The sequence below is a fragment of the Capricornis sumatraensis genome, chromosome 20, assembly GCF_032405125.1.
Source record: "Capricornis sumatraensis isolate serow.1 chromosome 20, serow.2, whole genome shotgun sequence".
Taxonomy (NCBI): Eukaryota; Metazoa; Chordata; class Mammalia; order Artiodactyla; family Bovidae; genus Capricornis; species Capricornis sumatraensis.
The window spans coordinates 41,582,118-41,643,065 of NC_091088.1; the positions used below are offsets into that span (position 1 = coordinate 41,582,118).

General features: G+C 46.8%; 1 protein-coding gene across 1 annotated transcript; it reads left to right on the plus strand.

Annotated features, from left to right (window-relative positions):
* The first annotated feature begins 13,736 nt into the window (after nt 1–13,736).
* CDH3 (cadherin 3) lies at nt 13,737–60,697 on the plus strand. The gene is made up of 16 exons (XM_068991801.1): nt 13,737–13,810; nt 14,022–14,142; nt 41,300–41,382; nt 42,960–43,085; nt 43,317–43,472; nt 43,558–43,702; nt 44,754–44,929; nt 45,533–45,661; nt 46,547–46,732; nt 48,373–48,614; nt 49,009–49,154; nt 49,934–50,158; nt 53,349–53,561; nt 56,663–56,793; nt 57,157–57,303; nt 59,879–60,697. The coding sequence occupies exons 1-16, from the start codon at nt 13,751–13,753 to the stop codon at nt 60,086–60,088; spliced, it is 2,496 nt and encodes an 831-aa protein (XP_068847902.1). The 5' UTR covers nt 13,737–13,750; the 3' UTR covers nt 60,089–60,697.
* The last annotated feature ends 251 nt before the right edge of the window (nt 60,698–60,948 follow it).

Genomic DNA, 60,948 nt, shown 5'->3' on the forward strand with positions numbered 1-60,948 from the left:
CAAACAGAATTGTTCCTGGATCTTTCTGTTTGGACACTTCTGTCTCCTCATTCTGGGTTTTATATCCAGAGGGAGATCCTGATGTTGCTCTGATAGATTTTGACCGATAGGTTCTGGATTAGACCCTCTAGAAAATTAGAGTTCAGATTCTACATTAAACCCTCTTGCAAATTGGAGTTCAGATTCTGGATTAGACCCTCTGGAAAATTAGAGTTCAGATAAGGCTGGTTTTTAACTCACAAATAATACATATTTTTTTATAGAATACTTGCAGCATTCCCTCATAGTTCAGTTGGTAAAGAATCTGCCTCCGATGCAGGAGACCCTGGTGCAATTCCTGGGTCGGGAAGATCCACTGGAGAAGGGATAAGCTACCCACTCCAGTACTCTTGGACTTCCCTTGTGGCTCAGCTGGTGAAGAATCTGCCTGCAATGCGGGAGACCTGGGTCCTATCCCTGGGTTGGGAAGATCCCCTGGAGAAGGGAAAGGCTACCCACTCCAGTATTCTGGCTGGAGAATTCCATGGACTGTATAGTCCACGGGGTCACAAAGAATTGGATGTGAGTAAGCAACTTTCACTTTCACTATAGAATGCTACAGAAAAAATATATATATATATAGATAAATAAGCTAAAAAGAGACAGACCACCTCCTATGTTCTAGCACTGTACTAGGCACCAGGTGTACCAGGAGGAGCAAACTGTCAATGCCGCGAGGACACAGCGTTTGTCTGTTATGCTTTAAGCCTGGCCCTGGCCTTGCTGGACAATTCTGTCTTGAGCTGAGTGGTGATTACATTGGTATATATGTATGTAAAAATTCATCAAGATGTACATTTAAGATTTGTGCACTCAACTAAGTCCAGGTTATATCTTAATTAAAAAAGGAAGTGTTCTAAGAGGTGTTTCCCAGAGGTTAGGTCTGGTAGTAGGTGATTTTAAATCACACAGAGAAACAATTATTTTCCTTTCAATTCTCTCTCAGTCCTTTGAGGAGAAAGTTTCCCTTTGATGTCGATATGTCTTTAATGTCTAACACTTCATGATTTCCCTTTTCAAACAGAGCTGGTCCCAGGATCAGTCCTCAGCAAGCAATAATAACCACTTAGTTTACTGACATTGTGCTTTATTTTCATTTTACTGATTTTCAAATCAGTTACCTTTTGTTCATGGCAAGAGATATTGGTTTCCCATTTGATGTACTATAGTAATTGCTTCTTAAAGGTGTTCAAGGTAAATTTGTTTAAATTAAAAGTGAGTTGATTTTAAGAAAAATTTTAAGTATAGAGTACCCATGGTATAAGGATGGGACCAAAACAGAGGGTTCTTCAATGACTGAAGTTTGGAGAAAATGGCTCTAGTAAATTCCATTAAAAACAACAACAGGGACTCCCTGGTGGTCCAGTGGTTGAGGCTTCACCTACCAGTGTGGGGGCTGTGGGTTCAACCCTGGTGGAGGAGCTAAGATCCCACATGCCTCACATCCAAAAAAAAAAAAAAAAAAACTGAAAACAGAAGCAGTATTGTAACAAATTCTATAAAGACTTTAAAAATGGTCCACATAAAATCTTAAAACAACAACCACCCTCACTTGACTGCATGCACACCTGCAGCTACACCCCACTTCCTTACTCCTGTTAAAAGAAAATTTGAAAAGAATTGTCAAGACTGTACATGCTTTCTCACCTCTTCTATTTAATCCAGCCTGGTTTCTGGGTTGATTCTCCAGTGAAACTCTTCTCCCAATGACCTCAAACAGCTAAATTTAATGGACACATCTCTGACCACATCCTTCATAGCCTCTCAGCAGCATTTGACCCAGCCTACCACTTCTTTTCTGAATCTTTCTTCTGTTGATGTCAATCTTCTGGTTTTCCTTTGATTAGTCTTATTCCCTCCTCCTCCACTCAGCCCTCAAATGTCAGAGTGTCTCGGGGGCTCATCCAATACCTTTAAGCATCATGTTTGGAGATACCCACATTTGTATCTGTGACCCAGCCTAACCTCTTAGCACCAGATACAAATAGCCTATGACCAAGTCGATGTCTGCACCCAGCTAGCTCACAGCTCCTCCAACTTCATGTTCCAGATGGAACTCTTGATTCCTCCAGCACCTGATTCTTCTCCAATAATTCCACTATTATCTATCCAAGCCCCAAACCTAAGAGAAGGCCTTGGTTCCTCCTTCCTCCAGCCTCAGAATCAGTCTGTCACCAAGTCTTGTGACTTTTACTCCACGCTCTATTGAGAATCTGACCATTTTCCTTCGTCTCCTCAGCAGTAGTTCTTGCCCGGTCCACCATCTCTCATCTGGACATAGCACCAGCCCCCTCAATTGTCTTTTACTTCCATTCCCCCTGCCCCAATTCTCATTTTCATACAGCAGCCAAGAGGATTGTTATAAAATATGAATCAGGCCATATCCCTCCTCTGCTTAAGATTCTTCAGTAGCTTTCTTTTTATTCTGGAGTAAAAGTCAGACTACTCATGGCTCTAGAACCCTATATGATCTGTGACTCTCACCTGTTTCCAACCTCATCTCCCCTTCCGTGAAGACTCACTCTGCTCCAGCCACACTGACTTCTGTGTTCCTGGTTTCTAGCAGTTGCCTGCCTTTGCACATGCTGTTCCCTCCACCTGGAGTACTTTCTCTCAGCTTCTCTGTGACTAACTCTTTCTCAGTCTTGGTCTTAGCTTCACTGCTGCTTCCTCATACTGTCTACTTTGACCATTCTATCAAAAATGAGCTTCCCTAGTGCCTGGAGAATCCCAGGGACGGGGGAGCCTGGTGGGCTGCCGTCTATGGGGTCGCACAGAGTCGGACACGACTGAAGTGACTTAGCAGCAGCAGTGGCTGTCTTATTGTTTTTTTCTTTCTTAGCACTTTCAATAGTCTGTAATTATCTTGTTTGTTTACTTTTCTACATTTTTATTAGAGTCCATGAAAATAAAAGATTTTGTCTATTTAATTCACCATTGCATCCTCAGTGCTCAGAATGGCGTCTGACACATAGTAAATATTTCTTGAATGTAACGAATGGAAAGGTAGGTGGAGACTAGACCAAACAGGCCCTTGACAGAGCAGCATGGAGAGGCATTTTGGGATTTTAATCATAGATGCAAAGTGATCAGGCTTGGCAGTAGTAAACGATCAGTCTGACAGTAGTGGTGAAAAGAGATAGGAGGGTAACCGAGGAAAGCTACTGTAATGGTCCAGGTGAGAGAGATGACAGGGTTGAATGGAATAAGATGTATAGAGTGCTTAGCATTTAACCATAAGGAATGGGGGTGGTCAGGTTACTTTTACCAATATAGCAGATAAGTGAGGACTGCTTGAATTTAATGACAGGAAAGTTGAGTCCAATGATAGAGGGACTTGTGTATCCCCTGGAATCTTTGAATCTGTAATCACCTTTTACAGTGATAAGTGATAGAACTTCTTACTGAGTTAATTTAACTTCTATCAGTGAATGGTAACTCATTCTGTGTTCATATTTGCATTCTTCCGCCTGTGTCCCTTCTCGCCACCATTGTCTGGGAAGAAAGAATTTCATGGAGAGAGCTTCTGACACCTTGCATTAACTGTGTGGCCTGGAAAGTCACCTCATCTCTCTGAACTCAGTTTCATTTTCTATAAAATGAGGACTCTGATATCTGTTCTGTCCATCGTGAAGATCAGTGAATAGCTGTACAGAAAATATTTTTTAAATGCAAGAAAAATATCATTCAGTAAATATTTATTAAGTACCTGCTGTGTGACAGGCACTGTTGATGGTGCTGGGACTATGGCAGTGGCATAGGGGGAAAAGCAACAATTCAACCCTGTGGGGCTGATGCTATTGCAGAAGTCCATTCAGATTCTGGACGTTAGGGATTTAATTTTTTTTTAGTATTTATTTGCTGCATTGGGTCTTAGTTGTAGCATGCAGGATGTTTTGTTGCAGTGCTCAGGCTCAGTAGTGCCAGCAGTTGCAGTGCTGAGGCTCCGTAGTTGTGGTGCTTGGGCTTAGTTGCTCTGTGGCATGTGGGATCTTAGTTCCCCAACCAGGGATTAAACCCACTTCCCCTGCATTGCGTGGCAGATTCTTAACCACTGAACCACCAGGGAAGTCCCTGCACATTTTGGATTTTGACTGTATTTTTCTAATTGGCAGATCACTTTGGGCCCCTGCTGAAAAATACAGATCATTGGCCTGACCACAGTCTTAGTCAGAATAGGGGAGGTAGAATGAAGGGAGGGGTAACTATCTCCCTGAAGTGATTCAGAAAAAACTGAAAATAAGAGATTAAGTGAATTAAACCACCTCCCTATTTCTCTTCCCAAATACTGATTAACCACTCAGCAGTCCTGCATACACATCTGTTTGTATACTGAATTTTCCAAAACATTACTAATAAAAAGTGCCTTCAGATGGCTCGGGGGAGAGCAAGTGCAAACATCAGGACCAGCCATGTGACCTTGAAGGAGAAGGCAGTGGAAGTAGCAGAAAGCACTGTCCTTGGCAGTGTTTTTGTCTGCCACAGAGCTTGCTGTACGACTGATATGGATCTTGGTGTCCTCATCAACAGGTGAGGTCAGGGTTTCCTGAGTGCCAGTTCGCGGAGGGGTACCGGGTCAGTGTAATCAGAATTTCCTAGGGAGCTTATTAAGCCTCCAGGCTCCTGGGCCTCAGGCCTGACGGATCCAGTTCAGTGGGGCTGGAATGGCAACTATCACCTCCCTCTGTTTTCTAAAAAAATGTATCTATTTATGTGCTTTTGGCTGTGCTGGGTCTCCGTTGCTGTGTAGGGCTCCTCTAGTTGCAGTGGTTGGGGCTGCTCTATGTGGTGTGTGGGCCTCTCACTGCGGAGGCTTCTCTTGTTGCAGAGCACGGGCTCTAGGTGCTCGGGCTTCAGTAGCTGCGGCTCCGGGCTCTAGAGCACAGGCTCAGAAGTTGCGGTGCACGGGCTTAGTTGGTCCACAGCATGTGGGATCTTCCCAGATCAGGGATCGAAACTGTGTCTCCTGCATTGGCAAGGAGCCACCAGGGAAGCTGACCTCTTTAGGGTAGGTCAAACTCTCTGTGCCTCAATTTTCTCCTCTGATTCCTTAGACAGTTAAATAAGTTAATTCACATCATGCATTTGGAGCAGTGTCTGTGCTCCAAGCAGTGTAAGTATTGGGTAAGTTTTAACTATTCTGTCAATGAAGGTCCGGAAGACAAACCACTGTGCATATTTAAAGCAGAGGGAACTTAGTGCAGAGGTGACGGAGAGGCTGAGAAGCCAAACAGGAGGCAGTGAGACACCGTAGAGATTAGGCAGCAAGAAGTCTTCGACACCTTAACAGGGAGAAGAGAGGGAAATGGTGGTGTTTCTGGAGCCCAGAGTCTGGCTGGACCTGGACCCACAGCAGGAAGTGTAGCTGTAGCTTAGACACAGCCATGTTAAGACAGCTGAAGGAGCAGGAATACCCTGGCTTTTCCCTTTGTCCCACCCTCCAGTCCCCCTCTAGTGCCTCCTATTGGCTGAACCAATATCTCTCACGTAAGCCTGGGAAACCCCATGTGCAGAGGTCACCCCTGCCTTTCAAGGGAAGAATGAAGCATGACTCTGAGAACAGATTGTCATTATCTTGTTGTTAATATTTTCTCTAAGGTCTTTTGGGGCCTCCTAATACTCCAATACTTTGGCCACCTGATGTAAAGAACTGACTCCTTGGAAAAGACCCTGATGCTGGGAAGGATTGAAGGCAGAAGGAGAAGGGGACGACAAAGAATGAGATGGTTGGATGGCATCACCGACTCGATGGACTTGAGTTTGAGTAAACTCCGGGAGTTGGTGCTGGGCAGGGAGGCCTGGCGTGCTGCAGTCCACGGGGTCGCAAAGAGTTGGACATGACTGAGGGACTGAACTGAACTGAACTGAAAAGATCTTAAAGTCTCTAGACCTTAGCCAACCACAGGGATTCAGGGCTTCATGAGTGCTTATTGATTAATCAATTCCATGCCTTCAATGTACACACATACATAAATGCTTGGCCTCTGATTTCTGGAAACTGACAACTCAGGTCTTGACGATCATTCACCAGTGCCGAAGGCAGCAGAGCCCTGCCAGAGATTCAGGGAAAGGGAAGGTATGTGGATCAGGTTTCTGGCTGGGCATTAGCTGCCTCAGCACCTTTAAGGATTCAGAAATGATAAATGGGGAAGCTGGCCAGAGATATCACTAGGAAGAAAGAGGGTACCAGAAAGCTCCAGAAGAGACACAAAGAAGTAAGACTGTGGAAGCATTTGTACGGGGCACTGGGCAGGGGAGGGGAGGAGCAGGAAATAGGACCTCACCCGATTTTAAGGATACTTCCTAGAAAAGACTGCAGAACACCCGCTTGTCTTTGGGACATATCCCTGTAAGTGTGCTATGTGGGAGTGGAGTGCTGGGAATTTTGCTACCAAAAATGGGCAGAAAAGCTCCTTCTAAATATTTCTTGGAGGACTCAGAATTTAACCTTGGACCGGAGGCAAATATGTTTATTTTAAGAGCTTCTTAAGAGAAAAGATTGTATATCGTGGGATTTTTCCTAATATACCAAAGACCTGCTCCTCAGATTCATTCTTTCAGCAAACACTGATGGATAGCAGGTTGGCAAGTGATTCAGGCAATGAGTTTTAGAGTGAGACAGAACTGGATTGCACCGTGGCTTTGCCTCTGTCCTAGCTGTGTGGCCCTGGGCAAGGGATTTCACCTCAGTTCCCCACCCCCCACCCACCCCCCCCAGTTGTGAAAAGGGAATATGTAATATGAAATAGTGTGTAGAGTTGGGAGGATGAGAATGAGATAATGCATGAAAATACTTAACATCTGAATCCAGAGCGTGCTCAGGAAATGGTAGTAGTTCGTTTTATTATGGCTTGTATTATTTGTATGACACTTTGCAAAACACTCTCCCCTCTGTTAGCTCACTGGATTTTACATCAGCTCTGTGAGGCAGGTCAGGGAACCCACATTGATTTTGCATCTACTTTGCATCCAGCACCCTGCCAGATGCCTAACAGTTATTATCTTGTTGATTTCACTCAGTCCATACATATTTTAGTATCTGTTTTATGCCAGCCTGTTCTGTGTCCTGGAGGTACAGCAATGAACAAATACAAAAATCCCTGCCTCGGGAGGATACACTAAGTGAGGGGAGAGTGGCAATCAATACATGAATGAATTCTTAGGTTTACTGTCTTCCAACTTGCTTTACAAATATTGACTCATAATCTGTGAGGAGGGTATTATTTTGCTTATCCCATTTTACAGATGAGGGTACTGAGGCACAAGGGAGTTGAGAGTCACTTGGCCAAGGTCTCACAACTCAGAAGAGCTGAATTAATGATTCAGAGCCAGACAGCATCACTCCAGAGTCCTTGCTCTTAATCATTACTGTTACCTCTTTAAAAAATTATATATGTACTAATAGATTATCACACCCTATAGATTAGGGTGTGTTAAGTGCTATGAAAAAAATAATAAAGCAGGGTAAAAATGGAGGAGGACAATGGGAGAGGGCTCTCTATGCAGGGAGGTCAGGGAAGGCGTCTCTGAGGGGCCTGAAGGGATGAGGGAGAGAGGCAGGTGGACATCTGGGGAAGGGTGATCCAGGCAGAGAGAAGCACCGTGCAAAGGCCCACACTTGGTGTGTTCAGAGAACCACAGGGAGGCCAAGTCATAGAAGATGAGTCAGAACCTGAAAGACAGCTCATGCTGAGCCGCTGGAAGGATGCAATTGCTGAGATGGAAAGATTGTGGGAGGGGCAGGTTTGCAGGGGAAGGCCAGTTCAGTTTGGGATAATTCTCACCATCACCCACCAAGTAGAAATTACTCATTCCAGAGGACTTCAAGAGATTAAACAGCTCACCCCAGATCGCCCAAACAGTCATTTTCAGAGGCAAGGTTCAGATGTATGTCTTCCAACCCTAGCTTAAATGCCACAGCCTGTTGGCTGGTAGTATGCTGTGGGGAAATCTACAAAAGTGATATTCTGAGTGTCCTGATCCCTGACCTCAGGAGCTTTCAAGGAGGGGGAAAGAGATAGTGGACAGTGAGGCAGAAGAAGAGTGTCTGAGTAAAGGAAAGGAATAATGCCAGAGATCGCACAAGGCAGTAAGTAGCATGTAGCATGTATTTAAATGTGAAATGCAGACAAAAAACACAGGGAAAGTGTACTTCTTTATGAAAGAGCAAAATGAGTGAGAATCTCAGCCCTGTTTGGGTGGAGGGCATCAGGGAGAGAGCAAGTATCTGTGTCGAAGAAGGCTGTGCTCTGGCCAGGATGGGAAGCTCCTGAGGTTCAGGGTTCCACTTGGGCAAGTCTTTCTCCACAAATTGATGCTTTTTCATTGTGACAAAGGTATATCCTGGGCCAGATGTCTCCCCTGGACCTGTGTCTCCCACCACAAGCCTCCTCAACATGCCACCACTGGGCCCCTCTAAACATGCCCCAATCTGAAGTCCTGATCTTCCCCCAGTCCCGAACTTGCTCTGCCTACAATGAGATTCTGAGAAGCCGACACTGAAGGACTTATTAAATATGGAAGGGCTCCCAGGAGGAACTGGTGAAGGAGTAGAGGAACAGGATAAAGAGGGCAAGAAGCCAAGTAAGGGTGTGATTTCAGACCAAGCCCCTGGAGAGTAGCTTCATCCTGATTCAGCAGGGGAATGAACGCTGGATGTAAGTCACCCCTGGGAGTTTAGGGGTGGGGGCACTCAGCTTCCACACTCTAGCACCAGTTGGTTATTGGCTAAGGGCTGGGAAAGTAAACTCCTGGGCACTTCATTGCAAGGGAAAAGGGATCCCAGTAACTAAAGGGCAAGCCTCTAGCTCTTCACATGTGCAGGCTTCTGGGAGCATCAGCACACAGAAGCCAAACAGGGGGCATTCAGAAGCCATCAAAGGGATCCCAGGGGACCTGGCAGCACCCTGACAGTGTCCACTACACATGCCTTACCCATCTCAGGAAATGGCATTGCCATCCTGCTGGTTGCTCAGGCCCCAGACCTGGGAGTCATCCTTGACCTGCTCTGTCTCACACCCCCATCCAATCCTTTAGCCAATCTCGTCGGCAATACCTTCAAGATACATGCGGAGTCTGATCACTTTTTTTTAAAGTAACTTTTGAAAATTGTGGTAAACTACACATACAGTTCATTGGCATTAAGTACATTCACGTTTTTGGGTGCCCATCACTATCATCCATCCACAGAACTCTTTCCATCTTGCAAAGCTGAAACTCTGTACCTGTTAAGCATTTTGTTTGTCCATTCATCTGTTTATGGACACTTGGGTTGCCTCTGCCTCTTGACTGTTGTAAATAATGTTGCTATGAATATGAATGTACGAATATCTGTTACAGTCCCTGCACTCAATTCTTTTGGGGTTATACCTAGACGTGGAAGGGCTTCCCTAGTGAATGACTGGTAAAGAATCCACGTGCAATGCAGGAGACCCTGGTTCAATCCCGGTTGGGAAGATCTCCTGGAGCAGGGCATGGCAACCTACTCCAGTATTCTTGCCTGCAGAATTTCATGGACAGAGAGGAGCCTGGCGGGCTACAGTCCATAGGGTAGCACAGAGTTGGACATGACTGAAGTGACTAAGCAGTAGCAGCTAGACATGGAATTGCTTGATCATACAGCAGTTGTGTTTTTAAAATATTTATTTTTTATTTGCCTGTGTCAGGTCTTAGTTGTGACATGTAACATGGGATCTAGTTCCCTGATCAGGGATCAAACCCAGGCCCCCTGAATTGGAAGTCCAGCATCTTAGCCACTGGACCGCCAGGGAAGTCCCAGTAATTCAATTTTTAATTTTTTTTAGTCACTGCTTTACTATTTTTCATGGTGGTTCTACCATTTTGCATTCCTATGACAGTGCACAAGTGTTTCAGTTTCTTCACTTCTTCACCAGTACTTTTTATTTTGTTTTCTTCTTTTTCTTTTTTTTAAAAGACAGTACACAACAAAATTCTGTAAAGCAATTATCCTTTAATTAAAAATTAATTAATTTTTAAGAATCTGATCACTTTTTACCCTTTCCACAAGGAGCACCCTGAACCAGGCCATTTCTGTTTTTGCCTGACTGACTGCAGTGGAATCCCATCTGACCTCACTGCTTCTGCCCTCATCTCCTATAGTCTTTACAACACCTCTCTTCCGCTCACACCCTCCTGGGCCTTCCTCTTTTCCTTCTCAGAGAAAAGCTAAAATTCTTACAACAGCCTAGGAGGCTCTACAAGATTTGCTCCTCATTCTCCCAAATCTGACTCATTTCCTACTAGCTCACTCCATTCCAGCCACACTGTTTTTTTGTGTGTGTTTTTTTTTTACCCTGTCCAAAGTAATCTGCCTCAGGTCCTTTCACCTTATTTTCTCTGCTTGGAAATACTACTAAGCAATATCTGGGCACTTGCTCTGTGCCAAGTGCTGAATTTAGCGTTTTAAAAATATTAATTAATTCTCATACAGATGAGAATTCATTCAATCCTCGTACTTCAGCTATCCTAGTATAATTTGCTCCCCACTGCCTTAAAGTTTGTATTCCTCAAGGAGGACTCTGGGCTTTCCCCATTGCTAATCAGTCCCTTCTCCATTTTCTGCCTTTCTCTTGCTTTCTTGCCCTCAGGCTTCTGCGTCGGTTTGGTTCATGGGAGGCAACGTCAGAAGATGAAAGGTGAAAGGAGAGACACTTTGGGTTGTTTCCCCCACCACACACACATCCTCCCTGCTCTGTTCTGAGCAAGTGTCCTGTGCCTCCCAGACCGCAGCTCCACTTGAGAGGGGTGGTCCTCTGCACTCCAGCTCCCCCTGCCCCAACCCCCACTCCCAGTGACAGCATTTCCTCCCTTTGCCATCCAGCCCTCCAAGTTGTAGCTGCCTTTCTGCTGCTGCTATCTCCGGACCTCCAACACCCCTGAACCCTGCCCATTCCTCTAGTCCCTTCACTAAGCCTTCAATCAACATGTAGCTGGATTCTGTCTCCTGCTAGATCCTGACCTAAAACCACCTTCTGGATCACAGCCTTCCTAGTTTTCAACTCTGCCTTCTGTCCTGTGAATCGGCACTTCCCATTCTGTTCTTTACTGCATAGCACATATTGACTAACATGCTATATATTTACTTATTTTCCTTATATTACTTTCCTCCCTATATATTTATACTTATTTTCCTATATAAGTATATAAATATATATATATATTTACTTATTTTCCTCACAATTTGGAATGGAAGCTCCAAGGTTGCAGGTGTGTTTGTTTCATTCAGTGTTGTATCTCCAGTGCTTGGCCCACAGCAGGCCGTCAGCAAGTATCTCCTAATTGAATGAATGAACGAACGGACGACTAGGGGAGCTACAGGGAAGCCAGCAGTGCGGTCCATGGTGCAGGCAGAAGAGCTGACTCTCAGCTTCGCCGCTGCCCCCCTTCTCCCCGCCCGGAATGCTGAGTGCTCTGGAAGGAGACGGAAATGAGCGCGCTCAACAGCCCTCCAGTCGGGTGTTTACTTAATTAGGGCCTGTATCCCGACGCTCGTTGGTGTTTAACTGTCCGCCTAATGGCTTCATCTGGTTCCGGGCGGGCGCGGGGGAACCTGCGAGGCGAGGGTAGGCGAGGCCCCCTGGGTACGGTCTCGGGCCGGCGCCGCCTGGAAAAGCCTCTGCTCGGGTATCTAACCTCCCCTCGGGCTAGGAAAGCGACCCCTACGGGAGAGAGAGGCGCGAGGCAAGGGGGGCTGGTGCTCAGCAAATGGATTTGGGTTTTAACCGCGCGTGGTCTCTCCCCAACCACCAGCTGCCGGGTCCACAGGCCGGATAACCGAGCGCTCCCCTGATACCAGATGCAATGGCTCGCTTTACCGTCAGTCGTGAACTTGAAGGATTACAGCGTTTCTTATTCTCTTAGTTTGGGGAACTTGAGGGTACTACAGAGATAAACGGCTCGTGAGGCAAAGGAAGGGGACGAGTGAGCTGGATCCTAAAGCTATAATATCAGGCAATATTTGGGCACTTGCTCTATGCCAAGTGCTGAGTCTAGCATTTTAAACGTGTTAATTAACTTAATCCTCTTCTATTTGCATTAATTCATTCAATCCTAGTACTTTAGAGAGCAGTTAGCACAATAGCCCCACTAGAGGCATGCAAAACTGAGGCTCAGAGGTGTTATTTCACTACCCTGAGGCCACCGCGCTAATAAGTGGTGGAATCCCGGCTTAAGCGCAGACGGTGCGCCCCCAGAGCCAAAGATCGTTTTGAAAGAGAACTCCCACCGTCACAGCGCAAAACGACCTCCTCTTCGCTGCAGGCTTGGTGGTAAAGACAGGCAGGTTTCCAGGTTAGGCTTCGAGGGCCAAAAAAAAAAAAAAAAATCTAAGAGACTCCAGTCTCTCTTCTTCAAACCTCTGAATGTGAGATGGGGAGAAGAGAGAAAAGGGATGAGGAGTCAGCCTGAAATTCTCAAGACAGCTAAGGAAAGTGGGAAGGCCTCCGGGAACAAGAGGCTGGGACTGGCCAGGAAAGCTCGGTTCGGTGCGGAGACGGCGTGCACTGTGGAGCGACTGAGTCAGGACCGTTTCAGGGCCCATGGCCCATTTGCGTGTCGCCAGGGGGAGGGCACTTTGGGTGTGCAGTAGAGAGACGAATCCCGCCCAGCTCCGCCGTCTGCTCCCGGGAAGGATGCAGAAGAGCTGTTTTGAAGGGAGGTTCACGGAAAGGCTGCTCCGCGCAGCCAACACTTTTCACTTAGATTATACTCAATACAGCAGACCAATAAAAACAGTCTCGAATTTAAAATGCCTTTATTTGCGTTTTCACAAGTTGAGAAGTTAATTATGTATGTGACGGGGAGGGGGGGTGTGGGGAGGTTGCCTGAGATGATGGGGTTAACAACCACCTCTGCCTCGCACCTTTTGGTGTCACCACGGCTTGGAACTCTGGAATCTTCTCTCCCAGCCTCCATTTGTTCGGTTGTGCCAGGGAAGTAATGAGTCTTCCGTGAGTTGTAGCAGATTTTGTAACGCGGTCCCTGGTGACCTCACTGCCAGTTTTAAACCCTGGAGACCCGAGAGCAGGCTGACGTGGGAGGTTGGAAAGAGGCAGGAGGTACCACCCCCCGCGTGCCCCCGCTGTCGCCGGGTGTGGGGCGGACACACCCGGTTTCCATCAAAGCTTTGGGTAACAGAGCGCCTCAGGGAAGCATGAACGCGGCGCCTCTGTTTCCAGTCGGGTTCAGATGCATCTCCACTTCTTTTTCCCACTCTAGCCGCAAGGCACAGAAACCTTTTTCTTCGCGTGCTGAGAGGGCTGAGGAGGGGGTGGGTTGGGGTTTTTCCCTTCTCGAACTCAGAAGCTGCAAGACAGGGCCTGGGTCCCTGCCGGGAGGAATTCCAGAAAAGCCAAGAGAACGCAGGAGGGAACGGGAAAAGACAGTGTGTGTGTGTGTGTGTGTGTGTGTGTGTGTGTGTGTGTGTGTGTGTGTGTGTGCGTGTGTGTGTGTGTGTGTGTGTGCGTGTGCAAGAGGTGGGGGGGTGGGGGTCTTGGGTGCCTCCACCGCGCCAACCACGGCCCCACCTGCGAGAGGGCGGGATCTTTCGGCGCTGGACCAATCAGCACCTACCTGCGCTCACCTGGCCCCCTCCCTCCGGCTCCCGCGGGCCGAGGTTCTCGGAGGCTCACGTTGAGCTTAGCGGAGCGCTAGCCCGCTGTTGCGGCAGCTTTTCACCCCTCTCTCTCCAGCCATGGGGCTCCGTGGTGGGCCTCTCGCGTCGCTCCTCCTCCGCCTCTTTCTCCTACTCCAGGTACTCCATTGCCTTGCCCTGACCCCGGCCGGAACGCTCCTCAGAGGGCTGGCGGGCGGGGTCCGCACGCGGCGGCGGCGTCGGGGAGCGCGCGGGGCAGGGCTCCGTGGGGCCAGGGTTGTCCGGGATAGCCTGTGAGGACTCCCCGGGATGGGTTTGCAGGGCCGGGCACGCCTATGACCCAGCCTCCCTCTTTTCCTCCTTCCCTCAGGCGCAGGTTTACAGGCTGCCGCGCGCGGCCTCGGAACCGTGCCGGGCAGGCTTCGGGGAAGCTGAAGTGACCTTGGAGGCGCGAGGCGCGGAGCTGGAGCCGGGCCAGGCGCAGGGAAAAGGTAAGGGCCCCCCACCCCTGGGCCCGCCTGTGGAACTGCGGAGCGGGGGCCGCACGTGGGGTGTCCAGGCTGCCGCGGGAACTCCTGGCGCCGCCTCAGGTGTGGGGGAGGCGCAGACAGCATCCCGGGGACTTGAAGAGGGGTGGGCTGCCGAAGGGAAAGGCTAGAGAGCGTAGAGCCCTCTGACGTCCAGCCCTTCCATGTCCCTCTGCGGCGGCTTACCTTGCCCCCCTCCTTCAGGGTGCGGGGCGGCTGGGCTACGCTCCCCGCCCGGACGTGGGAAGCTCTCCCCTGCTGGCCCCAGTGGAGGAATGCGCCGTCCACATTCCTCCCCAGCCTCCGCGCAGGTGTGGGGATGAGCCGTGCCCCGGGCAGCCCCCTTCGCCCCTCTAGGGCCCCCTTTGTGTACCGTGCTTTGTGTCTCCGACAGACAGACCCGGTCTGTTTCTCTTCTTCGCGCTCCCTCCCCCCGCCCCCCTTCTCCCTCGGCGGCTGAAATGCACTCTTAACCCTGCCCTTCCCGGAGGGCCTGCGCCCCTGCAGCCTGCCTGGAAACTGGACCTGGCACACCTGAACTGGGGCCATTACACCCTGGGGACACCCCCGACCCCCAGTGTCTCGGGACTGGAATGTTAGGGTACTTAAGGGAGTGGAGATCCAGAAGCCGGAAAGTCTCCATCTGTAGGCGGATGGGGAATCAAAGCTCATTTTTGATCTCACAATTACTTGCCCCCCAACCACCAAACTTGAGGTGGAGGGCGGGTACTTTGATGAACAGAACCACTGTGTTATGAGACTCAGGCAGCTGAGGGGCAGATGGTGGCCTCTTTCCCTCCATCCAAGACAGTGGGGGCTTCTCCAACCGCTCAAACCCAACTTCTTAAACAAGTGTATCCCAGGATCCTTGGGTGGGGTCCAGAGGATCCTAAACCTGTGAAGTTGTTTAAGAGTTTCTGTGTGGATTTTTCTGGGTAGGGGATCTACAGTTAAAATTTTCAAAGCAATTTAAAAACCTGTGCCACCTAGCATTTTTTTGATTCCCACATCAGCCTACCCTTCACCCCAGGTACGTATTCCCAGAGCTTGAATGTGGGGATGGCTGGGGGATAGAAAGGCTCGCCTTTGTCTCTTCAAAAGAGGATTGGGTGCCTACAGTCTGTGGAAGCCTTTTTTCCTTCTTTCCCCCCCCAAATAACTCTGCAGATTGACAAAACAATTAACACCCAAGCTAGGCCAAGCTCCTTAAACTCTTGGCTGCAGGGAGCTGAGGAGAAGCATTAAGAGGCCATGCCTCATAAACTTTAAATTCTTGCACATGGGTTTATTACTGACTGGCTAACAAACTGCAGCTCAGCCAACCTGTAAAAATGTTAACTTGGGCAGGGCCCCAAATCCAATTCCGGCTCCCTGAGGAAGCTTTATTGCTAACCAGACTTCTGCCAAATCTGTACCCCCTCCCCCTCATTGTCAAGTTCTCCAGCTACACTCTGGGAGAGCAGGCTATGGCTTTGACTATAGTCTGCACCTTATCTTTCTTAAGGAAGAAATATCAGATTAACTGTCACTTCACTAAGCTTGAGATTGTTGTGGAGAAGTGGTGATCAGGTTTTTGATTTCATGGTCTGGTTGCCAAGTGCTTGCTTCTCAGTGATGTCAGTCATGTTAAACCTTTTGAGAAAATTCCACTTTCTCGGATGTCTGGTTTATGGTTGTAAAAATGGTGGGTTCAGGCCAGGAGCACACCTGGGTTATAAAACAAAAGGTGGGTTAACGTGCTTGGCTAACCTTGAGCAGAGGTCCCTGCAACTTGCCGAGTTCTTAGAGGAATCTTTCCATGAAATGGGATGCTGCCTTCATTTTAAGTAAAAGCAAATTTCTGGGCCCAATTTGTCCAATAAATTGGGACTGCAGCAAAAAATAGTGGTATTTCTCCTCTTAGTCCTCAACAGCTGATATCTTTTCTACCTCCCTTCCTCCATACCAGCTCCCTATCCTCAATACGTGGGAGCCCCAGCCTAGCTCCAGCCATGTTTAAAGGGTTGTCCTGAGGGTACATACAAACTCTCAAGTTTGGCCAAGCAGACAACAGTTTCCCTATAGCCAAGGAACAATTGCCCCTGTTGTTTGCCCCCAGGTTATGAACTTCACAGGTGTCTATGAAGTTGAGCTCAAAGACATTATCTGATATAATTAATACCTTGTTTGTATGTGCACTTTTCCTCTTCAAAGCATTTGCACAACTCTGAGCTTGCTTTATCCTCCTGACATTCTCTTGAAGCTGGTGAGGTACATTTAAACAACTTGAGCTCTTAATCCCAGAGCTGGGACTTCAGAAACTGTATCTCAATCCTCCTGGAGGTTTTTGGAGGTGGAGAAACATAGGAACAGCTTTATGGATTCAATTCCCTAGGCTAAACTCATGAGCTTCCTTGAGGGTCACAGATATGACTTTCACTTCTAGGTCTATGCCCAGGACTTGGTACTTATAGGTCCCAGGAGGTATTTGCAAAAGTTATGACAATCTTTTGAAGTTCTGCCCATTTTACAGATAAAAACCTCAGTGATTGTGACTTCACCAAAGTCATCTCTGCAGTGACTTAATGGGTCTTGAATGGAGGTTTCTGACTCCCAAGTTTCCTGGAATTTTTTTTTTTTTTAACCACCGGAAAGTGGGAGGTGGATGAAATGAAGAAGTCCAATGTTGGAACACCAAATCCCACCAACAGTAGCCTTCTACCTCAAGAAGACTTAATCATTTATTCCTTTTCATCATAGTTTTCCAGAGACACACCTGCAGAGGAAACCAGCTTGAATGCAGTCTCTTAAGTGTCCTAATGATGGGGGCTTGGGTCAGATGAAGCCAGGCTTACAGAGACCAAGAGTGAGAGGTTAATGTGGAAGGAGGTAGAGCAGGAATATTCCCCTGCCCCATCCCCACAGTCTGGACTCTGCCTTCCTTCGAGTGTGGTCTAAAAGTAAAGACAAAGGTGATGTGGGAAGAAGGAGGCTGTGTGGTATTGGTGCAGTGATTAAAAGTGAGTGGCTTCAAGTGGTCTATACATCCTTCACAGCGAATGGTTGAGAGAAGCAGCTTAATTACAGTAAAAGACATCCAGCACTTCATTACGGCCCCTGCACAAGTTCGACTCACCCTTAGTCAGCGTTGGGTAAGATTAAAGCTAACCCTCATTAGCTCTGGTAGGAGACTTCAAAGTTCAGTAATAAATCTGACTGAGCAGGAGTTAACTTCAAGATGGTTTTGCTTACTTCAACTTGTATAAAAATCGCCTTTTGTTTTGGAGCTGCCATTATGGGCTAGGCCCTCTATTTACATGTTATTTTTTCAGTAAACATGTATTTAACAGCTGCGTGTATCAGGCACTACTCTTGAACTATGGCTAAAAAAATGAACAAAACTAAGACCCTGCCGTGGAGGAGCTGACTGTCTTAGATTAGTTATTTTTTATGCTTATAAGTACCTTACCATAAAGGTGGTGATATCTCCCCCTCAGCTGTAAAATGAGGGTAAGAAACTTGGCAAGAGGTCTCCAGGGAAGTCAGCAGTAATGCCAGGGTTTACACCCAAGGGGATTCCGTGGTGTCCAATAAATCTGCCTCTGTGGAATGAATAGGTGGGAACTGGGGCTTCTAGCCCACCTGTCTTGCCTTCCTGGCTCAGCAGCCAAGTAGGGTTGGTTGCCAAAGCCTGACGTTTATCACCGTTAGCTGGTGCCTGGGGAGCAGGTCTCAAACCTCTAGTCTCCCTTCCCACCTCTTCACACGGCACTCTGTTCCTAGGTTACCCGTGCAGGGTGCCCTCACCTCCCTGCTGTGTGAAGAAGGCATGGCCTACCACAAGCTTGAGTTTCTAGGAAACCATAGCTCTGCAGAGTGTTTGGAGGAGGATGGAGGAGGAGGAGGAAGAGGAAGAGAAGGGCCTCTTTCCCCAAAGCTGTGGAGTCCTCTATCCTGAGGCTGAACCATCTCCATTCAAAGAACCACTGTAACTGAACATCACACTTAAAACACCTGTGTCCCTACAGCACACACATTAAGAAACAGCATTATCAGCACCTCAGATGCCACTTCCCTCCCCATCTCTACCCTTCCCAAGAAAACCACTATCAGGACTTCAAATACCATGGATTGATTCGCCTGTATTTGAACTGAATATCCTCTTGGATCTGGCTTCTTTCATTGCACATTTGGGATTCTCGCATAGTTCTGGATGTGGTTGTGGTAGACTGTCATTCCTCCATAGTGTTCGTCATGGGACCATCCACACTCCTGCTATTGATGGACATCTGAGACGTTTCCTTTTTTTTTAGCTATTACAGCTAGTGCTGCACGAACCCCATTGTTCAAGTGAAACTGTAGAGGCGGGTTGGTTAGGTACATACCTGGGAGCTTAATTGCCAGGTTGACTGAGGATTACCTGGGATCTCAGCACAGTGGCCAAGTACTGAGATGTCAGCTTTTCTGTGTCTTGAAGTTGCTGAGCCTCTTCTGGATTTTATCTACCATCCCCTTCTCCCAATAGTCTCCTTCCCAGACCCATCCCCTCTGGGTTCCTGCTTCCCACCTGGCCCTGTGCTAAGAGACAGCAGTTCTTTATTAAATACCTGATCACGTCCTTTGTATTGAGGGAGAAATCCTTTCCTTTATTTGTCCTTAAGCTCATGCTTGTCATGCTCCCCCAAAGTAGAAGGGGAATCTGGAAATGGCCCTGAATTTCTGAGGTGAGAACATTTTCCTGGGTGAAGATGTCTGTCCTGACTAGCGTGTGGGTGGGTGGCAGCCTTCTCATGTGGCCAAGGTGGTCGAGTCCAGCTCCTCCCTCGTCACTGAGGCAGTGAGGTGTCTGAGACTCAAGGCCAAGCTGACTGGTTGTTGTGCCGCCAGCAAGCGCCTGAGTACCTGCTGGGTGCTCGAATTTCACAGGCAAGCAAGGCCCATAGCTCCTTCACCTCAGTGAGCTCCCTAACTGCAGGAGGAAGCAGATCAGTCCCCAGGCAATTTTAGTAGTGAATCCTTCATTCAGCAAATATCTATTGAGCACCTACCAAGTGTGAAGCTCTAGTCTAGGTGCCAGGTATACCTTAGTGGCTTTGTAGGCCCTTCCACCTACTAGTGGGGGAGATGGACAAAATAAGTTTTTTATGTATATATGTAATCAAGGGAGAAAAATACAGAGTCACATATGAAAGGCTGCTGGAGTCACATGTTCTGGAGGTGGAGGGCACCTGGAGGAAGTGATGTCCAAGGCAGAGGCTGGGGAAGGGGTTTGGACATGAGGGGTGGCAGGGAGTGTTTCTGCCAAGGGAGTAGCATAAGGGGTCCAGGAACTTAAACATGTTTAGTCTGGCAGGACCATGGAGTGTAAGGTGTGGAGAACAAAAGCGAAGTAGAAGGGTCCAGTCCAGCCCGGAACTTCATCCCCCATGGGAGAGGCAGCATGTTGTTTGGGAAAGGCAGGAGATGTGGCTGGAGTTCCAGGTGTGCCCGCATGGAGGCCAGTGTCTCGTAAGTCTCATCTGGATCCAGGACCCTGGGCCCACCTCCACCATCCCTTCTCGATTCCCGACTTTTCCCAGACCCGAAGACGTGGTCAGCCTCAGCTGAATCTTCCCCCTGGTTTCATTTAGTTAGCTGGCATTACCAGGCAGCACGGCTGGCACGGAAGGGCTTTCAAACAAAACAAATCAGAAAAAAAAAAACCAACCTAAATACCATTTACTGGAGCGCTTACTGAGTTCCAGAAACTACACTCCGTACTTTATGTAATAAGCCCCTTAATCCTCCTGAAAGCCCCATGAGGGGAGCGGAATTGGCCCCATTTCACTGGATAGGAAATCTAGGCTTGTGACTTTGTAACTCCTCCAAGGTCACCCAGCCAGTAGATTGTGGAGTCAGAACTTGAAGCAGGCTGGACTCATGTGAGGTACTTGGGAGTCAGGGTTGTGAGTCCTCTGGCCTTAGCCACGCGGGGGAAGATTGGAAATGGTTAACATCTGACCTGAGACCTCTGAATTCCTGTTCCCTCCGCAGGCAGGCCTCTGTTAATCACCAGGATCTGGAGTGGTGGGGGAGGGGCTGCGGAGGGGACAGTTCCATCCAGGCCCCCCGCCTCCCTTTTCAGATGTGGGGGAATAGGGAGCGCCCAGATACCAGGTCCCACAGCGGACAGTGCTCTCACTGTCAGTTCTGGTGGTTCATCTCCTCCCTCTCCTCACCCCCATATTCACCTGCTCCCAACATCAAGGACCTCCCCCAGCCCTGCTCTGAGTGGGGGAGCTTGATATCAGTAGCACCCATCCTGCTCTCCCAGCCAAATTTGGGCACCCATGAGGTTGCGGGTCTCCTAGAACATCAGTAGCCTGCAAATTCCTCAGACTGACCAAAATCCCTCCAGGCTGCGGCTGCCAGGGTCCTGATGAACTTCGGGGTCCTGGGGTCCTGCTGTTTGCTCAGTGAACCAAAACACCTTCTCCTGGGGAGGAGAGCCCAGTGAACACTTTCCTTCCTCCCTTTACCCCGTCTTTGAGCTCACAGCTGTGGCTCTGTCACTGCCATCTGAGGAGAGGGCTCAGAGCCAGGGCCACACAGCTAGGAGGCAGGAGGGCTGGGTGCTGCTTCCCACTCTCAGAGCCTCTGTGGGCCACACAGAACCCTAGGAGGAGGAGAGAGCGGCCCTCCCTCCGGACTCTGACTGTCCCAGGGGCTAGATTGGGAATGGAGCCAGGGAGGCGTGAAACCAGGCTTTGTTCTTCCTCCTCAGTCTCAGTAACCACACTCTTCCTTGCTTGAGAGCACATGGGATCAGCTTGAAACTGTGTCTCCCTTAGCAAGAAGGCTCAAACCTGTGCTGGAGACTAGAGACAGGTTGATCTTGCCCAGCAAGGAGGTCAGACCTCAGGGTCTCACGTTAACTCTGCTTCCCCTGGAATTAATTGTATGCCTGTGAGTTTTTCTGAGAAGATTCCTCCCCCAAGTTTGGAAACTAGTATATTCCCCACTGGAACGGTCTTCCACCCTCCCTAGTTCACGTCCGTTCAGAAGTTGTTCGGGCTCTTGTCAAAGGACACGCCTGATGGCGTCCATCTGGGTGCCGGCGAGGGAGACCGGGCTTCTGGGCCTCAGGCAGGTGCTCTGGTTCCAGCTCCTCAGCCTTGTGGCCCTAACTCCCCTGTATGGGAAGCACCTCCATGGCTAGCCCTGGACGTGGTTGGTCAGATAGAGGGCAGGGCCGGAGGGCTCAGCTGCCATCCTGGGTGTCTTGCTTAAGGCCGCCTGCCTCCTCCCAACGAGCCCCATCTTGTTGTAGCTTCAGGCAGAGAGAGAAGACAGCTACTTGTGGGCTCCCCGCACACAAGCCAGAACAAGATGCCAGGCCCACACCCTGCCCTCACCCCAGAGTCAGCTTCAGCCGGGGCTTCCCACCAGGGCCTCAAGACCTACTATTTTCTGGTCTTTTATGGTCTTTTTCCGCTTCCAGAATGCTCCTGCATTCTCCAACTGGAACCCAACTGGTTTTGAGTCAGTAGTTTGCAAGCTTGGCTGACTGTCAGAATTGCCTAGGGAGCTTTCTATTTCTGTCACACCTCCTTTCATATATAGTATTTTATATAGCTTGTGTAGAGTTGGGCTCACTGGCTGAGATTTCACATTAATATTTGTTCACTGTAAAGACAGTGTTTTTCAATAAAATAATAGCATGGACTATGTGACAGGTACAGCTTCTTAGCATTTTACATGTATTACCTTGTTTAATCACCATATCGTGCCTTGAAGTAGGTACTGTTACCACCCCATTTTACAGATGAGGCCTCTGAGGCCAGAGAGGTTAAATAACTTGCCCAGGATTGTGAAAATAGTAGACAGCAGAATTTGGATTCAAATCTAAGCTGCCTGAACTTTAACCATTGAGCTCCACTGCATCTCAACAGAAGCAAATAAAAAATAAACACGTGAAAGTGCTTCTCTTCCTCAGTTCTGCTCCTGTAGGATAAGCACAGTTAATAGCTGAACATGAATCCTTGTAGACCTTTTTCTTGACAACGAAATTAGGTGTGCGCACAGGAATTTTTATAACAGGGATTGGACCTATATCACACTTACAATCATTGTACAACTTACTTTTTCTTTTTTTTAAAAAACTTACTGACTCACACACATCTTTCCAGACTGGTAAATACACTTCTATCTTGCTTTTGATAGCTCCATAGTCTTTCTACCTGCCAGATATACCATGATTTATTTAGCTAACCCCCTATTTTTATCTTCTGCAGACATGGAAGTAGGGGGGAGTTACCGTAAAAATTGTGAGGTGTTTGGATTTTTAGAAATCTAACTCTTAGGAATCACCTTATTAGGAAAGACTGCTGCAGAAAGACGATTGGATAAATTGTTCCTCTTGACCCCATTCAGATAAATTAAACTTTTATGTTTGAATAATTCCTTCAAGACAGACTTTGCAGTAAGCCTAGTAAGGTTACTATAACATTTAAAAATCATGAGTTTTCACACTAACCATTGTTTTAAGATTTAATTATCTGAATGTTTCAAAAGCATTTGAAATAAAAAATTCTAAAAATTTATATTGGAGAACTCAGATGTGAACTATCAAATGTATTAGCACTTGTATTATTTTCCTTGGATGTTAAAAGCTTGAGAGTGTGATATTTATCAAAGTGAAATGCACTTTTTCTCAAGTTTCTCTTTAGTTTTCAAAATCTAGTTAGCAAGCATTTTGATGAATAAAACTTGATTTCCATTCCTAAAGAAAATACTTATTTCTGACCTTATTTTCTAAGAGGTGCTTATGGATTTTTTCCTTAAACCCAATATCACTGCAATAAACAGTCTTGTATAGGGTGACTGCACTGATGTTAAACATTTACCCTTGAAAACCTCAAATAATTCATAACTCCCATGATTCAAGACATGTTCTCTTATGAACATATGTGAAGTGTACGTGTGTGGAATAAGGGAATTTATTTCAGTTCAGTTCAGTCGCTCAGTCATGTCCGACTCTGCGATCCTAAGAACTGCAGCACACCAGGACTCCCTGGCAATTACCAGCTCCCAGAGCCCACCCAAACTCATGTCCATTGAGTCAGTGATGCCATCCAACGATCTCATCCTCTGTCGTCCCCTTCTCCTCCTGCTCTCAATCTTTCCTAGCATCAGGGTCTTTTCCAATGAGTCAACTCTTCTCATCAGCTGGCCAAAGTATTGGAGTTTCAGCTTCAGCATCAGTCTTTCCAATGAACACCCAGGACTGATCTCCTTTAGGGTGGACTGGTTGGATCTCCTTGCAGTCCAAGGGACTCTCAAGGGTCTTCTCCAACACCACAATTCAAAAGCATCCATTCTTCGGTGCTCAGCTTTCTTTATAGTCCAACTCTTACATCCATACATGACTACTGGAAAAACCATAGCCTTGACTAGACGGACCTTAGTCGGCAAAGTAATGTCTTTGCTTTTGAATATGCTATCTAGGCTGGTCATAACCCTCCTTCCAAGGACTAAGCGTCTTTTAATTTCATGGCTGCAATCACCATGTGCAGTGATTTTGGAGCCCCCAAAAATAAAGTCTGACACTGTTTCCACTGTTTCCCCATCTATTTCCCATGAAGTGATGGGACCAGATGCCATGATCTTAGTTTTCTGAATGTTGAGCTTTAATGTTAAGTTTTAAGCCAACTTTTTCACTCTCCCCTTTCATCAAGAGACTTTTTAGTTCCTCTTCACTTCCTGCCATAAGGGTGTGTCATCTGCATCTCTGAGGTTATTGATATTTCTCCCAGCAATCTTGATTCCAGCTTGTGCTTCTTCCAGCCCAGTGTTTCTCATGACGTACTCTGCATAGAAGTTAAATAAGCAGGGAGACAATATACAGCCTTGACGTACACCTTTTCCTATTTGGAACCAGTCTGTTGTTCCATGTCCAGTTCTAACTGTTGCTTCCTAACGTACATACAGGTTTCTCAAGAGGCCGGTCAGATGGTCTGGTATTCCCATCTCTTTCAGAATTTTCCATAGTTTATTGTGATCCACACAATCAAAGGCTTTAGCATAGTCAATAAAGCAGAAATAGATGTTTTTCTGGAACTCTCTTGCTTTTTCAATGACCCAGCGGATGTTGGCAATTTGCTCTCTGGTTCCTCTGCCTTTTCTAAAACCATCAGATGCTTATAATTCACTAGTCTCTCTTGTTTTGAAATTATGTCACTTTTTACATTTTTCTCAATTTGGGAGATTTTAATTTCTTCAAACTTTGCACGCAAAGTGAGACTTTAGTATTTCCACCAACATTTCAAATTTTGACAACTGAAATCTGCAAAAAATGTAACTGTGTGGAGCTCCAGAGCCACTGTGCCTGTGTTCAGTCTGTCTGCTCACTAGCTGTAGAACCTTGGGTAGATTTGCTCAACTTCTACGCTTCAGTTTCCTCATCTATAAAATAGAGGTAATAACGAGAATCTTATAAGGCTGAGTTAGTGTATAAAAAAGCATGAAATAAATAAATGTTAGGTGTTAGCAGTGGTAATAATAGCCATGTTGCTACAGCTAGACTAGTTGTTAGACACGTATCTTTAGACTGCATTCCTGCAGGCAAAATTGCTGGGTCAAGGGACTTTCGTAGTTCATTCAAAAATTACTGAATGCCTACTTTGTGTCAAGCACTGTGCTAGGTGTTGAGATTTAGTAGTAAGCAGATTCTAACTGTCTTTGCCTTTGTGTATTATACAGACTAGTTAAGGGAGCTAGGCAATAGAGGTAAACATGTAATTACAAGTTGTAATGAAACCTGTGGAAGAGAGTTACCTGGGCTTCCCAGGTGGCTCTAGTGGTAAAGAATCTTCCTGCCAGTGCAGAAGAGGCAAGAGACACAGGTTCTATCCCTGGATCGGGAAGATCCCCTGGAGTAAGAAACGGCAACCCACTCCAGACTTCTTGCTGGTAAATTCCATGGAGAGGAGTCTGGTGGGCTACAGTCCTTGGAGCTGCAAAGAGTTGGACAAGACTGAGCACAGGAAAGTTTTTAACAGGGGAAACTGACCTACTTTGGGAGGGTTGAGGGAAAGTTTTCCTAAGAAAGTGATTTTTGAATTTGGATCTGGAAGATGTTGGGAGGTAACTGGGTAGCATTGGAATGGGAATGTAGGAGACACTGAAGGAGCAGGTGTGCAGATGTCCTGTGGTAAGGGGTTATGATGCACTTAAGAGGGCCACTGTGGCTAGACAGTGGAGACAGGGACTGGGCACACTAGAGATTTAGAGATTTGGGGTTTTATCCTGAGAAGAGTGGCACATCACTGATAAGTTTCAAAATAGGAAGTGATCTTATCCTCTCTAATGTATCATCTATAGAATTTTTAAAAGATTCTCCTTTATTAAAATGGAGAATAATGTATTCATTTAGGCTAAAAATGATATAGTAAATACTAAGCTGGGGGAAGGAGAGATGGAGAGACATGAGTCTTGGCGATTGACTGGCAAGGAAAGTCTGAGGGAGAAATGGTCAAAGAAAAGGATGCTAGATAACCGTAGGCTATGCACTATGCTAAATAGTAACTCCTTTAACTGAAATAGGTATTACTGGCATCGCTCCCATCTTATAGATAATGGAAACATATTGCTCAAAGTCTTGTCACTGAAACCAACATTTAAATTCAGTACTCTAGACACAGACCTTGGGCTGCTTCTGAGGCCCAGATTTTGGGTTTGTGTAGCTGAGTACATGCTGTGCCCTTCCCTGGGAGACTGGGAAAGGACCAGATTTAGGCCAAGAGCAAAGAAGATCATGAATTTGCTTTTTGACATAATGATTTTAAGATTATGGATTATGCCTTTAAAGCATCAGGGGGGAGATATTAAAAAGACAGGTATATATGCTGGTCAGAAGAAGGATCTGGGCATTTAAAATTTTAATACATACTCTGGAGTGCCCTCAGAAATCCATACCAATTTACCTTACAAGAAATACAGGTGAGAATCAGGAACTTTAAAAAACCAACAGTCTTCCCTGGATCCACCTCCAGAAACTGATTCAGTAGAAGTGATGGATGGGCTGGAAGCAGGGAATCTGAATGTGTTTTTTTTTAAGTTCTCCAGGTGATTGTATCAGTTGTGTTTGGGAACATTGTTGTGTGATATCATGAAGACCATTGTGAAGAGCTAGGTGTATCTCTTTTAGAGAGAATATAAAAGAAAGGGACAGATTTGAGAGATATGAATGGAACTGTGGCTCCTCCCCGCCCCCAACCTCCTTTGGCCCCTTGGCTTACAAGGATCTTAGTTCCCTGACCAGGGACTGAACTTGGGCCACCAGCAGTGAAAGCGCCAAGTCCTAACCACTGGACTGCCAGGGAATTTCTGAAAGCAAGGCATTTTGAATTTAACTTCCAATGCTTGTCTTAATGGCAGTTGATCCATTTTTTTTTCCCTTAATTTTCTGCTTACCTCAGTATTTCAAATGACCTTTACCTTCTTGGGTTTTTTGTTTTGCTTTTAAAATCACTATCACTAGTTTTGAATACTTAATTGTGCTTTGAAAAGCACAATGCATTTTATTTGGCTCTAATCAGAGCCTAGGTATGTATGTGTATGTGTGTTCTCATTTTAGAGACTAAAAATAATTTGTTGAGTGCTTACTGTTAACAGCTTAAGTATGAAGTGACCTGCCCAGGCTGCAGGGCCAATGTGCAGCACTTTTGCCCACCAGACCCTTGATTGATATCCCAGAGGTCCCAGGTCAAACTCCAGATCTCTGCTGTCATTCTTCAGGTGAGGATCACTGACAGCGTGCTAACACTGAGCTTTGAGTCAACTGTCTCTGGAACTCCCAGAGTGCTGTGGAGTACAACTCAGCTTGAGTTTCTCTCTGGAGAGTACAAGGGAGGACCCAGCTCCCATGGGTGAGAAGAACCTAAGTAACATTATTTAGGTCTTTCCAAAGAGCTTTGTGCAGAGAGGCAAAACTTCTCTAGAAAGAATTGCTTCCTCCTCAACAACATGGAGTTGCCATATAACTTTACTAGGCAGAGGTGGGCAAAATCACATCTCTTTCTGATTGCAAAACATGTTTACTGTGAAAAAAAACTGGAAGAGGAGCAGAATGGAGGTCTACCACCCATCAAGGACTTTAGTCATTTCAAACGAACATTTTCAATAGATCTTCCACATCCGTTTTCCTAACCAAGTCTTCCTTGAGGATATCTGAGGGAGAGGAGTCCCATTGCTTTATCGCCCCACAGCTGGCCCTCCTGACTTGCTTTCTCAATAATCCAGCTTCATTTTCTACTTCTGTGAATCAGAGAAGGGCTTCGTAAAGCCATTCCTTGCACCAACAGGCATTTGAGAATGCCTTTCATCAAATGCTTCAGCTCTAGCTCTGTGCTTGACTCTTCAGCATTCCCCACGGGGGTGACCTGGTGGCGATGGGTCATCATGCACACATCCAAGGCAGCGGGTCCTCTTGTGCTGCTCTCAGCATTTGGGAATCAAAGTTTGGCTCCTCTGAGAATGCCAAAACAGCTATGGCAGGACACTTGGGATGCTTCGTCTTCCAACATACCACGGGACAGCCCCTTTGGGCTCCCAGCATGCCTCACAGGCTCCCCATGCCCTGCCCCTGCCACCCAGCATGCCTCTTGGCCTCTGCCTATTGGCCTCCTCAGATCAGATTCTGCTCACCCTCCTCCATCTTGAACTTTGGCTTGGAAAGTCGTTGGTTGTGGAGAGAACTAGTCTGCCTTCCTGGCAGCCAAGATTCAGCTCCACCCCCACCATATTTTTTTTCCAAGTATAAAAATATTAATATTTTATGTTGTAATTGTCAGGCTCAGGCTATAAGCTATAAATGGCTGTTTTTATGACGTGTTTTTTTCCCCTGAGCAGACCACTGTTTTTCATTGATATTTTTTACAACATTGAAGGCTGTAGATGAGACGTTTGGGCTACTGTAGCACACAGACTTAAGTATTCTGTTGAAAGTTAAGTTGCTGAGACTTTTGAACACTAAGCAACAGTCAGTGAACATTGGTGCAGGCATGGTTTTGTCACATCTTGGTTGATTTCCTGGCACAATTCCTTGATCAAAGGATTTCTTTAAGGCTTAATTGCCAGAAAGTTTCTGCCAATTTACATTTCTCTAACCCTCTAACAATATTTAGCAGCATCCATTCCCCAAGTATTTCACAACACTTGTCCTTTTAATTTGTATTTCTTAGTAAGTGAACTATTTTCTATGCATGATTTTGCTCAGGAAAATGCCAGAATCTTCACCTGAAGGCAGTTCCATACACATTCCCTCTCACCTTTTTATCCTAATCCCTTAACAAAAGATAGTTATAGCTACAAGGATAAATTTGTTTGCTTTATAAACTAGAGGTGTCCCTAAAGCAAACTGGGATGGAAACATCTTTGACAGTATCTCCCCCATTCTCCAACAAGTTGCCTTTTGGCTGTAACAATTTTAAACTGGTATTATTCTTTCCTTCTCATCAAGATGTCCAAATATCAGTAGGGAAACTGTGCAGGATTGATCATTTGAAGGACATTTACCTCAGAATGATGGGTGGTTTTATTTTGCCATAACATCCAATAAGGTTGGACATTGGGACTACATAGAACCTCTATGTCATGGCTGAGAAGACAAGCTTCTGACTTTCAAGGGTGTGCCCTTGTGAGTTTGGAGGTGTCTACTCAATTCCAACCTAAAAGCAGGCCTGGAATGAGTTCTCAGTCTAGTATCCATTAATTCTTAGAAGTCTATTTAAAAAGCAAAAGCTTTCTTCTTTCAATGGCTCTAGTACCCCAGGGACTCAACCCTTCCTGACCAGGTTTTACAGTGCTGCCAGCTCAGGATCTGAGGCCATGCTTGGCAGTATGGTCTCTAGAGAGGAGCTTTGAGCACAGGCCAGGGACTCCTGGTTCCACTGAATGTTTCTATCTAGCAGATATACTACAACTCTAATCTAAAAAAAAAAAAGAAAGATTTTTTTTTCTCTAGAAGTAGCCTCAGGTTACTAACTCCCTTCCTCAACAGTATTCTAGGAATTGCATGTGTTGTGTGTGTGTGTGTGTTTTTAATATTTATTTATTTGGCTGCACCAGGTCTTCATTGCTGCATGTGTACTCTTAGTTGGTGCATTTTGGATTTAGTTCCCTAACCAATGATCAAACCCAGGCCCCCTGCATTTGGTGCCTGGAGTCTTAACCACTGACCACCAGGGAGGACCCTGGTACTGTATATTTAGACTCAGTGCTGAAACCTATCAATTTATATTGGTACAGATGCCTGCCTCTTCATCAGGTTCATTGACTTTATGATTCAGAATCTCTGCAGGAGAAACAGAGTTTAAAGCAGTCAAATCACTTTAAGGTCCTATGTGGGTGTGAAAGTAAGAACTATGTTTAGGTCTCTTGTTTTTTGGCCTTACAGTCTAAACTGTTGCCCCATGTGCTCATCAGTGCTCACCAACTTGCCCCAGAAACAGTTTGCCACAAGCCCATTCATGCCTCCATGACTTGGCCAAGATTCGTGGCTTGTGGAGATAGACTTCAATCAGGAACGGGAATCAGCTTACTTCACTAGCTGTTAGAAGGAAGGGGAGAAGGGGGATGAGTGATGATGAGACCTGGTTTCAGATCAATTTCATTTTGAAACCAGTGATACCAGCCAGCGGTGCCAGGAAGCATCTGGGAGGAAGTTGTAATGATCTGCCCCAGGGCTTATCGCTTACCAGCTTCTGTGTGACTCACGGCTTGCGGAGAACACTGCTCATGTTTCTACAGGTGCCTCAGCAAGTTTCCCTGGGCGGGTCAGCTTGCCTGTGAGACCGCCATCTTCCACCTCTCCCAGTAAACCCTGGAGTACCCCCTACAGAACAGTCCTCTCCAAGTGCAGACTGAGCCAGCACCCCGGGACGCGCTTTGGTCCTGTGGGCTCCTTTCTCCTCTCGATGGTTCAGCCTTCGGGTAAAGCTGGATGGCTGTAGCTAACCCTGTACCTGCTTTGAGAGATGGTTACTCTATGGTGCAGAGAGAGGCCTAGACTTGGAGTCAGAAACCCTGGTTAGTTGTGAACGGGCTGAAGGTCCCTTTTATTGAGGGCTGACTCTGGTCCAGACATATTGCTCATTGCTGTGCGAACATTATGCCACTTATTTCTCCCAATAATCTTATGAGCTAGGTATTATTCCCATTTTCCAGATGAGAAAACAGCTTCTGTGTGTTCACACAATATGGATGTGAACCAAGTCTTTGGGCCTCTAAACCCCACATTATTTATTTGTTTATTGGCTGCACTGGGTCTTCAGTGCTGCGCTGACTTTCTCTAGTTGCGGTGCGCAGGCTTCATCGCGGTGGCTTCTCTCGTTGTGGAGCACAGCCTCTAGGTGTGTGGGCGTGGGCTTCAGTAGCTGTGGCACATGGGCCTAGTTGGCCTGAGGCATGTGGGATCTTCCTGGACCAGGGATTGAACCTGTGTACCCTGCATTGGCAGGCAGATTCTTAACCACTGGGCCACCAGGGAAGTCCCCAAATCCTATATTCTTTGTTACTCATCTGCCTCTGCCTCTCAGATTTGAAATCTGGTCCTGCCGCTTCCTGGTTGCGGGGCTTCATCTACTTCGCTCTCCTCTCTGAAACTGTTTCCTGAGACACTTCAACCCCAGGGCAGTCTCTCGTTACCTGAGTTGTCAGAATGGGATGGTAACAGCCACCTTGCGGGTTGTTCTTTGAGGACTTGGAGAGGAAAACACTTAGCTGGGTGTCTCGGGCAGAGTGGGTCTTTGAAACTTGTTCCTGCCTGCCTGACTCCTGCGCCTGGATTGTATTCTGCACCCTGCTGAACGTGGGTGAGAGCCGATGAGACCAGGCCCACTGGTGCTGCTGAAATGTGCAGTCTGAGTGGGAGGCACGTACACCTGGAGTACATGACTATTGACGTCTCCTTGATTGTTGGCACTGTCCCCTCTAAGAGCAGATGGACAGCCCAGATAAAATGCTCCAAATGTTTGGAACCATAAAGCCATGGGAATGTGCCAGTAAACAGGGTAGTGAAGTGTGCTGTACATTCCTGGGGGGCTGATTTTGTAGGCAGCAGGAAGAGGGTTTCTGGGTTTCTGGCAGTTTTTAGAGTTTGGGGAATTAAGGCATCTGAGTAATAAGAGTGTCAGTCCATTAGCTCCCTGCTGGATAGGAGAAGATTGGAGAGTTCATTGAGTCTTTTACTAAGTGAAAAAGCTGACAGGCTTATCTGGCCAGCACCTCGGCTAGCTGAAGACTCTTCCCTTAGGAAGTGAAAGTGTTAGTTGCTCAGTTGTGTCCAACTCTTTGCAACCCCATGGACTGTAGCCTGCCAGGCTCCTCTGTCCATAGAATTCTCCAGGCAAGAATACTGGAGGAGATCTTCCCAACCCAGGGATCAAACCCAGGTCTCCTGCATTGCAGGCAGATTCTTTACTGGCTGAGCCACCAGGAAAGAGGCCTGTTTTAAGAATAGGACAAGTGATGGTTAATTTTTTTTTTAATCAGTGTTTGAATAGCTAATGCATTCATGTCAGTCAGAATTCGGAGAGGTACACAGTAAAAAGTCTCTTTACTCTTTCTCGGCTACTGACCTCTCCACGCATAAACCCAGTTTTTGGGATCACCTTCCAGAAATATTCATTTTAAAATACAAATGTTACCATGGACTATATTGTTCCATTAAAAAAAAAATTAACAGTATATCTTAGAGGTCTTTCCATATCAACACACAGGGGCTTCCTTATCTTTTATAGCATTTTTTTAATGGCTGTATAGTGTTCTCTTGTATAGATGGTGAAGTCAAGTGAAGTGAAGTCGCTCAATCGTGTCGACTCTTTGCGACCCCATAGACTGTAGCCTACCAGGCTCCTCCATCCATGGGATTTTCCAGGCAATAGTACTGGAGTGGGTTGCCATTTCCTTCTCCAGGGGATCTTCCCAACCCAGGGATCGAACCCAGGTCTCCCACATTGTAGACAGACGCTTTACCATCTGAGCCACCAGGGAAGTCCTTGTATAGATGGTATCATAACACAAAGTTACTCTCTGATTGATGGACATCTAGGTTGTCTAGACTTTAGCTATTACAATCAATGCATTATTGATTAGTTTGGTAGATAGCTGTGGAAAGGTGATTTTGGACAAGAGGCAGTATCCTGTAAGAACTTAAAGGTACTTGGAGATACATGTTTGTGTTCCCCAATGCATCCCTAGTATTTAGAAGAATGTTGGGCACTTAAAAGCAGGAGTAAATGCTAAGGAGCAGAGGCTGTGCTTTGCTGGAGCAGCCGTGAAGAGATACCCCACACCCAAGGTAAGAGAAACCCAAGTAAGATGGTAGGTGTTGCAAGAGGGGATCAGAGGGGAGACACACTGAAACCATACTCACAGAAAACTAGTCAATCTAATCACACTAGGACCACAGCCTTGTCTAACTCAATGAAAACAAGCCATGCCTGCGGGGCAAACCAAGACGGGCGGGTCATGGTGGAGAGGTCTGACAGAATGTGGTCCACTGGAGAAGGGAATGGCAAGCCACTTCAGTATTCTTGCCTTGAGAACCCCATGAACAGTATGAAAAGGCAAAATGATAGGATACCAAAAGAGGAACTCCCCAGGTCATTAGGTGCCCAATATGCTACTGGAGATCAGTGGAGAAATAACTCCAGAAAGAATGAAGGGATGGAGCCAAAGCAAAAACAACACCCAGTTGTGGATGTGACTGGTGATAGAAGCAAGATCCGATGCTGTAAAGAGCAATATTGCATAGGAACCTGGAATGTCAGGTTCATGAATCAAGGCAAATTGGAAGTGGTCAAACGAGATGGCAAGGGTGAATGTCAACATTCTAGGAATCAGTGAACTAAAATGGACTGGAATGGGTGAATTTAACTCAGATGACCATTATATCTACTACTGCAGGCAGGAATCCCTCAGAAGAAATGGAGTAGCCATCATGGTCAACAAAAGAGTCCGAAATGCAGTACTTGGATGCAATCTCAAAAATAACAGAATGATCTCCGTTCGTCTCCAAGGCAAACCATTCAATATCACAGTTATCCAAGTCTATGCCCCAACCAGTAATGCTGAAGAAGCTGAAGTTGAATGGTTTTATGAAGACCTACAAGACCTTTTAGAACTAACACCCCCAAAAAATGTCCTTTTCATTATAGGGGACTGGAATGCTAAGGTAAGAAGTCAAGAAACACCTGGAGTAACAGGCAAATTTGGCCTTGGAATGCGGAATGAAGCAGGGCAAAGACTAATAGAGTTTTGCCAAGAAAATGCACTGGTCATAGCAAACACCCTCTCTCAACAACACAAGAGAAGACTCTACACATGGACATCACCAGATGGTCAACACCGAAATCAGATTGATTATATTCTCTGCAGCAAAAGATGAAGAAGCTCTATACAGTCAACAAAAACGAGACCAGGAGCTGACTGTGGCTCAGATCATGAACTCCTTATTACCAAATTCAGACTCCAATTGAAGAAAATAGGGAAAACTGCTAGACCATTCAGGTATGACCTAAATCAAATCCCTTATGATTATACAGTGGAAGTGAGAAATAGATTTAAGGGCCTAGATCTGATAGATAGAGTGCCTGATGAACTATGGAATGAAGTTCGTGACATTGTACAGGAGACAGGGATCAAGACCATCCCCATGGAAAAGAAATGCAAAAAAGCAAAATGGTTGTCTGGGGAGGCCTTACAAATAGCTGTGAAAAGAAGAGAGGTGAAGAGAAAAGGAAAGATATAAGCATCTGAATGCAGAGTTCCAAAGAATAGCAAGAAGAGATAAGAAAGCCTTCTTCAGCGATCAATGCAAAGAAATAGAGGAAAACAACAGAATGGGAAAGACTAGAGATCTCTTCAAGAAAATTAGAGATACCAAGGGAACATTTCATGCAAAGATGGGCTCAATAAAGGACAGAAATGGTCTGGACCTAACAGAAGCAGAAGATATTAAGAAGAGGTGGCAAGAATACACGGAAGAACTGTACAAAAAAGATCTTCACGACCCAGATAATCATGATGATGTGATCACTAATCTAGAGCCAGACATCTTGGAATGTGAAATCAAGTGGGCCTTAGAAAGCATCACTACGAACAAAGCTAGTGGAGGTGATGAAATTCCAGTTGAGCTGTTTCAAATCCTGAAAGATGATGCTGTGAAAGTGCTGCACTCAATATGCCAGCAAATTTGGAAAACTCAGCAGTGGCCACAGGACTGGAAAAGGTCAGTTTTCATTCCAACCCCAAAGAAAGGTAATGCCAAAGAGTGCTCAAACTACTGCACAATTGCACTCATCTCACATGCTAGTAAAGTAATGCTCAAAATTCTCCAAGCCAGGCTTCAGCAATATGTGAACCGTGAACTCCCTGATGTTCAAGCTGGTTTCAGAAAAGGCAGAGGAACCAGAGATCAAATTGCCAACATCCGCTGGATCATGGAACAAGCAAGAGAGTTCCAGAAAAACATCTACTTCTGCCTTATTGACTATGCCAAAGCCTTTGACTATGTGGATCACAATAAACTGTGGAAAATTCTGAAAGAGATGGGAATACCAGACCACCTAACCTGCCTCTTGAGAAATCTGTATGCAGGTCAGGAAGCAATAGTTAGAACTGGACATGGAACAACAGACTGGTTCCAAATAGGAAAAGGAGTACGTCAAGCCTATATATTGTCACCCTGCTTATTTAACTTCTATGAAAGTACATCATGAGAAACGCTGGACTGGAAGAAACACAAGCTGGAATCAAGATTGCCGGGAGAAATATCAATAACCTCAGATATGCAGATGACACCACCCTTATGGCAGAAAGTGAAGAGGAACTAAAAAGCCTCTTGATGAAAGTGAAAGAGGAGAGTGAAAAAGTTGGCTTAAAGCTCAACATTCAGAAAACGAAGATCATGGCATCCGGTCCCATCACTTCATGGGAAATAGATGGGGAAACAGTGGAAACAGTGTCAGACTTTAATTTTTTGGGCTCCAAAATCACTGCAGATGGTGACTGCAGCCATGAAATTAAAAGACGCTTACTCCTTGGAAGAAAAGTTATGACCAACCTAGATAGTATATTCAAAAGCAGAGACATTACTTTGCCGACTAAGGTCCGTCTAGTCAAGGCTATGGTTTTTCCTGTGGTCATGTATGGATGTGAGAGTTGGACTGTGAAGAAGGCTGAGCTCCGAAGAATGGATGCTTTTGAACTGTGGTGTTGGAGAAGACTCTTGAGAGTCCCTTGGGCTGCAAGGAGATCCAACCAGTCCATTCTGAAGGAGATCAGCCCTGGGATTTCTTTGGAAGAAATGATGCTAAAGCTGAAACTCCAGTACTTTGGCCACCTCACGTGAAGAGTTAACTCATTGGAAAAGACTCTGATGCTGGGAGGGATTGGGGGCAGGAGGAGAAGGGGACAACCCAGGATGAGATGGCTGGATGGCATCACGGACTCGATGAACGTGAGTCTGAGTGAACTCCGGGAGATGGTGATGGATAGGGAGGCCTGGCATGCTGCGATTCATGGGGTCGCAAAGAGTCAGACACGACTGAGCAACTGAACTGAACTGAACTGGGCACTTAGGAAACACTCAACGTGTTCTTGAATTAATGCTGTGTTGAAGAACTTGATTTTAGAATATGACCACCCTGGGTTCCAGTTCTCCACCACCCCACCCACTGGCGAATTGTACCAATCAATTTTTTAGATTAATTTTTAATTGGGGGATAATTACTTTACAATATTGTGTTGGTTTATGCCATACATCAGCATGAATCAGCCATAGGTATACGTATGTCCCTCTTAAACCTCCTTCCCACCTCTCTAAATCCACTCACTAGTTGTACAGTGTTGGGCACGCCATCTCACCTCTGAACTCCCATTCTCTCTGGTGGTGTAAGAGTCCGTATAAAGTTCTGAGCTTTACACATTTGTGTTCTGTGGTTTTATCTTACTTGATATTCAAGATGACACTGTGAAGTCAGTCTAATTTTCATCTTCCAAATGAGAAAACCTGAATTCCGAATAAGTTAATTCAAATTCTGCATCAACACACTGATGGCTCCAACTTCTGGAGTTTTGAGGAACCTTGCATGTGTCCTTAACGCTTCTTTAAGCCACGCTGAATCACCTAGTGACTTGAAGTATTCCCTTTAAGCTTTTCTTCTTTTTACCTCAAGAAGAAACTGTGTTTGGTCCTGCCATTCTTGAATACATCTTTTAATAGCATACTTCTCTCCTTTCAAACTAAGGGAAGGTAGGCTTTAGGCTCAAAGCTTTAACAAACAATTGATTCTGGGGCTCCAGAGAAGTCAAGTGCCTTTCCTAGGCTCATCCAGCAAGTTAAGGTCACTGCCTACACAAGAATAGGTCTTCATCTCCATTAATAATATTAACAGTAGACCCAGCAATAATGCTGGAGAAGGCAATGGCAACCCACTCCAGTGTTCTTGCCTGGAGAATCCCAGGGATGGGGTAGCCTGGTGGACTGCCATCTGTGGGGTCGCACAGAATCAGACACGACTGAAGCAACTTAGCAGCAGCAGCAGCAGCCATAATGCATTTTCCTATTTTTCAGCTCTTTACATTTAGTCCTCACAACACTAAGAGATTTACTTTTATTATCCCCAAATCTAGTACTTTTCTCCAAATATCACATTGCCCCACTGGGCATCTAAAAATCAATCTTTGCTATTTCAATAGATGGAGAAGGACAACAGGTAATGGGGGCTGGGGAGGAGATGAGAAAACATACTCTCAAGTGTATCAGAAAGATAACCATAGTGGTTAAAAAAAATAACTCCATCAGGGCAGGTCTAGGTACCACTTGTAGCTCTTCCATTTCCTAGCCATGTAACTTTAGTGAATTCGCTTAACCTCTCATTTTCCCAATTTAGAAAATGGGTGCTAAAATCTACTTCTTAGGGTGCTTGCTGAAGATTAAGTGAGAAAGTATAAACATGTTAGCTGTAAATAATAGTAATTCATGACAGGAGGGATTCCTGACTCTCGATGGATGCCTGTCGTATTCTAGGCAGCTAGCGCTGCCGTAACAAAGGAACAAGGCCTGAAGGGCTTAAACACAGAGATTTATTTTCTCACAACGCAAGAGTCTTGAGGTCCTGTATCAGCACGGGCCAGCAGGGGTGGTTTGTATTGAGGAATCTCTCCTTAGCTGGCAGATGGCAGCCTTCTCCATGTGTCTGTACATAGTCTTCTCTCTGTAACTGTCTTGTTTGCAAATTTCCTCCTCTTCTTAAAGGACACTCATCATGCTGGATTAGGGCCCACCTTCATGACCTCATTTTAATCTAATCATCTCTTCAAAGGCCCTTTCTCCAAATATGGTCACATTCTGCAGTACTGGGGGTTAGGGCTTCAACATATGAATTTGAGGGGGTGGGGACACAATCATGTTAAGAGAAAACTTGGACCTAGAGAAAAATAAGAAAATAAGTTGCTGGTAGCTCCAGCCATTGGAAAGCTTCATTTCCTTCCGTGTTTTTTTTTTTCCTGTGCAGAGTTACATATACTATATGTGCAGTTTTACATTCTGCATACTATATCTTCATAGCATACGAACTTCTCTAGATAATTTAAAAACTCTTACTGTTGGGATTTTCCTGGTGGTCCAGTGGCTAAGACTTCACACTCCCAATGCGGGGGGCCCTGGATTCAATTCATGGTCAAGGAACTAGATTTTGCATGCCACAACTAAGAGTTTGCATGCTGCAACTGAGGATCCTGCATGCCACAAGGAAGATCCCACATGCCACAACTTAGACTCAGCACAGTCAAATAAATAAATAAATTTGGCAGGGTCCCCATGGGGATCTCCCTGTGCTTGGGGCCCTTTGGAGCTGACTCAGGCCTAGATCTCTTTTTCCCCTCCTCTCGCTAGCCGAGCATGTTGTCACAGCCCAGGACTTCTCAGTGGGGATGTCTTCAAGGAGGCAGAGCTGGTTTCTAAGTAATCTCTTTCTCACGGGCACATTCCAGCTTTCCCATGAAGGAGCCGGCCTTGTGTATGAGCTCTGGGGCGCTGAAGTCAGGTCTGTGTGCTTTTAAGACCATTTCCTCCCCCTTCCATTTACAACTCCTCTCCCTGAAAGATGGCCAATGTCTTTAAGTTCTTTCACCCAGTTTTACCTGCTTTTGAACTTCGTGTTGATAGAATCATGTATGTATCCTTCTGTATCTGACTTCTATCACTTAACCATGTTTGTGAGATTCATTCATGTTGTCATATGTCCTTGTAATTGATTTATTTCATTATGTGAATATTCCACCACAGTTCTCTTCATTCTACCCTGATGAACATTGAAGCTGTTTCCAGTCTTTAGCTATGATAAATAATGCTGCTCTCAATATTATTATACTTGTCTTTGAGTGAGTGGATCTTTGTTGTGTCTATACCTCAAAGTAAAATTACTGGGACTTGGGGAGCATGTATATTTAGTTTCAGTAAATGCTGCCCAGCAGTTTTCCAAAGTGACTATCCCATCTTGCATTCCTACTTCAGATTGCTTGTTTTCTTTTTTATTGAGGTAAAACTATGCATAACATAAAATCTACCATTTTAACTCTTTTAAAGTAAGCAATTCAGTGGCATTAAGTACATTTAAATTGTTGTGCAACTATCACTTCACCATAGTCCATCTCCAGAACTTTGTCATCATCCCAAACAGAAACTCCATACCCATTAAACAATAACTACCCATTGCCCCCGCCAGCCCCATGTAACTTCTGTTCTACTTGCCTGTTAATTTGAGGATTCTAGGTACCTCATATAACCGCAGTCACTTTTGTGCCTGGCAGGTGGTACAGTGGTAAAGAATCTGACTGCCAATCTAGGACATGTAGGAAGCTCAGGTTCGATCCCTGGGTCAGGAAGTTCCCTTGCAGTAGGATATGGCAACCCACTCCAGTCTTCTTCCCTAGAGAATCCCATGGACAGAGGAGCCTGGCAGGCTACAGTCCGTGAGGTCGCTGAGTCAGACACGACTGAGCATGCAGACACATAATGACATTTTACTTATCATAATGTTTTCAAGATTCATACAAGTTATAGCATGTGTCAGAACTTCATTCCTTATAAAGAATGTATACTTATACATGTGTGTATATAGATTCATTGTATGTTTAGACCACATTGTGTTTGTTTATTAGGTCTTCATGGACACTTGTGTTGTTTCCATCTTTTGGCTATTGTGAATAGAAAATGAAAGAAAGTGAGGTTGCTCAGTCTTGTCCTACTCTTTGCGACTTCGTGGACTGTGGCGTACCAGACTCTTCCATCCATGGGATTCTCCAGGCAAGAATACTGGAGTGGGTTGCCATTTCCTTCTCCAGGGGATTTTCCCGACCCATAGATTGAACCCAGGTCTCCTGCATTGCAGGTAGACGCTTTACCCTCTGAGCCACCAGGGAAGTGAATAGGGATACTATGAAAATACATATATAAGTGTCTGTTTGAGTTCCTACTTTCAGCTCTTTAGGGTGTAAACCAAGAAGTAGAATTGCTGGATCATATGGTAATTTTATGTTTACTTTTGAGCCACCAAACTTTTTCCCAGTGGCTGCAGCATTTCACATTTCCAATGCAGAAGACTTCATCTGTCTTTATATCTTATTTACCTTTTTTTTTGCCTCCCTAGTAGGTTTGAAGTGATACCTCACTGTGATTTTGATTACTGGAGTGAGTAGCCTTTCCCTTCTCCAGGAGATCGTCCCAACCCGGGGATTGAACCCAGGTCTCCCGCATTGTGGCGGATTCTTTACCAGCTGAGGCACAAGGGAAGCCCTAAAATGCTGGAGTGGGTAGCTTATCCTTTCTCCAGCACATCTTCCCAACCCAGGAATTGAACCAGGGTCTCCTGCATTGCAGGCAGATTCTTTACCAACTGAATTATGAGGGAAGCTCTTGTATTTCCCAAATGATAGTGGTATTTAGCATCTTTTCATATGCTTACTGGCCAGTTGTATACCTTATTTGAAAATATGTCTTTTCACCTCCTTTGTCTTTTTCTTTTTAGGCTGGGTTATGTATTTTTTGTTGTTCTTGAGATTAGGAATTCATTATATAGCAGAATATTATTTGGAATTCTGTTTTTTATGTTATATTCTTATATATTGCTTTGAATACTTCATGATGGTCATATTATTTGTGTAGTTTACAGTCTCTCATCTATTATTCTTTCTTTAGAGAAGGGTTTTTAAAACAATTATCATCATCATCTGAAACTAAAGGAACAATTTTTCAAAATAGGACACTTGGGAGACCTCACCCTGACCTTTTCATGGCACAGTACTCTCCCTGTGGGCCTTGTAGTGCTGCTGCTTAGGAAACTGACATAGGCCAATGTAAGGGAACCCCTGAGTCAGAGCAGGGTGCTGACAGGCCCAGAGGTACCCCCTGGCTGGTTTCCTAATTACATGCTTGTCCACAGGGAAGGGTGGGTAAGAATACTGGTTGTGAATACTCTCTAGTATATGCCGTGGGGTCAGGCTTCTGAACCTCGATTGTCTCTTCTTTGAAAAGGGGCTAATGCCTACCTTGGTAGCATAGTTGTAAAGAAGAAATGGACCCAGTTTCCAGCTTAGCAAATGGTAGTTATTAACTCAGACTGCTTATTTAAAGGGTGGCCAAGCAGGGAGAATTCAGAAAGAACATGACAAGTTGAAACAGCCAAAGGGCATCAGAATGATCAGTGTGGGTGACTGCATAGCAGGATGCATATGGCATGTAGGGAGACATGTAGCCTTCAGAAATGCATCGACTCTTCTGCCTCCAGCTGTGACCCTGGGTCAGCTCTGGGTTTCGTGAGACTCCATGGGTCTCATGTTGCTAAATATCTGTTGTCTTGGTTCTTAGTCCCACAAACCTTGGAGTGGTCCTCCTTCTCAAGACCAAACTTGGGAGCCCATCTGAAACTCATATTTGGTCACACAGCTGGTCAGATGAAGTAAGTCAAGGCTCCTTCTGCACTGGCCTGGAACAGCCCTTGATCCAGTCAGGGGGCTGTTGTCAGGTCTTGGTTCCCATGAGGTAGCTTCCTGAAGCCCCCTCCTTCCTAATACTCTTTTCCTCCCTTCCCCACAGTGGTCTTCACAGACTGCCCTGGGCAAGAGGCGGCCCTGCTGACTGACGATTACTTCATTGTTCTGAACGATGAAACAGTCCAGGTAAAACACCGCGTGCACCTGCAGGACAGGAGAAAGGCGTTCTCCGTGCACACTCAGCTTGCTGCGGCCGGGAGTCCGGGGCTGCCGTGCCTGTCGGGAGCCGCATTACCCCTGCAGAGCGCACAGGGTTAGCCGTCAGTTGCCCATAGCTCCGAGCGTGGGCAAGCATCTAAGCAGGGCAGTGCTTATTGTTGCCCAGTAGGGGGCGCCAGAGTCAGGCCAGTGGGGCTGAGAGCTGCCTTGTGAGTAATGGCCCAGTGCTCTTCCTCCCTGGAATTCCCTGTCCCATCTCCCTTTTTGTCTTTCCCACATCCTGAGGGTAAACCACAAGTGAAGGCGATCCCAACACGGGACAGTCAATCCCAAAATGGCAACCCACTCCATTATTCTTGCCTGGAGAATCCCATGGACAGAGAAGCCTGGCGTGCTACAGTCCATGGGGTCCCAAAGAGTTGGACACGACTGAACGACTTCACTTTCACTTTCTGGGAAGATGGACCTGAAGCTCTGGGCCACATTTCTTTGTTTCTTTTAATTCTTCAAACAGCTAATATATCCACATGGTTCCAAAATTTTAAATATTGAAGTTATAGAACACATAACCTCCCCTTGTGTCTCCTCATCTGCCTAATGCCTTCTCCACCCCTCTAACAAAATACATCGGTTACCCTGTTACCAGTTTCTTTCCTTCTAGAATTAACTTATGTATTTGTTCTATATTTATATTAAATATATTTACGTATATTATATATGTAGATATAAAACAGACTTTTCCCTCCTCTTTTTTATGAAAAAAATAACATTTACGTGGCTTCACTTTCTTTTTGTACTAAAATACATCAGTATGTGTATGTACAACTAAGTCTCTTTTGCTGTACAACAGTAATTAAGGCAACATTGTAATTCAACTGTACTTCAATAAAAAAATAAACTTAAATAAATAAATAAATAAAATAAAATAAAATAAAAAGATACATTGGTAGAACCGAACATTGTAAATCAATTATAATCCAATATAAAATTAAAAATTTTTAATATTTTATAAAATAAATAAATGAGCAAAAAAAAAATCAGTACAAGGCCTCTCACCTTCTCACCAGTAACCACCATTATTGGTTTCTCTAGTATCCCCCAAACTGTGTAAAGGCAGATATGAATATATGCCTTATTTCCCTACCCTTTTACACAAAAGATGGAACAATGCTTAGCACATATTAAGCCCTATATAAATGTTTGTTAAATAGAGTACTAAACTGTTAATATATTAATCTGTTCTGTACTGTGTTCTTTTTCATTTAAGTGTATATCAAAGATTTTTCCATATCAGCACAGAGAGACCATCCTCTTCTTCATTTTTCAAGCTGTATACAGTTTTCACTAGATGGATATATTACAGTGTATTTAATTGGGCCTTCTCTGTAAGTGAACACTTAGATTATTTTCAAGTTTTATTTTGCAATAAACCCATCTAGGCCTCTGACCTCTCTCCTCACCCTGAGCTCCTGTAGGTAAGAGGACGGTAGGTGTGTTCCAGGTGTGTTTGCACACCTGGGTTAAGACATCTTCTCTCCCTGCAGGAAAGGAAAGCACTGAAGATCTCCCCACCCACACCTGTCTTACGAAGGCGCAAGAGAGAATGGGTGGTCCCGCCAATATCTGTGCCTGAGAATGGCAAGGGTCCTTTCCCCCAGAGGCTAAATCAGGTATCGCTGTGCCTTCCCCTCAAGAGGCTTGGTGGCTGCAGGGACCCTCATTCAAAGGCCTGAGTGTGAGGCTTCTTGCTGCTGAGCCCTGGGGCCTCCAGAAGGAAAGCCTCTGTGATGCGAGCAATTTCTGATCAGGCGATGCCTCTCTACCCCTCTCCATGGAGGGTTCTTTGCTACAATCGTGAGATCATTGTCATTTTGTCAGCTGTCATTTTCTTTTGATTCCAGCTCAAATCTAATAAGGACAGAGGCACCAAGATTTTCTACAGCATCACAGGGCCTGGGGCAGACAGCCCACCAGAGGGTATCTTCGCCATAGAGAAGGAAACAGGCTGGTTGTTGCTGAATAAGCCACTGGACCGGGAGAAGATTGCCAAGTATGAGGCAAGTAACCTTTAGCATCCAGCAGGGCCCCAGAGCCTGCCGGGGTGGGGAGTGCCAGACTGACCACAGACCTGTGCCCCCACAGCTCTTTGGCCATGCTGTGTCAGAGAACGGCGCCTCTGTGGAAGATCCCATGAACATCTCCATCATTGTAACAGACCAGAATGACCACAAGCCCAAGTTCACCCAGGATGTCTTCAGAGGGAGCGTCTTGGAAGGGGTGCTACCTGGTAAGGAGACTGGGGAGGTAAGGAGCTATAGAGGTCTCCTGGGCCCAGATCTGGCCTTGGGTCAACTTCTGGAACCATCTGGAGATCAGCCATACTCTTAAATGCTGGAAGAATCCTTGACATGTGATATCCTAGGCTGTACATCGGATCACCTGGGATCCTCTTAAAAATCCATATTCCCTCACTCCATCCCCAAATCCCTGAATAAGAATGATCCTAGAGTAGGGACTTTCCTGATGGTCCAGCAGTTAAAACTCTGTACTTTCAATACAGGAGGCGTGGGTTCAACCCCTGGTTGGGGAACTAAGATCCTGCATGCCATGAGGTGCAGCTAAAAAAAAAGAGAGAGAGAAAATTAATTGGGGCAAAAGACTAGAGAAATAGGTGCACATTAATGACCTCACAGACAGGTGCTATTGGGGAGGACTCCTCCTCTTCCTTTGAGTTGTAGAAAATTACAGAGAAATGTGAATTGGTGAGGCTGCAGTAGACATTTTTAAAAGAAAAACTACCTTCAGCAAGATGGAGCCTCTTCCCCTCGTATTCCAGAAGCCTAGACGTGGTCAGGCCAGGTTGGAATGGTGCTTTAAAGTGTGGGAAACCTAGGCTCCGTCTGTCTCATTGCTCTGCTGTTTTGGCTTCGTTCCGAAGATCACCTCATGAATACTGCTGGAGCTCCAGCCGTTACTTCTGGAAGGAGGGAACGAGTGGCAAGAGTAAGCCCCTTAATTCAGAAAAACGCTTCCCACAAAGCTATTTATCCCATTCGTCACAATTCAGTCTCATGGCCACAGCTAGCTGCAAGAAGCGGTGGGAAATGGCCTTGGTTCCTGGTGGACCTGTGCCCAACCTAGAGTGATTATGATAATTATGTTTCTAAGGAAGTAGGGGAGAATGGGAAGTGGGCAGCAACTAACAGTCTTTGATGAGAGGCGAAGGTGGGTCCAAACTGGCATGCAGGGTGGAACCTCTCAGGGTTCCAGAAGTGGATGAGGCTGAAGTTGGCACTGGGAGGGCAGGGTGCTCACTCATCAGCCCTTCTCCCCTCCAGGCACTTCCGTGATGCAGGTGACAGCCACGGATGAGGACGACGCCGTCAACACCTACAACGGGGTGGTTGCTTACTCCATCCACAGTCAAGAGCCAAAGGACCCGCATGACCTCATGTTCACAGTCCACCGGAGCACGGGCACCATCAGCGTCATCTCCAGTGGCCTGGACCGGGAAGTGAGTGGCCCTTCAGGAAGGGGCTGCCTGCCCAGGCCAGGCCCTGACACTCAGAGCAGAAGCCCCTGCCCCAGAGCCCAAGTCGGCCGGGAAGGGCTGCGGCCAGGGCCTGTATTGATGTCCTGCAGCGCCCTTGGACTGGTGGCACTCTGCCAAGCCATCTCATTAAGGCTGAGGAGGCAGCTGTAAAACACAGACATTTGATATTTTCCATAGGTTTTCTCATTTCCTCTTGGAATGGCTCACTTAGCATGCACATTGCCCAGATTTGTCCCACGTGTACCACAAAGCAGTTAGCTCCATGGGTACTGGAGTTCCCTAATTCATACCTTTGCCAAACTCCTGCTCAGAGCTCCCCTTCTGGATCCGCCGTGAGTCAGGAGATAGTGCCCAGGCTTCACCCCACGACTGACTGGCCCAGGAAAACCGTTTGGACCCACAGTTCCCCTCTCCCTCCACCCTTGGCTCCTGGTCTTTCCGGCAGTGGGCGAGCAAGGGATCAGGTGAACACTGGAAGGGAGAAACATTCCGCTCCCTCCATGTACACTCAAGGCTGTGCCCTGCTCTCAGTGGCTTCCACTCCTGCTCTCCTTTTCTCCCCAGAGAGTCCCCGAGTACACACTGACCATCCACGCCACAGACATGGATGGGGATGGCTCCAGCACCACGGCTATGGCCATAGTGGAAATCCTTGATGCCAATGACAATGCTCCCGTTTTTGATCCCCAGAAGGTAACACCCTTTCCTTCATTAATTCTTTCCTTGTCAAATGATGAGGGGCTAAGTTTCTCCTTTCTGATGAAACTTCAAAAATAAGCCTGTATTGCTTCAAGTCCCAGCCCCAGCACTTGTAAGCTGTGTGACCTGAGGGGAAGCACCTAACCTCTCTGTGCCCTATTTCCTCATCTGTGAAATGGAGACAGTGTTAATACCTGCCACATTGTTCTGAGTTTTAAATGAAATAATCTATGTACAGTTCTTAGCATAATCCCTAGTACCTAAGTGCTCAATATGACAATCTTTGTTGATATGGAAATTCCTAACTTGACTCACACCTACACCTGCCCACCTACCCCCGGTGAATGCTTGTCACTTCACATGATAGAGGACTCAGTGCCAGTCAAGATGATACCCACCCATCATTAGGTAACTTGGGCTGCTAAATACTGTTCAGGCCTGTGGAAAATTTGTTCTGAAAAGCTGATTTCGCCATCACGGCCATCTGTTCTAAATTTCCAAAAAAGTCCCTGGTCAGTGCCCCGGAGCCATCAGACACCTAGCCCTTCTTGCCACCTTCCTTGTGCCTTTTCTGATCTCAGCTAGATATAGGTGACTACTCTCCCTGGGGGCGTGGGCACCCGGATGGCTGAGATTCTGGGAGCATCAGGCCTTGGGATGTAGGGAAAGCAGGCCCAGGGTCACTGTGGTGTGTCTGTCCTAGCAAGCTGTGAAGTTGACTCCTGGGGCATTCTGCATCTGTGCATGTCCCAGGAAGGGTGAGCGGCATGGGGCTCCCCTGGAGTTGGGTGGAGGACTCAGCCGGTGAAAAGAGGAGAACCGCCTCTTGGAGGAGTTAGCCTCTCCGCTCTGACAGTGTTGTGTTTTCCACGCTGACAGTACGAGGCCCGTGTGCCCGAGAACACAGTGAGCCATGAGGTGCAGAGGCTGACAGTGACTGATCTGGACGCCCCTAACTCACCGGCATGGCGTGCCACCTACCGCATCATGGGAGGTGACAACGGGGACCATTTTACCATCACTACTGACCCCGAGAGCAACCAGGGTATCCTGACAACCAAGAAGGTAAGTCGGTTTGGGCTTTGCACAAGGGCCACACCTGGGACAGGGAGGTCTCCAGGACTAGGGGTACCACCTGCCTGGGAAGCGTACCTGGGACCACTCACCAGGAAGTGCACCAGGCCCGTGGCTTGCAACACTCTTCCATCCCTCTTATGTGGGGGAATTCCTTTGTTTAAATCTTCCCCAGAGACCCAGTTCATAAAACAGAGTCATTGATCTAATTGAGGCCAGTCAGTGGGGCCCCTCATCCCAGTGTGTCTAGTGGCTGCTCCTAATTGGTCTTACACAGAGGGTTTGTTTTATTGGAATCCTTGCTAATTTTGCCTTCAATCCATAGTTCACATCTTGGTGTTTGGATAGTAAAATGTTTTACTTTAAAAGTTTTAAATTACTTTACCTGTTGTAAATTACATCTAGGCGTACCCTTGCCTCTTGAAAAATCTTGAGTAAATTGACGCTTCAAGAAAATCGGACTAATCCTTCTTGATGTCTTTTACCTCTTGGTTTATTATAAAGAATGGCCCAGTTTGAGAAAGAAAGTGAAAGTGAAGTCGCTCAGTCATGTCCGACTCTTTGTGACCCTATGGATTGTAGTCTACCAGGCTCCTCCGTCCATGGAATTTTCCAGGCAAGAGTACTGGAGTGGGGTGCCATTTCCTTCTCCAGGGGATTTTCCCAACCCAGGGATCGAACCCAGGTTTCCGGCATTGCAGGCAGACACTTTACCATCTGAGCCACAATACTTTAAAAGCTGCCCCCTCCTTGAAACGAAAGTTTTGTAATGCCCCTTTCACATTGTAAAATGAATTCTGTTTATAACTTCTCTATAATAACTTATGTAATTTCTAGAAAAATGGAATGCCCTAATTAAAATAAAGGAGAATTTTCAGGAAAAGTTACTGATAATAAAATGCTTCCCTGTGTAAACCTTTGGGCACAACTACACTAGAAAACATGATGAAGTGGTCGATTTCTTGCATCTGTTTGTGGAATCAGCCAAGTGTAGTAGATACTTACTGTATGTCACTGTAGTGATTCATTCCACAAGTGGTACTGATGTTTTTCCAGAACCTTAAATAAACAACTTGAGGAAAGGCCTGAATAAATTATGAGCTCCCCTCAGAAGTTGCATTCCTAGGAAATTTAATATAAATTAAAACCACACCAAAAACTTGATTTGTATGGAAAACACATTCTAGGCTGTAAATGTAAACAGAGCTTCACGCCCAGGAATACATGAATGTCCAGGGGGATATTAGCAAGTCCCATGGGACATGGGATAGTTCTTTGTGTCCCTGCCCCAACCAGTGGTGTTCCCTGTCATTAGGACACCTAGAAATGCCCTCTCCAAGTTCCGACAACACCCACTATGGAGCATCATCACCCCATTGGGAACCAGTTCTAGGCTTCGGGCTTACTAGTCTAGTTGCCTTTGGGGTGATGGTCTGAGAGGTCCCCACTGGGTATCCACTCCAGAAATGCAGGAGGAAACCAGGAGGCTCTATGGGGCAGGGCAGGGGCAGCATTATTGCTGGTGGGAGCCCCAGCCCCTCGTGGTGGGCCCTCTCTTCCAGACATCACAGCACGGCATGGGGCCTCCTCACAAAATGACGACTCTGGTCCTCCTTCCTGTTCTCTCCCAGGACTTGGATTTTGAGGCCAAAACCCAGCACACCCTGTACGTTGAAGTGACCAACGAGGTTCCCTTTGTGGTGAAACTCCCAACCTCCACAGCCACCATAGTGGTCCATGTGGAGGATGTGAATGAGCCACCCGTGTTCGTCCCACCCTCCAAAGTCATCAAAATCCAGGAGGGCATCTCCATTGGGGAGCCTGTTTGCAATTACACTGCTCAGGACCCAGACAAGGGGAGTCAGAAGATCAGGTATGCAGGGGCTCGGCTAGAGTTCAGCCAAAGACATGGGTACATTGGATGGGTTGTTTATTATATGCAGCAGTATTTGTTCTAATTGCCATAAAGACTGTTAAATATTTTGACTACCACCCCTGCACAGGGCCTTCCCTTCCTACCCTCCATACAGAGGAGGTTAAGTCCAAGGGACAGGTGTTCCCCAATCCCTCTCACATGTCCCTGCTGGCCCCCTCCCACCTTCTGCTCAGGAGCCCACTTGGGGGTGAGATGCATTTTCCATGTGATCCTGTCTAGGAGCCCCAAGTCCCATGAAACCCTCTGCTAGTTGACATGAGGAGACTTTGAATGATGACACTAGAACTCTTAAATATCCTGGGTGTGATTCTTTGCAACTTTTCTGCTCCAGTTACCGGATCCTGAGAGACCCGGCAGGGTGGCTAGCGATGGACCCAGACAGTGGGCAGGTCACTGCCGCAGGGATCTTGGACCGTGAGGATGAGCAGTTTGTGAGGAACAACATCTACGAAGTCATGGTCTTGGCCACAGATGATGGTGAGAGCTCCCTCCAGCCCCTCCATGTGGGCCCCTTTGGAGCCCAGGACACAGCACGTCCCCTCTGCAGGCTGAGTGTGATGTGGGGAAGGACTGTCAGCAATCCTATCTGGGAGGTCAAAGTGGTCTCTCGGAGGAGACTTAGAGTGGTCAGTCCTAGGGTTGGCCGGTTCCAGTTTCCTTAAGACCCAGGAGTTAGGAGGTATCCTAAAGACACCTTTCAGCCTGTTCGTGCTTTACTGAGCCTTAAATTGGCCTGTTGGTTTCCCCTTGTGATTGATTGAAAGGGGCTGCCTTACAAGTGTTACAATTGATGAGTGATGTCACGCCACGACAGGGTTGGGGTTAATGATGTAATGACATCTCTATTTGACACATACTGAACCGAGACCTGGAGGCAGGCGAGAGGTTACTGCAGGGCTGGGAAGCGAAACTTCCCTGAAGCTGGTCAGCAAACGCATCAGCCCTGAGGTGGCCAATCTTTTTCTTTTGCTGATAGATTGGTAGTGGCTGTCTGGATGAAGTCTCTGTGCTATGATCAGTTAGTAATGTCTGTTGTGGACACAAAATGAGAATGATGGCATGTTTGTCATGCATTTGCCATCACTGGTTTGAAATATAATGAAGCGAGGGCAGGGAAACTCTTGAAAGGTTACAGTTGGACAGTAAACAGGACCCTTCTGAGGTTTATTGGGTAAGTCCTGGGGGAGCTTAATATGGATTCATCGACCCAGCCAAAGGCAGATGCTGAAAAGGGATCATATGTGTGATTTGAACAGGGAGCCCTCCCATCACTGGCACAGGGACCCTCCTGCTAACACTGATGGACATCAATGACCACGGTCCGGTCCCCGAGCCCCGTCAGATCACCATCTGCAACCAAAGCCCTGTGCCCCAGGTGCTAAACATCACAGACAAGGACTTGTCCCCCAACACTGCCCCTTTCCAGGCCCAACTCACACACGACTCGGACGTCTATTGGACAGCAGAAGTCAGCGAGAAAGGTAAGTGGGTGTTGGTGGCAGATGGGTCCTCTTTCCCCCAAGATGCAGCAGCCACCTTCCTGCTCCATCATCCTGTGGGTCACTCATCCTGTGAGTTACCGGTCTCCTCAAGAAGGTCAGTCAGGGGAACTCCCTGGCAGTCCAGTGGTTGGGACACCTGGCTTCCACTGCAGGGAGCACAGGTTTGATGCCTGGCCAAGGAACAAGATCCTGCAAGCCGCACAGCCAATAACAAACAAAGATGATGTCAGTCAAATGCTGCTTATTAACTTAGTCTAAACCTTTGGGAATCCACAGGAATCCTTAAAGACCATTCTAGCCCAACCACTTTCCTATACAGTTGGAAGCACTGAGGCCCAGAGAGAGATGGGACATGACTTTCTCACTATGACATAATGAGAGAGTCAGGAACCCAGCACAGTAATAACAACTAATATGCCTGAGCGTGCTTGCTATGTGCGCTTCAGATACTTCACATAGATTCAGCTACTGAATCCTCACAACAACCCTGTAAAGCAGGTACTGTTAATCATACATATACATGAATGTGCACCCGTTTGACAGATAGGGAAACCAAGGCTTACAGAAGCTTAAATATCCTGCCAGAAGTGTTATGGCTAGAAAATAATGGCCCCAGGATTGGGATGCAAGCAGTCTGCTCTACCAGGATCCTCTGCTGCCTACCATCCATCCACCCCTGGCAATTTGCAAGATGCTTTTTATACTTCTTATTTTAAATTTCTACCATCCCCTGTGGTCAGTATTTTTATCCCTATTTACAGATGAGAATCAGGCTCAGAAAGGTTAAATGGTGTGTCCAAAGGCACAGTGTGGGTAAGCAGTGGAAAAGAAGTTAAAGACAAGGTCCCTGGCCCTCATGCCCCAACCACCACCCTGTCCTTTCTCTTCCCCACCCCTTAACACTCCTCAGCCTACAGTGGTTTTTCAGTTGTCACAGGACTGAAGAGGGACTTGCTGGCATCAAATGGGCAAGAACTCAGGTGCGTAAGAACAGTGCCTCCAGGCCCAAGTGCCAGTAAGGCCCCTGGAGAAGCTCACCCTGGTTTAAAATGCCTCCCTCTTCCTCTTGGGGCTAGGGTCCCCCAAGAGGGGAATGGGGAACCAGTACATTCAGGTTCTTCCCTGAAGTAACCAAATGCCTTGTGTCTACTGCTGCTGCTGAGCCTGTCCAGAAAGGACTGAAGAGACCTGCCTCAGACACACACACTGTCCCATTTTTATGATTCCTCTGATTTGGGGGAGTATATACCCAGCACCTTTCCTCGAAGAAGCCCAGGTTGGTCTCCTATCACCTCCTTGTGGGCTGGAAGCCGTTTTCCCCTCCCTGACTGTTTGGTTTACAGGGCATAGCCTCTGAAGTCAGAATACCTTGGTTCAAGATCCAGCCCCTCCATTTACCAGCTTGTGATTGTGGGCAAGTTACTGAACCTCACTGTTGAGCAGTTCTCCCCGCCTGGAGGGTGGTGCCAGTAACTGTACCTCTGTACAGTCACTGTGAAGGCTGAGTGCACGACAGGCACCTACCTCTTCTGCTCCATCAGTGCCCAGTCAATGCCAGTGGCCGTCTTCACCAACAGGCACAGTCTGGCTCTGCCAAGAGTGAGCGTTACCTCAAAGCCCAGTGCTACCAATGCCTGACACTACCATTGGTTCTTGGTTTTGACTTAGTCGTTTTATCTGTCTGTGTTCTATTGTGAGAGGAGTTGATCCCAACTCTACACCCGTGTGAACTAGGCTGGTTACTTGACCTCCCTAAGCTTCAGTGTCTGTATTTGTAAAATGAGGGGTAACAGAACCTTCCTCTTAAAGTTGAGGTGAAGATCAGAGTCGGGCTTGGCACGTAGTAAGTATCAGTTAAGTCCCCACTGCCACCACCAGCACCATCATCAGCTGAAAAGTCAGCTCTCTAGCCTGGGAACAGGAAGGCAAGAGGGATGTTCTGGTGAAATGCCCCACATTGGCCTCTCCACTCAGTGGACCAGACATCCAGCCTGCAGAACTTTCTCTGTCTGCCACTGCTGAGTGAGAACAGGGTGAATTCTCCCTCTGGCCTTTCAGCTAAGAGGGGCCCACTGAGTGTGCAGAGCCTGTGAACTGAAAGTGGCTTGAGGTCAGTGCTGAAATAGCCCAGCAAGCCTGAGGGCAGGTGGGCTGGAAACACGGGGTTGTTTTTGAATGTCCCAGTGATGCGTGGGGTTGAGGGGACACTGTTAGCATTTAGTGGTGAGGACTTGTGTGCTCGGGAAAGTTCCTCTTGATGAAGAACAGTTCCACCCAAGCTAATAGCGCCCTCTTTGACAAACTTGGGTCTAAACCAAAGGCCTTTCTTCAGAGAGGCCTCCAACCTTATCTTTCTCACCCACAAACATAGCCCCTGTCCCCACTCCACAATGGCCAAGCAGCCTTCCCAGAGTGGCTCCCGTCGTGCAGGCTGCTCCAAAACTTGGCTTTGGCTCTGTGGCTGCCTGCTGCCTGCCCCAGGCCGTCGAAGGCCAGTTAGCATGGTGCCCAGCACAGCCTCACTGCTGGCACCTCTGAGCTTGTGTGCAGTCACTAATGCTCTGATCTGCTCCCGGCATCAGTTACATCACCAGCTCATATGCATATGGATTTCTTAATAACTGATGCTCACTCAGAAATATCCAAGTTTCAGATATATTGAAATTCTATCATAGAGCTGAGGTATAAACATTATATATACAACTGAAAGAGCAAAATGCTGCCATAACAAATGGTAGTAAACTTTCAGGTAGAAAAACAGGTGGCCAGTTAATATAAATATTAAAAGATTGTGCTAGCTGTCTCTTAGGAAGAACTTTGTTTCTTTGCTTGTTTGTTTTGAAGCAAAGAACAATCTGGCAGCTAGTGATGCTGAGAAATTATTGGCCCTGCATGCCATGAATTTTTTAAAATGTCATATTTAGAAATACTGTGATTATTGATTTTTTAAATAGAATAATGACTTTATTCTTCTATCCAAATAATCCTTCCCTCAGTGGAGGATTTGGCTTGGACCAAGTATCCGTTTGTAACACTCGGCGTAAGTGTGCTTTGACGACATTGCTCCCTGTGGCCCAGGTGCAGTCTGCCTCCTCAAACCTCCTTCGTGGTGTGCTTGGCTCCCACCATTCGTGGCCTCCCGAGGTGAATAATTATCTGTCTGCTCCAGGAGACACAGTAGCCTTGTCCCTGAAGAAGTTCCTGAAGCAAGACAATTACGATGTGCACCTTTCCCTGTCTGACCACGGCAACAAGGAGCAGCTGACAGTGATCAAAGCCACCGTGTGCAACTGCCACGGCCACGTGGAGAAGGACACCTGCGCAGAACCCTGGAAGGGGGGTTTCCTCCTCCCCATCCTGGGCGCTGCCCTGGCTCTGCTGCGTGAGTGCTGGCACCCTCTCCCTCTGAGGTTGGGGGAGTTAGAAACCTGAGTCCACCCCAAACTTAGAGACTCGGGCCACCGACATTGCCCATCTGTTCCTTGTCCTCTTAATTCTGGAAGTGTCATTTAGTCCACAGATGTTTATGGGGCCTCTGGGAGGTGCCAGGGTTTGGGGATACAGTGGGGAGCAGACATGGCCCTGCGGTCACATCGTCTGGTGGCTGCAGTGGTGGTTCTGAAGGTGTAGTCTCCAGACCAAGAGCATCAGCATCACCAGGAATTGATTAGGCCAACTCCCTGGCCCACCCCTGACCTACCAAGTCAGAAGCTTAGGGGTAAGACCTGGTAGTCTGTGTTTTTACCAGCCCTTCAGTGGATTCTAATGCATGTTTCGGCTTGAGAGACACTGGTCTAGTGAGCAGAAGTGTTTAGTTAGAAACTGATTTCTTTGCTGTCATGGTAGAACCTATCACATTCACTTTTTTCACTCTGAATTGTCCTTACACAGAAAATACCCATTCAATCATGCATGAATGCAATAATTAATGCAATAATTAATCATCATACTTGCACTGAGCACTGTGTTAGGTGCTGAGAGTGCAACATTTATGAGACAGTGTGCTCAGGGCTGGTGCACTGAGGGATGGGCTGAGGAGGGAGGTGAGAGAGGGGGGTTCAGGATGGGGAACACATGTCCACCCATGGCTGATTCATATGAATGTATGGCAAAAACCACCACAATATTGTAAAGTAATTAGCCTCCAATTAATTTAAAAAAAACAAAAAACAGAAAAACAGAACAGCCCCTGCCTTCATGGAGCTTACTTTCTGGTGCAGAGAGCAGATAGCAAATAAGCCAGCAGAGAAATAGGTGTTGCTATGGATTAAAAGAAAGTAAGGGGAGGAGGAGATCTGGCGTTTTATGTAGGATCGGCAAGAACAGGCTCACTGTGAAGCGGGCATTTGAGTAAAGACCTGAATGAGTTGAGAAAGCAGATCGTGCAGATATCCAGGGAACAGCCAGTGCAAAGGTCCTGAGGTGGCTCTGTGCTTTGTGTGGAAACAGCACTGACTGTTGTGGAAAAAGCAAGAGGGAGAAGAGAGGTGATGGCTGTGGCGGAGCATTGTGTTGCGCATTGTGGACTATTGTAAGCACTCTGGGCGAGATGGGAAGCCATCAGGTTTGGAGCAGAGGAGCAATGTGGTCTGACTTGGATTTTGTAGGATTCCTCCTGAACAGACTGTAGAGGGCTGCTGCTACCATAATCTGGGGGTGAGGGGGGAGTTGTCGCTCAGATCCAGGGTGGCATTAGAGGTGGTGAGAGCTGGTCATATTTCAAGGTAGAATCAATTCAGATTCAGATGAGGAAAAGAGCCATCTATGACTTCAAGGCCTGAGCAAGTAGAAACACGGAGTTTCTATTAACCAGTGGGAAGGACCAAGGGAAAAGTCCAAATGGAGGTAACAGTAGGCAGCTGAACACAGGCTTTGGGTGCAGGTAGGCAGTCCAGGTTGCCTCCTGCCTTTCCCTAAGCCAATGGGGAGGAAAGGGGAGGGAAAGGCCATAGTCTGACCCACACAGGGTGTGCATCCTAAGAACCCAGGGACTCCCAAAGATGGCTCCATCAGTTTTATCTGGCTAGAGAGGACAGTGGTTCCCTCAGCAGGCGAAAAAAGGGGGATAAAGCTGAGCAGTGGCTGTATCCTCCTCCATTAAACAGCCACAGAGAGGGCCAGAACTGCCCTCCTCATGTGGAATTAACTGGGGGTGGTCACAGCAGTTAGGGGCAGCAGCTGGGCACTAATAAGCCAGTCCCCACTGTGTCCAAATAGACCTCCAGCCTTTTAGATCATATCACTGAAACCCAGTCCCTATCTTAAAATTCCAAAATAGTGTTTGCACCTAAATTCAGATTACTACACCACATCAAAGTTGCATTGTCTTGTTTTTTAACTTAAAGTCTCTGGCTATTATGGGACACCTCGTGACTGAAAAAGTCGTATTGAAAAGTAACATTTGGAAATTCCCTGGCAGTCCAGTGGTCGGAACTGGGTGCATTTACTAACACGGGCCCAGGTTCAATCTCTGGTCAGGGAGCTAAGATCCAGTAAGCCAGGAGCCCCCAAACTCCAGGATCAAATGCCTGATGATCTGAGGTGCAGCTGATCATAATAATAGAAATAAAGTGCACAATACATGTAGTGTACTTGAAGCATCCTGAAACCATCCCCCACCTCCATCTGTGGAAGATTTGTCTTCCACAAAGAAGAAAGTAGCACTAAAACTGGTGCCAGAAAGGTTGGGGACTGCTGCCATAAGCCATATGGTGCAGGCAAAAAAAAAAAAAAACATCTACTAGGAGGTCCCCATCCCCACCAAGGAGGATTTCCATAAGGACCAGTACATCAATATGGGAAGACTAACAGTAAAATGATACAGAATTACAGGTGGGGAGATGAAGTCAGAATACCAGTAGGAGGAAGTGGTTTTAAGCTGAGAGCAGGAAGGTGAGAGCCATGTGCATGCATGGAGAGGGTTCCAGGTGAGAAAAGAGCCGGGATGAAGGTTCTGAAGTGGGAGACTGCTGGGTGTATTCGAGGAGCCCTGAGGAGGCCAATGTGACTAGACCTGAGCAGAGAAGGAGGGTTGGAGACAGCTCGGGACCAGTCCTGTAGCCTTGATGAGGAGGCGAGGGTTTTCCTAGGTGCACAGGGGCCACTGAGCAACGGCAGCCCACTCCAGTACTCTTGCCTGGAAAATCCCAGGGACGGAGGAGCCTGGTAGGCTGCAGTCCATGGGGTCACTACGAGTCAGACGCGACTGAGCGACTTCACTTTCACTTTTCACTTTCATGCATTGGAGAAGGAAATGGCAACCCACTCCAGTGTCCTTGCCTGGAGAATCCCAGGGACGGGGGAACCTGGTGGGCTGCCGTCTATGGGGTCACACAGAGTCGGACACCACTGAAGTGACTTAGCAGCAGCAGCTAGCTACTGAGTGGAGGGATCAAAAATTACGTGGGACTTCAAGAGTTTGGGGGTGCTGGCCAGCCATGTGGTTGTTTGGGGGTGAATATTCACACTCCCCAACTCTTGCAGTCCTCCTGCTGGTGCTCCTGTTCTTGGTGAGAAAGAAGCGGAAGATCAAGGAGCCCCTTCTCCTCCCAGAAGATGACACCCGTGACAACGTCTTCTACTACGGCGAAGAGGGGGGTGGTGAGGAGGACCAGGTAGGGCATGCGGGGCCCCCCTGGGGTCGGGAGGTGGTGCCCCCATGGCCCCTGGCAGGGATGGTTGGGTCAACCATCTGACCATGTTAGTTGCGTCGCCCAGACCCTGACCTGAAGTCAGTCTTCTGAGAGGGTGCCTCATCCACTGCTCTAGTCTCTGGCCCCAGCCAGCCCAACCTCGAGCCTGTGCTTAATCTGAGAGGAAGGGGTGTGGAGTCTAGGGCTTTCAGAGATCTCTGACATTGTCTCCTAAGACCTACTCTTGAACCAAAACATCCAAGTGGCACAGAAGTGGGATGAGATGTAAATGGGGAGAGTGGGAGGGTTCTTCTCCATCCCATGTCCTCCTTCACTTTCCTGAAGGACTATGACATCACCCAACTCCACCGGGGTCTGGAGGCCCGGCCTGAGGTGGTTCTCCGCAACGATGTGGCACCATCCTTCATCCCCACACCCATGTACCGTCCTCGGCCAGCCAACCCAGATGAAATCGGCAACTTCATCATTGAGGTGAGTCATGGGGGCCCAGCCTAGGGCAGTCCTTCATTCAAGCGCCAGCAGCGTGAGAGAAAGAGCACAGGCTTGGAGTTTTGGCTCTGGGTTCAAATCCTGGGTCTGTCACCAACAAGCGAGCTGTGTGACCTTTGGCATATATAGCCACTACTGGGCCTCCTGTTGCCTCCTCCATTAAACCTAAAGTTCCGAAGTGGTTAAAGAATAGGTCAGGAATTCTTTCTTTTCTTTTAATTTGTTGATGTTTATCTCATCTTCCCTGGTGGCTCACATGGTAAAGAATCTGCCTGCATTGCTAGAGACCTGAGTTCGATCCCTGGGTTGGGAAGATCCTCTGGTGGAGGAAATGGCAACCCACTCCAGTATTCTTGCCTGGAGGATTCCATGAACAGAGGAACCTAGCAGGCTATAGTCCATGGAGTCGCAAAGAGTCAGACATGACTGAGTGACTAACACTTTCATTTATCATCAAATAAAAGTAAGAGAGGACTGGGTCTGGCACAGGTGAACAATTTGATCAATAAAAACCAATGAGGAAGAGCAGGCTCTGTTGCAGTCTAGATGAACTTGGAGTCAAGGCTCTTGACTTTTTTAGGTGATCTCTGGTTTGACAGGATTTTTGATGAGGAATTATTTCTTTATTCAACACATACAGTGGTTATTAGGAGAAAACTCAGGAGCCAGACTCCCTGGCTTTGAATTTGTAAAGATCTCAGGTGATTCCAGCATGGAGCAAAGTTGGGGGGCCTCTGGGATAGGTTGGTTTAAGGACTGGATGAGTAAGGACCTGGAGCAGTGCTGGCTCAGGGAATGAATCTCCTGGGGAACTTCAAACACTGAAGCCTCTGACCATCCCCCAACCCCACCCACCCCACCCCCTGGACTGTGATTTAATTGATCTGGATGTGGGCCAGGCTTCAGAATATTTTTTTTTTGAAGATTCCCAGGTAATTCCTCTTGGCTGTCTGTTTTACATATGGTAATTGTAAGTTTCCCTGTTACTCTCTCCGAAAACTCAAACAGGGGCTCTGTATCAGCCTAGAGGGGTGGGATGGGGAGGGAGATGGGAGAGAGGGGATATATGTATACCTATGGCTGATTCATGTTGAGCTTTGACAGAAAACAACAAAATTCTGTAAAGCAATTATCCTTCAATTAAAAAATAAATTAATTAAAAGATTCCCAGGTAATTTAAGTTTGGGAACCACTGGCCTGGCACCTATCCTGTATTAGGTAATGACAGCTCTTGCTGCTAAGTGTCCCCCATATTCTCAATTCTGGGCACATACTTGATTTATCTAAGGAATTTTTTAAAATATCAGTGCCTTGGACCCAGATATTCTTTTTTTTTTTTTTTAGGCTCTGTTTTTTTTTTTTGGCCTTGCTCCACAGCATGCAGGATCTTAGTTCCCCAACCAGGGATGGAACCTGTGCACCCTTAAGTGGAATCGCAGAGTTCTAGCCACTGGATCACCAGGGAATTCACAAGCTCTGATGTTTCTTTAGTTCCCCAAGAAATAAAATATACAGGATATATATTTAAGAAATAAAATATGCATAGGAGATAATGATGTGAGGCTGGTACCATGAAAGTAGTCAGTAAAAGGAGGTTTTTAATAAAAGGGAGGGAGGAGGGAGCAAGAGAGGAAGGAGGGAAGGATGGATGGGTTTGGGAGGTTGGAGAAAGCAGCAGTAGGCACAGGGCTCAGTGGGTGGTCAGGATACCTTACTCTGGCCTGAACCCTGCTTACCTTTCTTGCTTTCTCGAACTAGCCCGGTGGTGAGACTCTGTTCTTTAGCCTTAAGCACATTTGAGAATCCTGTACAAAGGGGAAAGTTGCTCAGGGCATCTTTGCCTTGGAGCCAAAGGCCAGGAGATCTTCTCTCCCGTTGAATGAAGACAGTTTTCAGAATATTTCTGTTGGATAGTTTGCAAATAACTGTCTCATTTAATGCCTAGCCATGTCAGCTCTGCAGAGGAGGAATTCTGTTATGGTCCCCTGTAACTCTAATATGAACTTTTATATTTACATACATTCATTTCTTCCTCTGAAACTATATGAAGTCTCCCCATTTTTGAGATGGGAGGCTTCTGCGGTGGCATTGCAGGAGACATAGAAAGATCCCCTGGAGGAGGGCATGGGACCCCACTCCAGTATATCTTGCCTGGAGAATCCCATAGACAGAGGAGCTTGGCAGCCTACCATCTATGGGGTTGCAAAGAGTCAGACACAACTGAAGCGACTTAGCATGCATTTTTGAGATGAGGGAAACAAAGTCATGGAGACTTTAAGAGGCTTGCCCAGGTCTACACACTCATGTGTGAAGTCTGACTTCAGCGTCCCCACCCTGATCCGCTGGCCTGTGGCGCTGAGCACTCGTTCTCAGCTGGGTCCTGTGCTAAGGATTTATGTGCATTTCATGTTCAACCTTCAAAACCTTAAGGGAGGGGAGACAGGGCTTTGCAGATGAGGAAACTCAGGCTCAGCCAGGTGAGTTCACTTTCCTGAGCTCTCGCAGCTGCCCGGTGTCTGGTCCTGCAGCGCCTAACACCCTGCTCTCCATCCCCCAGAACCTAAAGGCGGCCAACACAGACCCCACGGCCCCGCCCTACGACTCCCTGTTGGTGTTCGACTATGAGGGCAGTGGCTCCGATGCCGCCTCTCTGAGCTCGCTCACCTCCTCAACCTCTGACCAGGACCAAGACTACAACTATCTGAATGAGTGGGGCAGCCGCTTCAAGAAGCTGGCGGACATGTACGGCGGGGGCCAGGACGACTAGGACTCCCTAAACGCCGGGCTGCAGCAGCAACTCCAAGGGGTCTTTGTCCCCACGTTGGCCAAGGACTTTGCAGCTTGCTGAGAATTGGCCTTAGCAACTTCGAGGGAAGAGGCCTAGAAGCTGACCTCAAAGGGGCAGGTCTCTATGCCTTTCAGAATGGAGGAACATGGGCAGTTTGATTTCAACAGTGAGCACCTCTTAACCTAGGCCAAGGCTGCCCAATTTCTGGGAGTCTCCCCGCTTCCATAAAATGCTCAGCGCTGGGTCCTGGGTCTTGACCGACTCTGACTCCCCCATGATGGCTTTTGCTCTGGAATGGACCCTTCTCCTTAGTAAGAGGCCTCTTACCACAATCTGCATTTTTTTTTTTAAGGCTATTTTCAAAAAGTGAGAGGCAGGTCCTCAACCACCCCTGGAGCACTCCAGAAGCCCAGGTGTGCCCTCACGCATTTCTCTCTGGTCTCTTGGCCCCCAGGCCTCCTGTTTGATTGGATAACTGCGTTTTTATACTGAGCGCGTCTAGGTGGTCCTTTATTTTTTATTTTCCATATCGAGTGCTGTAGATGAAGAGTGATGACAATCCTGTAAATGTTCTAGAACTTTTTTATTAAAGGAACTTTTTCCCAGAGGTGACAGGGGAGTGAAGTTCTGGGTTTTTTTGATAGTTTTGTTGACGTATAATTCACATACCATATCCACTCATGTAAAGTGTACAATTCAGTGGTTTTCTAGAACTTGCAGAGTTGTGTGAAGTTGTGCTTTTATCCCTGTGGGCTTCAGCCCAGCTTCCTCCTGATAGTAGTGGAAGCTCAGGATTTGTTTACAGACCTGGGAGGAGGCAGATATCAGCTCGCCTACCT

Coding starts and splice junctions, on each gene's coding strand:
- CDH3 (XM_068991801.1), top strand. CDS start 13,751: ATGGGGCTCCGTGGTGGGCCTCTCGCGTCGCTCCTCCTCCGCCTCTTT. Junction 41,383..42,959: donor TGAACGATGAAACAGTCCAG/GTAAAACACCGC, acceptor CTCTCCCTGCAG/GAAAGGAAAGCACTGAAGAT. Junction 56,794..57,156: donor GGGGTGGTGAGGAGGACCAG/GTAGGGCATGCG, acceptor ACTTTCCTGAAG/GACTATGACATCACCCAACT.